Source organism: Dromiciops gliroides, chromosome 4 (assembly GCF_019393635.1).
Source record: "Dromiciops gliroides isolate mDroGli1 chromosome 4, mDroGli1.pri, whole genome shotgun sequence".
NCBI lineage: Eukaryota > Metazoa > Chordata > Mammalia > Microbiotheria > Microbiotheriidae > Dromiciops > Dromiciops gliroides.
Window position 1 is genome coordinate 73,733,486 of NC_057864.1, and position 67,665 is coordinate 73,801,150.

At 46.5% G+C, this 67,665-nt stretch overlaps 1 protein-coding gene across 1 annotated transcript; it reads left to right on the forward strand.

The window, feature by feature from the left end:
* Positions 1-6,681: 6,681 nt before the first annotated feature.
* KIAA1614 (KIAA1614 ortholog) lies at positions 6,682-60,246 on the forward strand. Its single transcript, XM_044004437.1, has 10 exons — positions 6,682-7,321; positions 10,591-11,534; positions 12,472-12,535; positions 22,787-22,936; positions 26,020-27,668; positions 34,304-34,460; positions 35,384-35,654; positions 41,491-41,615; positions 42,124-42,308; positions 58,981-60,246. The coding sequence occupies exons 2-10, from the start codon at positions 10,616-10,618 to the stop codon at positions 59,172-59,174; spliced, it is 3,714 nt and encodes a 1,237-aa protein (XP_043860372.1). The 5' UTR covers positions 6,682-7,321; positions 10,591-10,615; the 3' UTR covers positions 59,175-60,246.
* Positions 60,247-67,665: the final 7,419 nt, after the last annotated feature.

Consider the following 67,665-nt stretch of genomic DNA (forward strand, 5'->3'; position numbering starts at 1 on the left):
AGAGAACCTTCGAACCTTTGACACCAGGCGAGCAGATCTCCCACAGCAAAGGTGTGAGACAAGAGCGAGGGGGTGATCCTGGATCCACTTAACACTTGGGCTCCTCCCTCCCCACCTTCTGGGCTTTTGCCTGATAGACAGATGGATGAGTTGAACTCTTGGTCTGGAAAAATCCCTGCTTAAGAAAATAATCACTCTTTTTAAAGTTGGCAGGGAAAGAATAAGATGTCACTATTAGCCCCCACAGGGAATGTTATCCTAAAGAGAAAGTCTTAATCCCTTTGATATTTTGAAAGATCCTGGATTTCTGCAGATCAAAACCTCTCCCTCCAGCTTCTTCATTGCTGGTGGTTATTGTTCGTATTTTCCCCCTTAAGTCCTCCAGAGAGGATTGGGCAAATCAATCCCTACAATGGAAGATGCTTGGGAGGAAATAATGGTGGGAGTAGGTAAGGAGATCTGAATTTAGGAACCCTGCTGTTTAATGGAATGCACCCTGTAGGCCAAAAATATATGTGGGATTCAGAGTCTGGAGGTGGTATACGGGAGTGGGAGTGTATGGCTCCAGGTGTGGGGAGGGAATGCTTTGTAATGCCTGGTTTTGCTGACTTCTTTTTTTTTCCCCCCAAAATATTCCTTTATAAAAGCTCTCTTTATGAGCATGTGTGAGTGTGTGTGAATGTGTGTGTGTAAGAGAGAAAGAGAGAGAGACAAAGAGAGAGAGACAAAGACAGAGACAGAGAGAGATTGAGATTGGGGTGAAGATAACAAAAGAGATCCGGCAGGAAATGTATTGAGAAAGGTACTTTTTTCCAAATAGACCTGACTTGTTGCTTCTTCTAGTCCCTCTCTCACACAGCCTCCCTTCACTAGTGTGCTAATATCTCACCATTAGTTGGAATCTCTTGGAGAAGTATCCAGTTCCTTCCTTCCTTCTTTCTCTTCCCTCCCTCATTTCCTCCCCTCTCTCCCTTTTTTCTTTCCTTCCTTTCTTTTTTCCTTCCTTTTTTCCTTCCTTCCTTCCTTCCTTCCTTCCTTCCTTCCTTCCTTCCTTCCTTCCTTCCTTCCTTCCTTCCTTCCTTCCTTCCTTCCTTCCTTCCTTCCTTCCTTCCTTCCTTCCTCCCTCCCTCCCTCCCTCCCTCCCTCTCTATCTCTTTCAGATCCTTCACAGGTCATGTCACTCCCTTGCTCAGGAAACTTCAGCAGCTCACTCTTACCACTGGATAAAATGCAAACACTATTTAATTTTTAAAGCCCTCTGTCTAGAGATGGGGTCTAGCCTAGTTTCCAGGTGTACTGCACACTCTCCCTTCACATACTCTATGTTCCAGCCAAATTGGCCTGCTTGCCATACCTTGCCTTCTCCCTCCCATACACACAGCATTCTCTCTCCTGTTGCTATACATTTGTACAGGCCCCATTCCTGGCATTTACTCCCTCCTCACCTCCACCTCATAAAAAATCCCTAGCTTCCTTCAAAACTCAGCTCAAATGCTACCTCCTACAGGAAGCCTATCCTGATTCCCCTTCCCCTAACCACCTCCCCTCCCTTGCCCATTGTTAGAACCCTATCCCTGGAAATTACTTTGTATTCCACCCCTTCCCCGGAGGGTGGGGGGCTGTTACCCACCAGAGGGTGGCCTGACAGGAGGTAAGAACAGCTATCTCTGGAGTATCTTCTCCTCACCCTCCTCCAATGGTTCCTACCAGAAGAGGAAGCAGGAGTTTGGTGTCCAAGGCTGGCCCCTCTGCTCCCCTCAGAGAAAGGAGGTCCCTGCTAGAATGACAACTATCTACTAATTTAAATATTGTTTGTCTGGGGGAAATAATTTTTAGGTTCAATCTGGGCTTCAGATTGCTCTTTCTTAATGGGGAGGGAGGGCTGCAAGCTATATACCCAAGGCTTGACTCCCTTCCCACCAGATGCACAACAAACACAGCCAGCAAATAGCAGATAAATCCATTTATCCAAACAGATTTCAAATAGAAACGAGAGAAGGTATACATAGGAGTGTATGTACCAGACAATGCAGGGTAAAAGAATTCTCTCTTTGGGAGTGAGATAACTCAGCTCAACCAAGCTAGAATGTCCTGGGTCTCACCCAAGGGAAAATTCCCTGATTTCTCTAGTGTATTAAGCTGGGGATAGGGACAAGAGAGAGACACAGAAAGACAGACAGACAGACACAGACAGACAGAGAGAGAGACATATATGGACACAGAGAGAGAGACAGAGAGGTGGTTCTGCTCATGTTGGTTTCTACCCAGTCTTTCTCCCATCAGGGACCTGAAGAGTCTGAAATGACACATCTTCTCCCTCAAAGCTGGAAGTCAGAAGATGAGGATGTCTCTTCTCTCCAGCTCTCCCCAGCTCCACCTCTCACACAGGTACAGAGCATTGAATGATGAACCTCCACCAATGAAAAGAGCCTGATTTGATTGGTCCTTTGAGCTAAAGCTTACATGTATACTTGATATCTAACTTTCTATGTCCATCACACTCCCTCCCAACAGAATGTAAGCTCAAAGAAAGGGACTATTTTGTTGTCTTTGTACTCAGCACCTGACAAAATAAACAAGTGTTTTTGAACTAAATGGGATTGAACTGAATTCTTTCCTTCCTTCTACAAAAGCTATGTTGATAAGTACTCTGAGGGAAATAAATAAATAAAACAATAAAATAACAACACGATAATAATTTACAAAATAAAATCAGCTGGCATGCATGTCACATTTTAAAGTTATAAACTGTTTTGCATCTTTCAGTTGTACTGATTTGGTAGTTATAACAAGCTCGTGAAGTAGATAGACCAAATATCATAATAATCTCTCATGTTATGGTTGAGAAAACTGAGCCACAGAAAAGTGATGTGATTGGTCCATGGTCCTACAACTTATTACTATATTACTTATTACAACTTATAATAAGCAAGGACAAAAACCTACCACTCTTACTTTCTTAAGTCCCTGCCCTCAGCTGGCTTGTAACTGAGTTAGGAAAAACATCACAACATAAGAGACTGAATGATTAAGTTCTGCATTCGTGTCCCAGGGAGGCTCTCTGGAGGTGTCCTAAGGAAAAAAGAGTCTAGGATGGGCAATGGAAAAAAAAATATGACTAAGTATAAGGGGGGGCAGAAGAGTCCACAGCTTCTCTTAATGGCCCTTCCAGTAGCTGATGGGACAAGTACAACCACCGAGTCACTGGGAGTGTTCCAGGAGTGTTCCAGGAACAAAGCTGGAGAAGAATGAGTCTTTCTGAGAAAGCTCAGGCTCAAGTCTGGGGGAATTCATTGCAACTCATGGAATGCTGCATATAATGCGAGACAGGGTGCATATAATGCGAGACAGATTGATTAGTTTTGCTGAATTGTGTGGTCCCCCCCCCCCCTTTCTGTCTGTTTCTTTGTTTTAAGGGATGATTCACTTCACCCTGTTTGCCTCAGTTTCCTCATCTGTAAAATAGGCTAGAGAAGGAAATGGCTAATCACTCCATTATCTTCGCCAAGAAAACCCCAAACGAGATCATGAAGATTCAGACACAACTGAAACAACTAAACAACAAAATCTCTGTGTAAGGCAGAGGGGAAAGGATTTATTTGGAAATTAAGGTGAGTGAGAGAAACATCACTTACTAAGTACCTATTCTATGCCAGAAACTGTTCTAGGGATATAAAAACATGTGGTCCCTGTTCTAAAGGAGCTTCCTCTAATAGGGGAGGCCAGGAAAAGCATCACTGAGTCACCTACATCATGAGCGGAATGAAGTCACAGAATTGTAAAAGCTTCTAGTCCAACCCCCTTCTTTTATAGGAAAGCAGGGCCCAGAGAAGCAAACCCAACACAAGAGCTAGTTTACAACCACAACGAGACTCCATTTCAATGCTATTTTTTCACTCCGTGTCTGCACGAAGGTGGGCCAGAGAAGTGAGTGATGGAACACTGGGTTCAGCAAATTTGGGGCTTATGGCTATCTGACTACTTTCCTTCCCCTAAATCAATCAATAAACAAGCATTTATTAATCACCTACTACGGGCTGGGCACTGGGTATTCAAAGACAGAGAAAAACAGTCCCTGCCCTCCAAAAGCTTACACTCTATCCAAGAAAAATCAGGAGAGATTTCCAGAACAATACAAATGAAAGATACGAGGATGACAGAGCTAGAAGACACCTAGTCCAAATCTCATTTTACAAATGTGGAAACTGAGGCCCATGAAGACCAAGTGCCTTGCCCAAGATCACATGGGTAATAAGCCTCAGAAGCAGAATTTGAACTCAGGCCTTTTGGTTCTACAGACAGAACTACTTATTTTGGCACTATTTCTATTCTTCTTTCATGACTTCAAGACTCAGCTCCAGGGTCACAACCTCCAGAAGGTCTTTCCTTTCCCCTCTTAGTCGTTAGTGCTCTTCTCACTGAAAACTATTTCTTATTGGAGTTGCATGTATTTTTGTCATTTCCTTAACTGTGTTATGATGTCACCCTAGCCCTTCCCTCATGCTCTTGGAAAGCAGGGATGGCAGTACTCTAACTGCATGATAGAAATGTGAGGGGGCAGCTAGGTGGCGCAGTGGATAAAGCACCGGCCCTGGATTCAGGAGTACCTGAGTTCAAATCTGGCCTCAGACACTTGACACTTACTAGCTGTGTGACCCTGGACAAGTCACTTAACCCCCATTGCCCCGCAAAAAAACAACAACAACAACAAAAAAAAAACAACAAAGAAATGTGAGCTGTTATTACTGTTATATACCATGGTTTTCCAAGGGTACACATTTCTGAAATGATCATGGAAATAATTTTATGATAATCAATCATCACATATGGCCTGTGACATCATATCTGATATAATCCATTGATAATAATGATCACATATGACCTGTGCTATATCAGATATGATATAATCAATTATTATCACATGCAATGCGATAAGATAGGATATAATCAATTGATAATAATGACCACATATGCCATGTGGTATATCATTTATGATAATTTGTCACCCGTTATCACATATGACGTGATATATGATATAATCAATTGAGAATAATCAATCATTATCACCCCCTGTAAAATAGGTAATGCCAGTATTGTTCTCCCAGTTTTATAGATAAGAAAACCAAGACTCTTTGGAATTGCAAAGTTATCGTGTCAGAGGTGGACTTTGAATTCCGGCCTCCCAGCTCCAAGTCCCACAAGTTCTTCACAGAGCTGTATGAGGAAAGTACTCTGAAGCCTGACAAAAACGTGCCTAGTGGTTAGAAGACCGGCCAGCTTGCTTTTCCCTTGGTACAAGGTCTGTGGCTAGGAGTGAATGAGCATTTCCACCAAAAAGGCTGGGCACATTCCTCAGGCCAGCGAGCTTCTCCCGGTACTCTCACTGACAGAAGTACATAAAGTTTATTTTTAGCTCTGGGTCTGTTGTTCCATAGAGGAGTACTGGGGAGCCTAAGAGTTTACCCCTTGACCACTCAGGAGAGCAAAGCCCCCACGCTGACTTTACGGGGCTTCAGTCCTCACTGCCACTTACAAAGCTTTGACCACAGGCGCGTCCTTTCACTTGGAGGAGCCTGAGGAAGGGATTAAACCAAATGACCAAAAGAAGTTTCTTCCAGCTCTTAGTTTTGCACGTGGACAGACAAGTAGTCCATGGAAGTGGGGAATGACGGAGGATCCTCTGAGGGAGAGAAAAAAGAAAAAGGAAAGGCGCTTAAACAAAGGGCATTCCTTAGCCACTGCCAAAGAAGGACACGTTTTCCTCTCTCCCTCCCTTGAAACTGCCCTCCCAGGCCCTCTCTGAGGCCCCGGGTGTATGGTTACAAGGCAGCCCCAGGAAGCTTCCTCTGCCCGCCCCTCGGCAGATGTGGCGTTTGCTTAGCATTTGCTCCAATTGAGCTCAGGATTGCTCTGCCCAGCTGTTCTGTGCCCTGGACATCCCGCTGTCTCGGCAGGCACTCACTCTACCTTAGAGAAAAGAAGGGAGGAGGAAGAGAAGGAGGAGGCGGTGGAGGAAAAAGAGGAGGAGGAAGAAGGGATGGGGGTTGGGGAATGATGATGGTTATGATTTGGTAACCATAGTGAACCCCCGGTCCCTCCAAACACGTGCCTTCCCTTTTATAGTCAGCTGTTCCTTCCAGGAGGGGTCTGGTTTTGGTTGGATGCTCTGGTATGTGTGTGTGTTCAGCTTCCAACCCCGCCATCGGCAGCTGGGACTCTCGCTTACTTTTGGGAAGCCCATGAACCCAGCTGTGCAAAGCGTGAAAACAGACGATGGTCCCCGGAGCAGTGGGTGGGGGTGGGGGACCTGGGGGGAGGGTGGAAGGGGAGGAGAGGGAGGAGAAGGAGGGGGTAGAAAAGGGAAAAGGAGAGACGTCGGGAGGAAGGGAGGGAGTGGGGGAGGGAGAAAAAGAGGAGGGAGGAGGGAGGAGGGAGGGAGGCCAGGGCAAGTCAGAGTGCGGAAGCCAGCAGCAGCTCCAGCCCTCCCAAACTTTGGGCCCTTTCATAGTTTTTCTCTCCCCCGCCCCTCCCTGTGTCCCAACCCCCTTTGACGTTTCTCTGCCCAACTTTCTGGGACCGCCGCTGCTGGGGCAAAACCTCTTGGCTTGGGGAGGCCGCAGCCGGCAGAGCTGGCTGGGGAGGCTCAGCTGAGCCCCAGCTGGGGAGGGGGGGCGGGGGAAACTTCCTGAAGGCCACCCTGGGGAGTCTAAGATTTCCTAGGTTCCTGCCCCTTCATCTCCCCCTCCTCTTCCCCTCCCTTTATCCTCCCTCCTCCCATGCTTTTTCTTCCCCCTCCCCTTTCCTCCCCTCTCCCCTCTTCTAAGCTGCTTTTCAACTCCGCCCTCCTTCTTGACATCCCCCTCCCCAGGGGCTGGACATGCAGCATGAAAAGATTGGGGTCTTGGCCTCTTCCACCATGAATTGAGGGGATGGCATTTCCTTCTCCAGCAGCACCCTCCCCACAACCCTGACCGCCCCACCCCTCTTCCCAGCTGGGCCGGGAGCACCCCCCTCATGCTGTTGCTACTGCTGCTGCAAACCCAGACTAAAGCCAACAAATGGGACCTTGTCCAGAGAGGGGCCCAGCCGTGCCCTCCACCATGCCCCCATCCCCCTCCCTTCTCCAGGCTCCCTGAGTGAAAGTGGGGGCAGGCCTGGAGGCCCCAGCCCTGTGATGACTGCACTCGGGGCTAGGTCTGCTCCCAAGGACACGTGAGGCCTGGAATTCCAGGTCCTTAACTCGCTTAGGTTTAGGAGGGAGACAAGGAGTCTCCTCCTCCACCCCCTCGAAGAGGTGAGCACTCTTCAGCCGCAGCTCTCAGTGAGTATTGAAGTAGGTGCGTGGTCAGGGTGGGCGCAAGAGTTCCGCCTTTTGTCCTGGGGCTTGGATGGAGGGCGCCAGTCGGGAGCTGAGCCTTGGATGAGAGAGCTAGGCCGAGTGTGAGCGATGAGCTCGATGAGCTCACATCTACGCTGGGCCTCTCTGGGAGCTGGGGTGAACTATGGCCTTTGAGGATTAACGGGTCCTGAATTTGCCCCTAGTACTGCTACTTTCTTAAGGCCCAATACCGTAAAGCATATATATGCGTGTATTATATATTTATATATATATATATACATATATACATACATACACACACATGTACATGAACAAATACAATACTTTGTTTATAGAAACAGGCAAATCCACGAGGGGGTTTGCCTAAATTGTACAAACAGAGGAGTGTCTTTCTCTAATCCTTAGAGATCTCTAGAAGGGGTAGCTAGATGGTGCAGTGGATAAAGCACTGGCCCTGGATTCAGGAGCACCTGAATTCATTTTTTTTCTTTTTCTTTTTCTTTTTTTTTTTTTAAGTGAGGCAATTGGGGTTAAGTGACTTGCCCAGGGTCACACAGCTAGTAAGTGTTAAGCATCTGAGGCCGGATTTGAACTCAGGTACTCCTGACTCCAGGGCCGGTGCTAGGAGCACCTGAATTCAAATCCAGCCTCAGATGCTTGACACTTACTAGCTGTGTGACCCTGGGCAAGTCACTTAACCCTCATTGCCCTGCAAAAAAAATCTCTAGAGATGTAGAACCTACCACATTTCCTGTTGTCCTGAGTTCAAATGCAGCCTCAGACACTTACTAGCTGTGTGACTTCGGGCAAGTCACTTAACCACTGTCTACCTCTGTTTCCTCAACTGTAAAATGGGGATAATAATAGCACTTACTTCTCAGGGTTGCTGTGAAGATCAAATGAGATAATAGTTATAAAGTTCTCAGCATAGTGTTTGGCACATAGTAGGAGCTTTTGTTTCTTTCCTTCCATTCCTTCCCTTTCTTTCCTCCCTCCCTCTTTTCTTCTTTTTTCCCTCCTTCCCTCCCTCTCTCTCTCCCTTCCTTCCTTCCTCTTAGTACCTTGATTCCAATAATTCCACTCTCAGCAAGTTCTTCTTTTTTAAAATCTAAGCTATGTTTCAACAGTGGAGAAAGTAGAGGGTGTGGAGTTGGCAGACCCCAGTTCATATCTTGACCCTGTGACTTGTCCAAAGCACCATCACTCTCTGAAGCTCAGGAATGGGTATGATGGTACCTTTAGTCCTGACTTCACAGAGTTGTTGTGAGGGTCTGTGATGAGATGCTGTGTATAAAGCTCTTGGTGAAACTTAGAGCATGATGGAGCATCAGCTGTTATTATTAGGGGACAAGAAGGAGACTTGTAAGCTAAAGCGGGGATTCTTATCCAAGATCCACAGATTTCAGGGGGTCTGTGAAGTTGAATGAGGAAAAACTGACATCCTTATTTCAATGTAATCAGTTTCCTTCGAAATCCTATTTTATTTTATGCATTTATTTAGTGCATTTAAAAACATGATTCTGAGAAGGGGCTGATCAGTTTCAGTGAATTGCCAAAGAGGTCTAAGACACAAACAAGGTTAAGGACTCCTGGACCCAAAGAGTAGGTGGGTTGGGAACTGGTTGAATGGTTGGAGGGAGGTATCTGGTCAACAAGCACCTACTATGTGTCAGGCACTGCACTAAGTGCTGGGAAAACAAAGGTAAAATAAAAGTCCCCGCCCTCAAGGCCCCTTGCTTGTGTCTGAAGCACAGTGCTGAAAGAAATGATGAAGGGGGTTGGCTTTAGAGAAATCTGGGAAGACTTCTATGAACTGATGCAGAATTAAAGGAAACAGAAGCAGGACCATAATTTATACTCTAACAAATATCATTCTAAAAACAAACAGCTCTGAGACTTAAGAACTCTGATCCATACAATGAGTAGCCGTGAATCCAGAGGACTGATGATGATGAATGATGTGAACCCACCTCCTGACAGATGCAGAATAGGACATACATTTTTGGAGATGTCAATGTGGGAATTTATTTTGCTTAACTATAGATAGTTGTTACAAGAGTTTTGTTCTTTTTTCCTGAATGGGAGGAGAGTAGGTGGGTGGGAGGGAGAGGGAAAAAAAGATTGTTATTTGAAAAGAGAAAAGTAGTATAGGATAGTGGATAGTATCCCAGACATAGAATCAGGAAACTTGTGTCTGAATTCCGATTTAGATATTTACCAGTGAGTCACTTAACCTCTCAGAGGTTTTTCCATCTGCAAAATGGGAATCAAAATAATTGTGTTTCTTGCCTCAAAGGATTTTCATGAGAAAATTAATTTGCAAAATTTAAAGCAATATATAAATATGAGTTTTATGGTTTCTTCTATACCATGATCCCTCCTCATTGATGGTCCATTTGAAAAAGGTCTCGGGGGCAGCTAGGTGGTGCAGTGGATAAAGTACTGGCCCTGGATTCAGGAGAATCTGAGTTCAACTCCGGCCTCAGATACTTGACACTTACTAGCTGTGTGACCCTGGGCAAGTCACTTAACCCTCATTGCCCTGCCAAAGAAGAAGGAGGAGGAGGAGGAGAAGGAGAAGAAGAAGAAGAAGAAAAAGGTCCCAGGGTTTCAGGGAATTAGGGCTCAATAGGCAGCATCATTAGATAAATAATTGTATTTCTGTAACACTGTAAGGGTTACAAACTGACTCACAACTCTCCTATGAAGCAGATAGTAGAAAATATTATTGTCCTAATTTTATGGAGTAATACACCACCCTGAGTTGGGAATGAATAAGAGCAATAATTTGTTTATCCTTTTAAAAACATGCTTTTCTCATACATTGTCTGGAAGATTCCCTTGTGTGTGATATTTTCTTTGAGATCATCCACTGCTATGCAGGGACACAGCCAAGCAGGGCTCATACAAAGGAAGGAAGGAAAAGAAAAAAGGAAGGGAAAGAAGGGAGAAGAGAAAGGAAGGGAGGGAAGGAAGGAAGGAAATATTTATTAAGTGCGTACTATGTGCCAGGCATTGTGCCAAGGGCTTTAGAAATATTATCTCATTTGATCCTCACAACAATCCTGGGAGCTAGGGGCAATTATAATCCCCATTTTACAGTTGAGGAAACTGAGGCAAGCAGAGGTTAAGTGATTTGCCCATGGAAAGGGAAGGTCTGTGAGCCGGTGGCTGGCTATCAGTAAAGTATGAACTTCAGGAAGTTAATGCTGCTTGGGTAATTCTTGCTCTCTCTATGGCCTCTCTTCCAGGCTTGGGGACAGAACCATCAGCTCCATGGAAGCAGTCTCACCTGTAGAGAGGAGGAGGTCTGCAAAGGACATGAAGGGACCTCTTAGGTCCCCACTTTGCCCCCAGGAAGCTGGAGGGCCTAGTGCAATGGCTGCTGAACCTGTTGGTGTGTGGACAGGCCAGCCCCAGGGCCCCTCTGTGCTGGAGTGTAAAGTGAGGGCCCTGAAAGAGAAGAGGCTCTTGGCGGGGAAACAGGCTATAAGTGCTGGCACAGTCCCCCAAGATCGACCTACCCCGAGGAAGGCCAGGAGTCGGCGGAGTAAGTCAGGTGCAGCCACTCTGGTGACTACAAGCACTTCTCAGGACTCTGTGGTGGCCCCCCAGGCTCAGATGCGAACTTACCTGACAGATAGGCTGTTGGACAGCAGTGATGAACTGGAGCAGGGGCCAGGGCACACCCCCACTTCAAGTCACAACAGCGCTGAGTTTCCAAATCAGCTCAGTTTAGGCGGGGAAAGCCAGAGGCTCCCAGAAGGGGCGTGGAAGCCTCCTGCCCCCGGTCTATTGCAAGAGGCCGGTTATTTCCAGGAAAGCCCCATTCAGACCAATTCTCACAACAGGCCAGAGATTCCAGGACCTTGCAGGGACCTGGCCCAGATGCTGTCTGTGGAGAATGAGAAATCAGGAGCCCTGGCAAAGAATCAGATCCAAGTGGGAGACCCTGATGAGGTGTCCCTGGCCTTAGAACAAGAAAATCCCATTCGAGAGACCACCCTACAGGGACAGCTGTGGAGAGCGGGCAGCTGGGATGCTTTGAGGAGCGGCAGCCACTCCTTGTCTTTGGCTGACCGGGTGGAAAGGAACCGCCTTCTTCTGCAGGAGAGGAGAGGCCTCTCAGAGCACAGCTGTTCTCAGCACCACCAAGCAGGACAGCCAGCCAGAACCCAGGATGGAACCCCAGCAGGTGAGCTGAGCAGATAAGAGGTGCATGGCCTGCTCTCCAATTGCTCCTCCATGTAAAAGAGAGGCACAGAAAGCCTATTCCAAGAGGGCGTAGGTCCAGTCAGCCATTTATCTTCCTGCTACCTTTTGGTGATAGGTATTCTCCCCCAACGTCGCTCCGTTAGGTCCCTGTTTGCTGAAATCCTACTGTCACCTGTCATTGACCACACAACTAAAGAGCCCGACTTAGTTCACTAAAGGACAGCAGCTGAGCTGCCACCAGTGTCCCCTCCTAAGCATTGCCGGTGCCCTCTCCCTGTCTGAAATATCCATGCACTTCAAGCTTTGGTGAAATTGGCACTTGGAAATCCGCAGCCCATGCCGAGACTTCTTCATTAATTTTGGTGTATTGAATAAATAGAAAGCCCCTCTACCCCCAAAAAACCTTGGGGAACCCCTGTTGTTTCCTGTTGCATACCTGCTGCTTCCTGATTACCTCAGGCACAGAGTCAGGAGGGCAAATCCTCCTTACCTCTCTTCTTCTTCCCCCTCCCATTCCCAAAGGTCCTATCTTCTCTGAAAAGTCAACTGTCTTTGGGATTCTTAAAAAACCATAGCCCAACTCTAAAAAATTGACTTTTGCCCCAGGGTCTTTAGTACTGAGTCTCTGCCCCTAAGCCATCTCTTTCTCAGGCTGAGCAACATGGGAGTGCAGCCCATTGATGTTTTCTGTAGGAGGGTAATTATTTCAGAGCATCGTTTTCCTTCCCTTCACCAAGTGACTACGGAGACTGCCCCCAGCTTGTCCCACTAGTAGCAATAAGGAGAGTTTAGCTAGAAAGATGTAGCCACACAGGAGGGAATGTGTCATGTGCTCTAAGCAGATTAGCAACCAGGGAATCGTAGGCCCCTGGATTTTGCAATGTTGCCCTGATCTCTTCCTCTGTTCTGGGTCCTAGAGCTGCCAGGGGGAGACCTGGATTGGGACTCAGGAGTATCCCTGCAGGACTCTGATGGATGCAGGTAAGAGTTCAGAACTCATTCTTTCTTTTGTTCCTAGCTCCCCATCCCCCTCCCCCTTTCCACCCAACTCTAGTCACAATTGGTGCTGGTTTGCTGGCCAAAGTCCTGTGATCTCTGGTCACAGAGCAGAGTTTCTACCTCTGCTGATCGCTACCTCCTGAAAGTACCAAAAAAGAGCAAGTTGTTCTTGGGTGCCTGGGGTAAGGCCTGATTATGCTTCTGAGTACTGCTAGTCAGGCAAGGGGAGTGCTTCATTGGGAACAAGCTGGAGGTGTGTGTGCTCGTAAATGTTTAACAACCAGCTCTCAAAAACCACTCAAAAACCAATGCCAGATACGCTTTTTTAAAAGATCTCCCCCAATTACATGTAAAAACAATTTTTAACATTTGGGTTTTTTTTTTTAAGTTTTAAGTTCCAAATTTTATCCCTTCTTCCCTCCCCTTCCTCCTTCTTGAGATAGTAAGCAATCTGATATAGGTTATAGATAGATATATATATAAATACGTATGTACATATTTTATATGTATATAAACATATGTACACACACATATATATATGATCATGTAAAACATTTCCATATTAAAATAGTCATTTTGTGGGAGAAAGAAAGGGAAGGAGGGAGGGAGGGAGGGAGGGAGGGTAGAAGGGTATGCTTCAGTGTCCATTCAGATACCAACAGTTCTTTCTCTTGAGATGGAAAGCATTTTTCATCATTAGTCCCTTGGAATTGTGTTGGATCATTGTTTTGTTAAAAGGAGCTAAGTCATTCACAGTTCATCATGCTTCTGTCATTGTGTACGATGTTCTCCTGGTTCTGAAGGACACACTTTAAGTTGAATCTTCACTATTAACATTTTCTCCATCACATTCTTAAGACTAGACAATCATCAAAATAATGAATCAAACCCTTTTTTGTAGCATGTAATGGGTAAATGTTCAAACTGAAAATTTAACAATCTGCTATCAGAAACGGCTTGGAGCTTGGCCCCAGCACACCCCTTGAGCCAGGATTCTCAGTCTGGATTCCCCACTAAATAACCTCTTTGATAAGCATGTTTAGCTTTGAGCTAATCATTTAACTTCTGCAGGTATCAATTTCCCCATCTACAAGACAATACCAATGTGAGGTAATGGAAAAATCACTGAACTTAGCGTCAGCCATCCTAGGTTCTAGTCTTGGCTTTTCCAATTATTAGCTATGTGACTTTAACAAGTCAATTATATCTCAGGACTTGGGTTTCATAGGATCATAGAGTCTCAGAATTGGAAGCACATCAGAAATTATCTAGTTAAATCCATTTCTGAGCAAGAATTTCCTCTTTAATATCCCCCAAGTAGTCACCCAGCCTCTACCTAAAGACCTGAGGTTCTCCATAGGCTATCCAGGTAAGGAAATATGGTACAGTAGAAAGAACGCTCACTTTAGGACCATTGGGTCTGAGTTCAAATCCTGCCTCTGACATTATCTGTTGGACCTTGGGCTAGTCTTTTTGGCCATCAGTTTTCTTCTCTGTAAAATGAAGAGGTTGGATTAAATTACCTCTAAGCCTCCTCCCAGAATCCCAGAGGGTTCGGACCCTGATTACCTGCAAGGGCATGTCCCTTCTCATCAACATCTCTTAGCCCAGTGCCTGGCAGACTCTAAATAAATGTTCATTAACTGAATGATTGATGGTTTGAACTGATTGTCCAGAAAAACAGAAAGGCATCTCAAGTCCTCCCTGCCCGCTCTGCAGAGGGGGTTTCAGCCCCAGCGTGCTCTAACCTGGGCGGTAGAGAGGGAGGCAGAGTCTAAACGCAGGTAGTTTCCAGCTCAAAAGTAGTTCTGTTGCAAAACTAGGTCATCCCCAGCCCAAGGGTGAGTCAATTCCAGGGCTGAAGCATTTCCCATGTTGAATTTAAGCATGGTTCCATGCTAGATACCTCAGAGTGACTCTGGCCTCGACACAGAATTCTCTCTGGGGTCTGAAGCTGCCAGATCTGTTTGCTGAGATGTGGAAGGAGGCAGCAGCTCCTTCTACATCTCAGCAAAGGAGTGGCAAGCGGCTGTGCTGAGGCCTGGGCTGGTAGCGGCCTGAGGGAGGGGTGGGCGGGGCGGGGGCGGGGGGGGGGGGGTGAGCACCTGGAGGAGTGACAGCCCAGCAGCAGCCATAGCCAACCCCTGCAGGAGGGCCGGTGCCCTGCCTGTCCCTGCAGTGAACACTCAGGTTGGAGGTCGGAAAAGACAACTGGGAGCTGCTTCCAGTTTTCCAACTGTGCGGTGATCTCACCCCTCATCAGCCTCTTGTGGTTTCTGCTGAGGGCTGAGGTTGACATTGCTGCTTTCCATTGTCCAGGACACTCCCTCCCCTTCCTTTGACATGAAACCTGATCTTTCCTCAGATCCTTTTTGGAAACATGAAGCGGGTTCTCCACCCCAGCATCCTGGCTTAGTGAAGGTTTATGAGCAGAAGAATGACAGGACAAGACCTAAGGAATATCTAAGGAAAATCTTTCTGGCGGGGATAGGGAGTACGGATTGGGGTTGGGGAGACAAGGAGTTGGGGCAGAGGTGGGAGAATATCTTAGTGGGGGTGGTACAATAGTCCAGACTCATATTGGTGAGGGGCTGTATTAGGGGTAATAAAGTGGGAATGGGGAGGAGAGGAGAGGAGACAAGACGAGAATAGAGAGAGGGGAGAGGGCAGGGGAGAGGAAGAAAGGAGAGAAGAGGACAGGAGATGTGAGAGAGAGAGAATTGATAGGACTTGGTACCTGACCAGATATTCCAATGAAGGGAGAAGAAAGAGTCAAAGATAACCCAATGGTTTGAACCCAGAAGTCTGGGTGAGGAAATAATGATGGGCAAGAGGAAGACCCAAGTTTAGTGGGTAAGAGAAGCAGCTTGGTAGATGGCATGTACAGTTGGGAAAATCTGTGAAAATGAGAGGGTTGGACTAGAATCACCATCTTTCACCATTGAAAGCAACCTTATACACCTTTTAGTACAAGTCGAGTGAAGTCAAGAAGCTCTTATGAAGTGCCTACCATGTGCTAGGCATGATGCCAAGTTCTGAAGATATGAAGAGAGGCAAAAAATAGCCTCTGCTCTCAAGTAGCTCACAGTCTACTGGGAAGATGACATATAAGTGATCATATACAAGATTAATTCAAGATAAATTGGAGATAATCAACAGAGTGGAGGTGTGAGAATTAAGAGGGGTTGGGAATGAATTCCTGTAGAAGGTAGGATTTTAGTTGGGACTTGAAGGAAGTCAGAGAAACCAGGAGATGGAGATGAGGGGAAAGAGCATTCCAGGCATAGATAGACAGGCAGCCAGAGAAAATGCCTGGAGTCCAGCCCATCCCTGAACAAGAATCTCTTCAGCATCATACTCAGCAGGTGGTGGTGGTGGTTGTTGAGCCCCTTCAGGCTTGTCCGATTCTCCATGATCCCATTTGGGGTTTTCTTGGCAAAGATGCTGGAGAGTAGTTTGCCATTTCCTTCTCCAACTAATTTTACAGATGAGGAAACTGAGGTAAACAAAAGGAAATTATTTGCCCAGGGTCACACAGTTAGTAAGTGTCTGAGGCTTCTGCAGGAGAATGTGTTGTCTCTGAAGGCAATGGAATGATGGGTGTCATAGGTTGTTTTGGCTCCATGTGACCCCATGGTTTTCTCTCCCTCCCTTCCTTCCTTCCTTCCATCTTCTCTTCCTTTCCTCTTTCCTTCCTTCTCTTCCTCCCTTCCTTCCTTTCTCCCTCCCTCTCTCCTACTCTTCTTTCCTCCCTCCCTTCTTTTGTTCCCTCCCTTCTTCCTTCCTTTCTTCCCTTTTCTCCTTTCTTCCCTCCTTCTTTTCCTTCTTTCTTTCCTTCTCTCCCTTAAACTTCTATGTGATACTTGTCTACACCTCCCTCTTGAACCACTCCAGACCTGCTTTGGTTCAGAATCAAACCATTGCTTCCACTTTTAAGACCCTTAAAATAAAGAAACGGAGCAAACAGCATCATGAAGAGTATAGGACTTAATGTAATTAGGGACTGGAGTAGTCAAAGAAAGTTTCATGGAGGAGGAGGACCCTGAGCTGAGCCTTATGAAATACGATGGGATAGTCAAGAAAGGATGAACAGGGGCAGCTAGGTGGCGCAGTGGATAGAACACCAGCCTGGAGTCAGGAGGACCTGAGTTCAAATCTGGCCTCAGACACTTAACACTTACTAGCTGTGTGACCCTGGGCAAGTCACTTAACCCCATTGCCTCAAAAATAAAATAAAATAAAAATAATAAAAAAGAAAGGATGAACAGCACCAACCAAAGGCCCTGAAGCAGGAATGAGTGTTAGGTTTATGGGATGGCATGGAGAAAGGTCTGACTAAAGCAGAGGATCTGTCCTGGGGAGTAGTGAGAGACAAGGCTGGAAAGGAAGAGTAAAGGCACATCACAGATGTTAAACTCAGACAGAGAAACTCAGATTCGCCTTCATGGTCAACAGCAAGCCATTGACATTTCTTGAATGACCAAATGAAACAGCATTTATTAAGCACCTACTATGTACCAAGCCCTGGGGATGTAAATAGAAAAATGGAGACAGCCCCTACTCTCAAAGAGCTCAGGCTTTAATTGAAGGGACACAGGACGTCAGAGTAAGTTCAGCTACAAGGCAGATGCAAGACCTGGAAGTCCTCAGAGTAGAGTAGTATGGCTGATGATAAGGACCAGGTATCCTTAGATTATGTCGGTAGATCAGACAGCAGTGCCAGGAGACTGAAAAACAGATGGTCACACCTGAAAGGTCTTAGGAGGTGGCGGGAGGGCAGATAGCCTCCCCTCCCAACCAAGCTGCGTGAACAATGAAACAGCAAGGAAGGATGGCAGGTCTTCCTTCCACCTGACTCACCTGGATGGGTGGTGGGATGGCCTGTGGCTGGGGAAGGAGGTGAAGGGGGCGGGGAACAAAGAGAAATGTGGTGGTGGCGGAGTGTTGGACCGGCTGAAGTAAATAGCGTTTTTTTGTTGTTGTTGGGTTGTTTTGGTCATGTCCGACTCTTCATGACTTCATTTGGGGTTTTCTCAGCAGAGAGACTTTGCCATTTTCTTCATCTCATTTTGGTTTGGTTTTTTGTTTTGTTTGTTTTTGTTGCAGGGCATTGGGGGTTAAGTGACTTGCCCAGGGTCACACAGCTAGTAAGTGTCAAGTGTCTGAGGTCGGATTTGAACTCAGGTCTTTCTGAATCCAGGGCCGGTGCTCTATCCACTGTGCCACCTAGCTGCCCCTCCATCTCATTTTACAGATAAGGAAACTGAGGCAAACAGAGTGAAGTGACTTGCCCACGGTCACACAGCTAGTAAGTTTTTGAGGCCAGATTTGAACTCAGGAAGATGAGCCTTCCTTCTACCAGGCCAGGCATTCTATCTACTGCGCCACCTAGCTGCCCTCATAAATAGCATGGAATAGTAAATAGCTGCTCCCCTCTCTCCAATACATAAAATCCATTCCTTATACAGCAGCTGTTTCCTCCATAGGTGGCTGCACACAGGACTATAGCATGACCACCCATCCCTGGTACCCTTAAAGAAGCATCCATTATACCAAAAGCAGCTAGAGGCACCGCTAAGCAAGAAACCTTAAGTATTTACTGAAATATGGTATTTCCCTTCAGGATGCTGTAGTGGTTGAAAATCTGGAAGGTATTAAATCTTCTCCCCTTTAATCTTCTTCCCTCAGAAGTGAGAGAGTTAAAGTCTAGATTCATTAAAGTAGGCATTTAAGCTGATTATTTTCGTTGGAAGGAGGAGCCCAGCCGCCCAAGCAGACCAGGATGTAACCCACCTCCTTCCGGGATGGCAGTGAGGCCTGAGGTTTGGGTCAGGTTTTTTCCTATGTGAGATCTGACCTGCCTCACTTTGGAAAGATGCTAAGGCTAAAGAATGAAACTGTTCAGTCCTGGCTCCCGGAGGCTGGGGAAGAAACCTGCCCCCTCCGCCCCTGCTAAAAACTTGACCTAGTAAAACAGCTTAAGGTGGTTGGGGGAGGGGGAGGGGGACAGGGCCAGTGAGCGAGAGTGGGCCCAGAGTTATTCTCAGAGGATTTGAGACTTAAGGGATTTGGAGCTCAGAGACCCCAAAAGCCAGGAATGTTGTGATCCCGTCGGCCAGGACTACACACTCTCCCACCCACTTTTCAGATAAACTCATTCTCCTTGAAAGGGGGAAGACCATACCTAATTTCATCGTGTGTCTCTTTCCCTACCTCACCTTGCTCATGTGTATTGATTTGAAAGAACTTAGGGATAGGTTTAGATGAGAAAAGATTCCTGCAGAGGGTCCAGCAGTGTACCCCAAAGTATGAATGGAAATGTGTCTATGGGGAGTCAGACACTAAACATTGGCTATATTCTTTATTGGGGAGAGGTGGGCAGTGAGGGTTAAGTGACTTGCCCAGGGTCACACAGCTAGTAAGTGTTAAGTGTCTGAGGCCAGATTTGAACTCAGGTCCTCCTGAATCCAGGGCCAGTGCTTTATCCACTGCCTCACCTAGCTGCCCCAGACACTAAACATTTATTAAGCACCAACTATGTGCCAGGCCCTGCGGTTATGGAAAGAATCAGAAGACGGCCCCTGCCCTCACAGAGAGAGAGAGAGACAATACAAGTACAGACAAGCTTTTTGCACGATAGATAGGAAGTAATCAATAAAGGAAAGGCACTGGGATTAAAGAGGGCTTGGAAAAGGCTTCCTGGAGAAGGTGGGACCTGAAGGAATCCAGGGAAGCCACAAGGTGGAGCTGAGATGGGAGAGCATTCCAGGCATGGGGGATGGCCTCAGAGTCAGAAGACCTGGGTTCAAATCCTGGGCTCTGATGCTTACTTCCTGTGTGACCTTGGGCATAGGACTTCACCTCTCTGGGCCTCATCTGTAAAATGAGGGGGTTGTACCAGACAGTCTCTGGAGCCCCTGCCGTGTCTAGAGGTTTGTCCTGTGTAGGAAGGGTCATAGCAAGAATGCCAGGGAGCGTGAGAGCTGCTCATTGTTGTCATTCCATCACCCCGAACATACACACACCCCACACACACATATACACATAGCACAATACACAGAGCACATAGATACACACACACACACACACACACACACACACACACACTCCCTCCCTTTGAGAATCCCCGCCCTTCCCCTCTAGAAATCAGGCCCACAGACAGCACCAACCACTGAACACACCTAAGGACCAGCCCAGCAGCTCGGGGCCCTGCGTTTTCAAGGTGCTCGGCCCCTGGGTCCCCTTAAATAGGATTCTTGACTCCCCTTTCCTTTAGCTGCTTTTCTCGAGGATGATTTTTTTTCAGGCTTGTCATTCTAACGTGCCTCCAGGCTCCGTAGGCAAAAGGGGGATAACATGCTTTCCTAATCAATTGAGAGACTGGCTTTGTCCACAGATGATGGAAGGAATAGCAATCGTGTGGCGAGTGGAAGGGGCCGAATGCTGATTGCAGAGCAGGGCAGAGCCAGCTGCCAAGGCCCCGAAGGAGCAGGGTGCACCAAGGGCCCGGGTCTTCACCAGTGGTCTTTGTGATGAATCCCCCCCAGACGGTGTGGGGGCTTGTCGGGGCTCTGGAGCGCCTTGGCTGGCTGCCAGAGGCCTGGAGCTTGACGGGGGGCATCTCCCTGGGCCGGCGGGCTGATTATCTCCGCCGTCAGAGCCAGTCCCCTGGGGAACACAGCTGTCCTTGGCAGAGCCATTGGGGAAGCTGATTGGCGTGGAGGAGAAAGAGCTGAGGATGGGGGAGGGCTGGGGTAGGCTCCTGCGGAAGGCATCAGTGCTGGCGGCAGACCTGGGGCTTTCATTTTCACACCCACACAATCTCTACCCCCGCAGCCAGGCTCCCAATTAAAAGCCTGCCTGCCTAGAAGGCACCCCCAGAAAGCAGCATGTATTGACAGGAGCAGGGCCATGGGCCCAAAAGCTGTCGCTTGACTGAAGCCAGCCTATTTTCCCCTTCTATGAGCTCACAGAATGAGGATGGGAATATGGTACATTTACAGAGCACCGTCCTCTGCATTATCATATCTGATCCTCAAAACAACCCTGGGGAGGGCCGGGAGGGCAGTAGATGTCTCCATTTTAAGAGGAAGAAAATTGAGAATTGGCTTTTGCAAGGTCACAAGGCCAGGAAATAACAGTGCTGGCAATAATAGAGCCTTGCTCTCCTGGTCCAGCCTGTGAATGGATAGTGTGAATAAAAAAGACTTTATTAGGCAGTAACTACATGCAGGAGTAGAGATGCAAAGAGAACAGCAGGCCCTGCCCTCAAAAAGCTCCCATTCTAATGAGGGAAGACCACCCACAAAGGGGAGTTGGGGTCCAGGGAAGAGTGTTTTAGACAGAGAAGTCAAAGGGAATGGAGTTAGGAGGCCGAGGGCAGCTGATGGGCACCTCCTTTCCAGGAATGGTAGTCTTTGTTTGATGACTGCTCTCAGAGCTAGAGTTGAAAGTCGAGTGTGAGGGACTCACTCACACTCAGGGTATGCAGGATGACTGGGAAGTGGTAGGGCTGGGCCCCAGACCAGGTAATCACCAATCAGAGCCCAAGGTTGGGAGCTTGAATTTTGGGTCTGAGATGGAGGCTGGCAAGCAGGCGCTAAGGCCTAGAGATGGCCAGAAAGCTTAGAGATATTCCTGTAGGGTCTTTGCAGAGGAAATGCCCTGGCCTGGGCAGAGCTTGGCAGGCATGGCTGACTGTTCATCCTATACCAACAACCCTGTCAGATGTCACTGTGCTTCCGGGGGCACCATCTTGGTACTGCCTCCTCCAAACCAATATCAATAACCGATGCTTGTGATGTGAGTGGAATCAGATTGGTGCAGCCAAAAGGGCTGAGGGACAGGAGAGCCTGTGCGTGTTCCATCCTGATTCCCCTGGAGCTTCTGCAGTTTCCTCCCCTGCCAAATGAGAACACCTGCTGTGGGGCCACCTGAAAACGTTGGGGAAGTGAAAGGTGGCGGATCTCTGACTACATTTGTAACTAAGTCCCTGCTAAAATCCTACCTTCCACAGGAAGCCTTCCCCAACTGCTCTTAATTCTAACGTCTTTCCACTCTTAGTTCTTTCATATCCATTCCATGGATACCGTCTTCTTATATGGTTCTTTGCTGTGGTCTCCCCCATTAGATTGTAGGCTCCCTGAGGGCAGGGACTGTCTTTTGCTTTTGTTTGCATCATCTTTTTTTTTAATCCACTGGGGCAGAGCACAGGGCTTAACACATAGTAGGTGCTTAATAAATGTTTATTGATTGGTTGATGGATTATTATCTGTTATTACTGTTACTGCTGCTAGTCCAGGCTGTCACAGCCAAAATCATTTCCAGCATCTCTTTCCTTCAGTAGGGAGACAGTCTCCCTAAAGGAGAGTGAGCACCTGCATAGTAGGTGCTTAATAAATGTTGAATGATTGATTGAAAATTATAAGGGGGGGGGGCAGCTAGGTGGTGCAGTGGATAGAGCACTGGCCCTGGAGTCAGGAGTACCTGAGTTCAAATCCAGCCTCAGACACTTAACACTTACTAGCTGTGTGTCACCCTGGGTAAGTCACTTAACCCCAATTGCCTCACTTAAAAAAAAAGAAAGAAAAAGAAAAGAAAATTGTAAGGGGACAATCCCAAGGAACTAATGAGGAAGCTTACTATGCACCCCTATAGAAAGAACTGATAAAAAGAGCACTTGTGGATTGTACATATATAACCTGGTTGCAATCTTGTGGAGGGGGGAGGAGAGGGAGGGAGGGAGAAAAATTTGGAACTCTAAATCTTATGAAAATGAATGTTGAAAACTACCCTTACATGTAACTGGAAAATAAATGTTTGTTGCTGAGAAAAAAAAAAGAATATGCTATAGAGCACATACTAAAAAAAAAGAAAAAAAGAAAGAAAATTGTAAGGGGTTCTGGGTCTGGCCCTAATGAGATCCTTATATACCATCCCAATACACAGAGTTGGAATAAATCTCACAAGTTAGCTAGTCAAACCCATGTCTCAATAGGAGTCTTCTCTTAGATTCCATCCCAAAGTGACCCTGCTTCTAGTACCTTAGACACGGTATGCCCTCTAGTGTGGGCTTCAAGGAACACAGCAGCTTGGGAAACGTGAGGGACACGCTGCCCAGCCGGGACCTTGTCATTGTTAAACCACTTCTAATCCTTGTTATTTTTCCTCTAATCCCTCTCCTGGCCCCCCTCCTGGCGGCCCGCCTGCCTGCCTTGCCCGCCTCGGCTCCAGGGCCTTTGTTCCCAGCCAGGAGCTGCTGCTGAGCCCCAGGCATGAGCAAGCCAAGCAGCTCCTACAGCAGGCTCGAATGAAGGCCAGGACCAGCCCTCTCCGGGCCAACCATGACATCGTTCCTGCCGTGGTCCCCCGGCTCCCGGGCAGGTGAGTGCAGAGAGAGGGGCGGGAGCTGGATGCTGGGTGTAGGGCTGGGAGGGCAAATGGGGAGCTGTTGCTGAGACAGCCTCAGGTCGGCTGTCCTCTCTGGGTGTCTCTCTTTTTTGCCTCACACACACACAGAAACCAACCTGTAGCCCGTGTGACTTGTCCCTCCCGCGTACATCATTCTTGTCATCACGTCCCATACTCCACTAACCATTATCTTTTCCCAGCACGGGCCCCCCACGACCAGGATGCTGATAGGGATGTGTGTATTTGGCTCACGGTTTGAACAAGATCACCTGATCAGTTTTTGTTCCTGACCAACAAAGCCATCAGAGGGTCATAGATGTAGAGATGGAAGGTACCTTCCACGTTAATCCCTTCCTTATACAGTTGAGCAGCCAAGGCTAAATGATTTGCACAAGGTCACCCAAGAGGCCTGTCCAGGAGTAGAGCCTGGGTCCCCTGACTTCAGGGCCTCAGTCAGGTCTTTCCATTCTGTCAGGTTGATTTCTCCCTCTTCCTTTCAGCTCTTCTCCAAGAGGGAACCGACCAACCGTCTAGAGAATTCCCCTAAAGTCTTTCAGACTCTGCCCTAGAAAGACACCAAAGGCCTGCACCCGTTCAGTTCTTCCCCGAAACTTTTGGTAAAATCATTAGGGATCGGGGCAGCTAGGTGGCACAGTGGATAGAGCACGGGCCCTGGAGTCAGGAGGACCTGAGTTCAAATCCGGCCTCAGACACTTAACACTTAACTAGCTGTGTGACCCTGGGCAAGTCACTTAACCCCAATTGCCTCACCAAAAAAAAAAAAATCATTAGGGATGCTGAGCCACACTTGGAAAGGATTCACTGAGAACCTACAGCACTGTCCCTTTTTCTATCAGATTCATGACAAGAGAAGGTGGAAAATACGATGGCCATTTACTGAAATCTTCTAGGACCTGTGGGCATCCCAGAACCTAAGCTGATTCCTTTTTCCTGGGCAGCCTTAGGGGATCCCAGGAGATAGGCTCATGGCTTACTTAGTTCAGGGTCTGATACATGGGAGATAATTTTTTAAAACATTTATTAATTTGTTGACTTGGCTGGGCAGAGAGATCTGCTGAAAAGAAGCCTCGGGTTCCTATCTTTGGATGAATTGACCAAGGTTCTGGGAATGGTTCAAGAGGGCCTTTAGGTGTAGCCTTGAAGAGAGAAGACTGTTTCCATCACCATCCTGGGATGGAGACAGAAAAGGAGAGGTCCTCTTTTTGTTTGAGGACCTCAAATAGAGCCCCCCTTCTTAGCCCTACTCCTTGAATGTCAAAGACCCCCTTGCAATGAAGGCTTCCTTGTTACTCTCAGCCAAATCCAAAGTCACCTCCTTAACCTTTCTTTTATACCTCTGGTGATGCTAGTGGGGACAGCTGTTGGTGCAGTGAATTGAGCACTGGGCTTAGAATCAGGAAGACATCTTCCCGGGTTCAAATCTGGCCTTAGACACTTACTAGCTGTGTGATCCTGGGCAAGTCACTTAACCATGTTTGCTTCAGATTCCTCATACTTGAAATAATAATAATAATAATAATAATAAGACATATAGCTCTCTAAGCTTTACAAAGCATTTTATATATATATGTATATATATATATATATAAAATCTCCCTTGATTCTACCCCCCAAAACCTATAAGATAGGTACTGTTAATAGAATTAACCCCATTCAATTCAGTTCTGCAAACATTAGGTGCCTATCCTGTGCATTGGAATGAATACTAGTTGTTCATATTTCTAGAATACTTTCTAGTTCACGAAATACTTTTCTACCTATGAGGTAGGTAAATCAAGTATTTTTATTTCCATTTTACCAATGGGGAAACGGGTTTAGAGAGATTGTGAAGCCCATGGTTATCAATAAGGGTCTGTGTGAATTTGTATGGCTGCCTTTGACCATGCTGGTTATATCCTAGCTATCATCATAGTAGGGCTCTTCCAATGAATGTCTGGCCCCTTACTTTAGATTATACTGACATATGTAGCTGTTGTATCCTCCCCAGAAGAATTCAAGCTCCCTGAAGGCAGGGACTGTGCTACTTTTCATCTTTGTATCTCCTGGTGCCTAGCACAACATCTTCAATCAATCAATCAATGATTACATATTTTTAAATCACCTACTAAGTGCCAGACCCAGTACTAAGGCAAGGTATACAAAGAGGCAAAAGACAGTACCTTCCCTCAGGGAGCTTACCATCTAAATCACATAATTGCTTAATAAACATTCATTGAATTGACTTTGGTTTGGGGACAGCTAGGTGGTACAGTGGATAAAGCACTGGCCCTGGATTCAGGAGGACCTGAGTTCAAATCCAGCCTCAGACACTTGACACTTACTAGCTGTGTGACCCCGGACAAGTCACTTAGGCATTTCCTCCGGAGGACAGAGGGGATGATGTAAGCCTAAGAGAGGAGATAGAGAGGCACATGACATATGTCATGTGGTCAGTGTATACTTCATTCTTAATGGAGTGGATTCTGTACGTTGGGGCTAATGCTGGAGAAGTAAATTGGAGGCAGATTATAGAGGTTCTTGAATGCTGGACTGAGGAGTTTGTACTTGATCCTATTGATGATGGTGAGAAGCTCCGAAGCCTTCTTCAAGTGCTGGGTTCAAATCCTGACTCTATCACTTACTTAACATGTCATCTTGGGCAAGCCACTTTCCCTCTCCAGGCCAGTTTCTTCAACTCTATTAGGAGAAAGGGGTTGACTGGATGACCTGTAAAGTCCCTTCTGGTTTTACATCTTTGATCCTATGTGCTGTGTTATGACATTTCAGATTAAGTCAGCGTGAGCCAGAATGACTTTCATTTTGTCCAGTTTCGGGTAGAGGGTTTGGCAAAGTCACTTAATTTCCTGTGACCCTCCCAACAATGCACAGATGGTGTCACTTCGTGGACCAAACACATGCTCTCACAAGCATGCTGACCGCTGTGCTGTGCCAGGCAGAGGCGGGGCTAGCTTGTGATCCTAGCGGGCTCCCCTCTTATTTCCTCCGTCACCTTCCTTGCGACTCTCATCTCCATTCTGCTTTTGTCTCTTTTCCAGGGATGCAAATGGTGGCGCAGGCCAGAGCCCCAGGGTGACGCTTGCCTCCAGAGATGGCGATGCCCCCTATGGTGGGAGCCTGAGCGACTCTTCTAGTGGGGAGTCCAGCTGTGGCCAGAGGAGGAAACGAGGCCCCTCCCCATCCAGAGTCCGCTTCGAAGATGAGTCTGCCCAGGATGCCGAGGTCCGGTATCAGGAGAGGCAGCAACAGCCTCAGAGGAGGGCTTTGGACTCTGTGCTCCGGTGCCTGGGTCAAGGAGCCCTGGTCTCCAAGCCTGACCTCTCCAACTACATCAATGGTGACTTCCACTCCCGAGACGCTCAGGGGGATGAGGACTGCTGGGGACCACCAGGCAGAGGAAGCGTGGGGGGGCCAGGCAGGAGGACCTTGCCTGGGAAGGTGCCAGAACTTAGCATTGAGGGGACGTGTCACACCTGTGGCTCCTACCTTCAGGGGGTGGCTCGAGATCCAGGCCTCCACCCAATGGAGAGGAAGCTGCCCCCAGACAGGAGCCATAGTCAGGAGAGGGAGGATGCTCGGGGTAGGAACAGAGGCCGGGGTGTTCCTCAGACCGAGGCTTCTGCCTCCCGAGCTCTGGCCTCCCCCATCTGGATCCTCCCATCGCGACAGCGTCTCCACACAGAGCACATTCGAGAGACATACATCGGAGCCGTCACCTACCCCAATGAGGTGGACTCTGCCTTGGACAGCACAGATACCTCAGACAGCTGCAGGACAGATAGTGATGAGGCTGGAACCCCTCACCGCAGGAACAGGGGCAGAGCCCGAGGGAATGGCTACCCGGCCCACCCGAGGGGCCAGAGGGCTGGAGGAACACAGAGACGAGGCAGGGGACCCGAAATGGAGAAGGCTGAGGCCACCCAGGCCTGGCACAACCAGGCAGAGGCGGGGGACACATTCGAAGAGGCTAAAACTACCCCTGAGGGGTCCTTGCTTCCCAAAGAAGAGCATGGTTCTAAGCTCCCGGTCCTTGAGGCCGAAAGTATTTCTAAAGAGGACCAGAGGACACCTCCACTAGCTATGGCCGGACAGAGCTCTAAAGGGACTCACCCGGAAGATACCCAAGCTCCATGTGGGGCACTGGATGCCACGGCCTCTTCCCAGCAGCTGACACTGCCTATGCCAAGGGGAGGAGCCCAGATTTCAGGGAGCCAAGAGCTCCTCAAAAGTGTTACAGCATCCTCCCCCCAGCCTCCCAATCACGGAAGCCCAACAAGGAGATCCAGACATGGCTCCCCCCAGCAAGCCAAGAAGCCAGCTCAACCCTTCACACTAGGGACTTGGGTTCCTACTCCCCCAGCTGTGAAGAAAGCACCCTCACCTGTGCCTTATAGGAAGGCTGTGTTAGCCCGGACCCTTGGACCCGACAACCAAAGGGACCCAACAGGTGCTCACCAGCTTGTCCTAAGAGGGAATGATATGGGGGTGGAAGAGATGACTCAAGTAGAAAACCAGCTCAGCCCTCCCAGGATTAAGCACCATTTGCTGGTTCCATCCACCAGGGACTTCAACAACATTGGGCCTCAGGAACAACGCGGCATCCAGAGAAGAGGCTCAAGGGAAAGTCAGAGGGAGAAGGGCCCGGTCAGCTGGGAGCCAGAACCATCTACTGGGGAAAGCAGAGATGGTAAGAAAGTTTTCTGTTTGTAAACATCTGCTCAGCTCCAGCCCTGGAAACATAACCTGAGTTGAAGCAATGAGTCCCAACCTGGGTTCTTTATACCCTACACATGTCACTCCAGGGTGGTCAGAAGTTTCACACAAAATTTCTCAGAAAAATCTTGACCCCAAAATAATTGTAATTCATTTCCATTTTTTAAAGACCTAGTATGAGGTGGCGCAGTGGATAAAGCACCAGCCCTGGATTCAGGAGGACCTGAATTCAAATCTGGCCACAAACACTTGACACTTACTAGCTTGTGACCCTGGGCAAGTCATTTAACTCTCATTGGCCCCGTAAAAAAAATAAAAGATAGATAGATAGATGAATAAATAAATAAAAAGATAAATAAATTAATGAATGAATAGAAAAATAGATAAACAAATAAATCAATAAATCAACAAATTAATGAATGGATAGATAGATGAATGAATGAATAAATAAAAAGATAAATAAATATATAGATAAATAAATGAATAGACAAATAAATTAGCTAATGAATGAATAAATAAACATAAATGAATAAATCAACAAATGAATGAATGAATGGATAGATAGATAGACAGACAGACAGACAGAGAAAGACCCAGTACGTAGAACCTAAAGCACCAAAGCTTGGGGTGGTGGGGTCTGAGTTCTAATCCCAGTTCTCCCACTTGCTGCCTGTGTGACTTGAGCAATTCACTTCATAGCTAGGAGCCTCAGTTTACTCATCTGTAAATATAAGGAAGTTGTACAAGATGGTCCCAGCCCTAGGCCCAGATCAATTTGCTATGGCTGGATGAGTTTTGAGGTCTCTTCCATGTATAGATCTTTGATCTTAGTTTCCTCAACTGTCAAATGAGGAGAAGGGTGTTGAACTGGATGTGCTTGAAGGGCCCTTTCCCTGTAGGGAAAGAGATGGTGACTCCAGGTTCCTGCTGGGGACACTGAGGCATCTATAAAGGCAACGAATTCTGTTGTTGTTGGAGTCACTCACTGTTAAGTCAGTTAAATTTTCAGGATCAGCATTTACAACTCAGAAATCAACAAGTACTACAAGTCAAGGTTTGATTTATTGTTTTGTCAATTGTTTGGATTTAAGAAAGTGACAGGAGAATGTTAATAATGCAGATTAAACTTAAAAGTAAATCAAGCATACTTCTACCCCCAGAGAAAGCCAGTTGTTAAATATTTACCATCACACCCCTGATCACATGCAAGTCATTCATTTAGGACAAGGAAAAAAAGCACAGCTGTGCTATGTTATGTCCCCCTTTCTGAATCCAATTCAACAAGTTTCCTCAACTGTCAAATGAGGAGGGAGGGATTGAACTGGATGCCCTTGAAGGGTCCTTCTGGCTCTAGAACAGAGTTAATATCTTTAATATCTTAGAATTTCATAAATAAACATTTATTAAGTGTCTACTATGTACAAGGCACTGTGGTAGGTGCTGGAAATATGAAGTCAGAAATAAAAAATATTATTCTCTAAGAGCTGGTATTTTGCTGGATCATTGGCTGGTAATGTTCTGAAGTACTTTATCAACCATAGGTCTCTGGACCCTCCTCAGAACAGGTAAAATCAGAGGAAAGTAAAATCAGTTATTGAAAGCACCATAAACCAGGAAGTGACAAATAGGAACCCATAGTGAGAGCTATGCTAATACTTCACTCAATCCCGGGCCTTGCTCCAGGGTGGATTGATGATGAGTGTCAATGGGCAAGGTTGCTAATGTGATTTACCATTTGGAGCATTTGTAACCTTGGGTCCTTGGTACTATAGCTTGGGTCCTTGGTACTATAGCTAAATCTGAACCAGGTCTCCATATCATAGACGTTGATGTTGGGAAGCCAAGATTCAAGGTGATCCCATTGCTGACACCTTACGCAAAAACCATCAAGTACCTTAGGGTTCAAAATTCATGTCCAGGTGTATCCACTGCTTGCTGAAATAACTGGGAGAATAAACCAAGCCTCTGCAGTGTAATAATGGTGGCAGGAGGAGGCAGAGAGAGATAACCAGACCTCTATAGCTTTGGTTAGGGCACTGATGCCTTGCCATGTCTTTATCCAGCATAAAACATGAAGGCAACAAGCACACATATGCCCTCAAGAGCCCCTCATCTCTACTCTGCCAGGATGTAGTTTCACAGGGATGTGGCTAGCTTTCTTTTTCCTACTTCCCAAAGCGCTTCCTGGCTTCCTGGGCTTTCTTCAGACTTCAGCTCACATCCCACCTTCTACAGGAAGCTTTTCCTTAAGTCTAGTGCCTTCCCCCTGAGATTACCACACATTTACACCATATATATCTTGTATATACATAACTGTTTACATATTGTTTGCAGTTGTCTTCTCCATTAACAGATGAGCTCCTTGAGGTCAGGGACCATGTTTTTCCTTTCTTTGCATGTCCAATGCTTAGCACAGTGCTTGGCACATAGTAATCACTTAATAAATACTGATTGAGTCCCCGAGAGTAGGGTATAGGCATCTGTTCGGAGGTTTCACTGTGATATGTAGACCCTGGTTGGTGCCACTTAGATGTCTGGATCTGACAGCCCCTTGTACGCATTGGGTGCTCTCCTCCATGGAACTCTATGCAAGCATGAATTGACTAAAGGATATTATAGTGTTTTTTCTTGGTCAGAAAAGGTACAGCTCAAGAAGAAACTATAATTTCCAGTTAAACCATCAACTAGTAAATTAGTTAGATCCAGAAATCTTAGCAGCACCAACAATGGTCTACATCTCACGGTGGTTTCACTCTGACCAGATGTCTATACTATAAGGCAGTACTTGCACGTAAGTCTTCCTGGCTTCAAGGCTGGATCTCTCTCCACTGTGTCATACCACCTCTCAACAACCCTATCACGATCCATTTCCTCATCAATTACAGAGGAGCCACTACCTATAGATCCAAGGACCTCCGTCTTCCCCAGAATACTAGTGAAGTAGAAAGTCATTTAGGAAGACAAAGTATTGGGAAAAGACAGGATCAGATCAAGAACATACTGAAGAAATGACCCACCTTCCCTGAAAGCTGTGAGCTATTACTTCACAGGTTATGTCAAGGAAGGGAGAATCCCAAAGGAATGGAGAATATCACAGGTAACATGAACTTCCCCCAAAAGGTCGTTGAAAGAACATCAAAGCTACTGACCTCTATGCCTCCTTTTCTCATTTTTATAAGATCTTTATGAGCATGTTCTCCATGCATACTGAGGGTATCCCTGATGAAAATATGAGAAAACGGGGCAGCTAGGTGGCACAATGGATAAAGCACCGGCCCTGAATTCAGAAGGACCTGAGTTCAAATCTGGCCTCAGACATTTGACACTTACTAACTGTGTGACCCCAGGCAAGTCACTTAACCCTCATTGCCCTGCAAAAAAAAAACAAAAAAAACCCAAAAAAACATTTTTTTTAAAGAAAAAGAAAATATGAGAAGAGATCAGGCAGGCCATGGCAAATCATTCTGTCCTATCTTTAAAGTCACTTAGTTGACTGGAGGGCCTCAAGGATACAAGACTGCCATGTTTGTTATTTGTGGGGTGCAAAATGCAGCTTTCCAAGCTGTCTTGAGTGTGTTTAAGATTATTCAAGATTCTATGATAAATATGACCAAGAGGAACTCAAAAAAGCCTCTGATTATTTGTGTCAGGAAAGGCATAAAGCACTGAGCTGGTAGCTTGCCTTTTTATTTTTAAAAGAGATTTTTATTTAAATTTTTTTTTCATTTTTTAATTATCAAGCATTTGGTTATTTCTCCCTCCTACCTCTCCCTCACCACTCATAGGGATGGAAAGGAGAGGCGGAGTATGAAAGAAAGGAAGAAGGGAGGGAGGAAGGAAGGAAAAAATAAAGAAAAGAAAGGAGGAGGGAGGGGAGGGGAAGGAAGAAGGGAGGAAAATGAAAGGAGGGAGGGAGGGAAAAGAAAGAGGGAGGAAGAGAAGTGGGGAAGGAGGGAAGGGAAAGGAGGGAAAGAGGGGAGGAAGAAAAGGGAGTAAAGAGGGAAGAAGAGAAGTGGGGAAGGAAGGAATGGAGGGGAGGGGAAGAGAGGAGAAGAAGGGAGAGGGGAGAGGAAAGGAAGGAAGGGAGGGAGGGAAGGAGAGAGAGGGAAGGAGGGAGGGAGGAGGAAAAGAAGAGAAAGAAGATGGGAGAGAAAGGAGGAAAAAAAGAGGGAAACAATCCTTGTATTACATACAGACAAGCAAAGCATATTCCTGCATTGGTCATGCATTCGCCAATGAATTTCTTATTATGAATAATAGCCCATCATCTCTTTGTCATGAGGTGGGTAGTGCTCCTCTTTGTCAGTCTCCTGGAATTATGGCTGACCGTTTAGTTGATCAAAGTTCTTAAGACTTTACAAATTTTTTTTTATAATATTGATGTGACAGTATAAGTTATTCTTCTAGTTCTGCTCACTTCACCCTGAAGCAGTTCATTCAATTTTCTATGTCACTTTGAAAGGCTCAAATGCGACAGTATTTGTGAAAGTTCTCAGCACAGTTCTGGGCACATAATATGCTCTATATAAACACTTATTCCCTCCCTTTTGAAACCATCTATTTCTTCATCTCCTCCTGCACAATAGTGTTCCATTGGAGTCATGGATCATAATTTTTTTAGCAGTCCCCCGCTTGACGGGCACTTCCTTAGTTTCCAATTTCAATTCACCAAAAAGAGTGGCTATCAATATTTTTTGCACATGTAGGACATTTCCCTCTCCTTTGACCTTTTTTAGGAATGGAGGATATCTTCAGCAAGGAGCACAGGGAAGAAGGATTTCCCATGGGTTGGGAGACCATCCACATGTTCTTGTTTGGGGATGATGTATTTAATTGAACTAACTCCCAGAATAGTATAGGGCCCCTTCAGTGACATTCATGACCACACAAAAGAAATCACAGAGAATATCAATGCCCCTAAAAAGGCAATTGAAAGAACATCAGTAACAACTAACTCATCTGTGTCCTTCCTCATTTGTATAAAATGTTTACAAGAATGATCCACATGCATACTGAGAGTGTCCCTGGTGAAAATATGAAGAGAGAACAGGCAAGTTTTGGCAGATGATTTTCTACAATCTGCCTATCTATGTAGAAAAAGGGAAACAAATCCAAAATGAGCAATTTGTTAAATTAATGGTAATAAGAAGAATAGTTACGTAGTGCTTTAAGGTTTACAAAGTGAGCCTCACAACAACAGGTAGTGTTGCCCTCCTTTTACAGATGAGAAAACAGAAGCTCAAAGGGGTTACCTTAAGTGCTGGTGATGGAATCCAAGCCCAGGTTCTTCTGAGGCATTGTTGTGAAAGTCAGGATGAAACTCTGGACCCAGCCATTTCTACCTGTGTGACACTGGGCACAGTCACCTAACCTCCATAGGCCTCTGTGCCTTCATCTGCAAAAGGAGGGAGTTGCATTGAATTGAATGACCTTTTTCAGCTAGATCTGTGATCTTACAACTTTCCACCACACCACGGTGGGGACATCATGTATATACGGTCGATGAAGCGGATCCAAAATGGAGCAGGAGGAGGAGAGCAGGTTGGATTGCATTTGGGAAATGGTGTGGTATTTTTAATGATCTCAAGCTGCTGCTTGGCACAGAGGCCTATGGTTGGAGCACAAATGTTCCCCCAATGATACTTCATGGTTGTAAGTCTTGGAACAATACAGTCATGGGGGCATCGGAGTTATGGGTGAAACAAAGGGCAGCCGGGAGAGGTCATGGTGGACCCAAGTGGATGAACCCACCTTTCCACGGGTAACTGGCCTACTGCTTCTGATCATACATTTCTCAGATGAGCTCCCTTATGCTACTTCTTACATAGAGAGAGGCCAACTGGTAAGACTGAGGGATAACAGATGGACGGCCCTCGTGCACCACTGGTATCCACAGAACATAGAAAACCCTAGAGGAAGGCCTCCAACATGCAGGATGGCCCCTCTGGGAAGGATCCATGGGAGAGCATGGACACGAATGGCAGGATGAAAAGCCATGGGTGGGTTTCCATTTGTACCAATAGAAGGCAAACCCACACGATCTAGATCCTCTGAGGTATATTTAAGCATCGTTTGTACAGGGCGTCATTTTCCCAAAGAGCTAAAATTCCTACTCACCTCTTCTTTTTTTTTTTTTTTTGATGGGGCAATGAGGGTTAAGTGACTTGCCCAGGGTCACACAGCTAGTAAGTGTCAAGTGTCTGAGGCTGGATTTGAACTCAAGTCCTCCTGAATCCAGGGCTGGTACTTTATCCACTGCATCACCCAGCTGCCCCCCCCCTTCTTCTTCTTCATGTCCCTGTGACCTAGGCATGATCATGGCTGGCTTTTTGGTTAGATAAATGAAAGGGAGGGGATACCTTTTTTCATGTAATTAAGCCAACTTTATCCAGCCAGGGCTCTTCACCTTGCCAACTGGATGGCTTCACCTGCTACAACCACCACTACTCTGCTTGGAGTCTATTAAATGATGTCTCTATACACCCTATGTCCTCTCTCTGCCTCTTTCACTACTTGTTGGTAAAAACTCTCTTCTCGGATTACTTGGAAGATACAAGCTAGGAATTCTGGAGCCTGCCTGACATGAATGGGGCTGTGTGATCATTGCAGGTGGATTCCTGGGTCTTCCAGAGTCAGCTGTGACCCGCAGCCTCAGCTCCACAGGCATCATGGTCTCACTGACAACAGAGCAACCCCCATCCAGCATGGAGACGGAGGACAAGCCCCAGAGGATAAAACCAAGCTCAGGAAAAGACATCTCAAAACGGTGAGTGACCACAAGGCAAGTTTTTCTGTCTAGCTTCGCAGACGGTCCCAGGGCAGGGATGTTGTGGGGCTTCCTGTGTGGCCTCGAGAAAGAATGAGCTCCTTGTGTCATGTGGCACAGAGGATAATGGGGTTGAACCAGGACCCAGCGCTCTGAGCCATTGCTTCCTTTTTCTCCATCCTCTGTATGAGTCAGAGACCCTGGCTAGGACTGCCTGCCTCATCATGGCGGCCGGCGACTATGCGCCCTTCCAGGGATCCATAATCACAGCCAACATTGATATAGCACCTACTGTGTGCCAGGCACTATGATGAGCCTATAAAGATGTTCCTCGACACAAATCCTTCTAGTTGTCCTTGCTTAAGTATACTTGACCCTCTGCTTTTGTTTATCGCTCTCAGCTAGGGCTGAGTTTTTGGCTTATCACAGGAACTAAGTCCCCACCCCCCCTTCTATTCCTGGGTTCACAGAATTACAGATCTAGAGTTGAAAGGAACTTCAAAGACCCAGTACTTTCACTTTTCACTGAGGCGTAGAGAAGTTAAATGACTTGCCCAAGGTCCCACAGCTAGTAGGCAGCAGAGGTGAGGTTTGAACCCAAGGTTTTCTGAGTTCAGAGCCAGCGTTCCTCTCTCCTCTTCTCTGGTTATCTGGATTCTTGGCTATTTATGAAGGTTAATGAGTCTCACTTCCCCAAGGATCAGAGGACTCAGTGAACCTCCAACACCACCAAGCCTGATTCTAGGGAGTTAATATGAAGAATCCCCTGGCCGAGGGAGCCCAGCCAGAATTGTCTTCCAGAATCCTGGGGACATGCAGGAGTGTGTCACAGAACCAGGGCCTAAGTGTCCCCTTTAGCCCAGGTGTAAGTTGCCGCCCACCCTTTGGTGGTTCTGCCTCACCAGCTGCCCATTGTGTTTCAGGGCACCACCAGGGGCCCCCTCAGGACCCAGCAGCCCCTTGGCCCTTCCAGCCGGGGGGAACAAGAAAGGGAGCAGCATCTCTCCTGCACTCGGGCTGAAGAAATTCTTCTCTATCTTGGGCCAAACCACCCGGCAGAAACTGGGCAAGTTTCGGTGCTATAGCATGGAGCAGATCCCTTCCGCGACCTCTGACCAGGCCCAGCAGAGTGAAATCCACCCAGCCCATAACTCCAAGATGAAGAAAACACCTTCTCTGCAGTCCCTGCAACTGGTGAGTCTCAAGGGGCCACCTCTAGAATGGACGGTCCCTTCCTTTTGTGACCCCTGGCACCCTAGACTCAAGCCCAGCTGCTGTTCGAAAGTCAGCATTGTGGCAAAAGGGCCTGAGAGGCAGGAGGACTGATCATGGCGACACTGTGGGCAAGGGGGAGGTGGAGAAGAAAAGTGGATCTAGCTACAGCAGTACAGCCAAGATTGAGGCAGGGAGACCCGAGTTCAAATCCTCCCTCATATATTTTTATTAGCTGTAAATGGCAATTGTGTTTCAGTTTCCTTATCTATAATGTGAGGGTTAGGTTGGACTCGACATCCTCTATGTTCTTATCTTCCATCACAACTGGCAGGGCCATCTGTCTTTACTCCCTTGAGAGGTTTGTGGGTCACCTTAAACCCAACGTAAAGCCAACCATGACTCAGTTTTCCTCTTCAAAAAAAAAAATATCATGGAGGTAGCTTCTCCTTAGCCCCAGTTCATGACACAATGCTGAAGGCCCTGAAGAAGAGATCCAAGTCCGACTTCTAGCTTTACCACTGACCAACTGTCTGGCCACAGGCAGGTCATTCTAACCTAGCCTCAGTTTTCTCATCTGTAAAATGAGAACAATATCATTTGTTCTCCCTCTTCATTGAGAGGAAATTGCTTTATAAAATACAATTTGCTACCATCTGGCATTTATAGAATGCTTTAAAATTTACAGAACACTATACAAATGTTACCTCATCTGACTCCCCCCAACAACCCTTTGAGTCAGGTGCTGTTATTATCCCCATTTTATAGATGAGGAAACTGAGGCTGAGAAAAGTTAAATGGCGCCATAACACAGCCCCTTACTACCTTTCCAGTCATACACCCTGTGCCTTCCTCCTTGATCCAGTGACATCGGCCACCTCGCATGTAGTTTATACATATGTGTTTGCTTATCATCTCCCCTATTAGATTGGGAGCTCATCGAGGGCAAGGACTGTCTTTTCACCTCTCTTCATATCCCCAGTGCTTAGCACAGATCCCAGCAAAGAAGAGGCACTTAAATGCTCATTGGCTGACTGACCCATAGACTTACCCAGGGTCCCACAGCTATGAAGCAAGATGGGATTTGAACTCGGTCTTCCTGACTCCATGTGCAATGCTCTAGCTACTGTACCACCTGCTGCCGCTGTATGTTGTTGCTGTTCAGTCCTGTCTGACTCTGTGGTTCATATTGTCCATGAGATTTTTCTTGGCAAAGATACTGGAGTGGTTTGCCATTTCCTTCCTAAAACGGAGGTTAAGTGACTTGCCCAGGGTCTCATAGCTAGTGAGTGCCCAAGGCCAGATTTGAACTCAGGTCTTCCTGACTCCACACCTGGGGCTCTATCCACTCTACCACCTCGCTGCCTATATGGTTGCTACTCTGTAGACACGAGCTATTTTTATTATCTCTTAGATATAGGGTAGAGTCATAGGATTTAATACTGCAAGGTCCCAGCCCTGCTAGAGAAACTTATGTGACTCTGCGGATCCTGTTTGCTGCAAATATAGCTTCTCTGGTCTCACCTGAGCCCTCAGTGCTGCAGAGAAACCCTTCTGTTCTTCCCGAATGTGTCTTCATCACCCTCCCCACAGCAGGCCTTCCCTTCCCTTCTCAAACACCCTACAACCTGTACAGCCTGGGGCAGCTAGGTGGCGCAGTGGATAGAGCACTGGCCCTAGATTCAGGAGGACCTGAGTTCAAATCCGACCTCAGACACTTGACACTTACTAGCTGTGTGATCCTGGGCAAGTCACTTAATCCCAATTGCCACAACAACAACAACAAAACAAAAAAAAACAACCCCCCCCCCCCACACACACAAAAACCCCACCAAACCTGTACAGCCCTTCTCTCAGTGAAGGAAATAATGTCTCATGTACTGAGGAAGTGGAGGCTGTCTGCCCTCTCTCTTATTCCACATCTCAGAACCCCTCTATGTCATCCTCCATCCTCTCATCTGTCTTCCACCCTCATTAAGGCCATCCCGGGGCATCCAGGGGCCTCCAGCCCATTTAATCCCCTTCTCTCCTCTTTCATTTTTTTATTATCTACCTATTCTCCTCCCTTAATTTCTTTGGTTCTCTTCCTACCTATCTGACTGTTCCTTCTCAGCTTCCTCTCCTGGATAATCACCCACCATCCGCTTAGTACCGGTGTGATTTTGGATGAGTCACTTCCCCTCCTTGGGCCTCAGTTTCCTCATCTGTAAAATGAAGAGGCAGGGGCAGCTAGATGGCGCAGTGGTTAAAGCACCGGCCCTGGATTCAGGAGTACCTGAGTTCAAATCCGGCCTCAGACACTTGACACTTACTAGCTGTGTGACCATGGGCAAGTCACTTAACCCCCATTGCCCCGCAAAAAAAATAAATAAATAAAATAAAATAAAATAAAATGAAGAGGCTGGGCTCCATCAGGCTCTAAGTTTAGGATCATAGAGCTAGAGCTTATAAGGGACCCCCGAGACCCTCTGATCCTACCCCCCTCATTTTACAGATGAGAAAACTGAGGCACGTGCAACTCACATCAGGCTAAGTTTTGAACCTCTGCTTTCTGACTCCAGAGCCAGTGTTCCTCCCTCTGTACCAGATATTGGGCAAAGGACCAGAGCTAGGAAGGTGTAAGCAGTAGAACAAAAGGAAAATTCACCTGGGGAGGAGATGGGGATGAAGACAATGGGCTGGCAGTAGCAAGGGAGGAAGAAAGAAATGCTCCTGGTGTAAGCTTGTTCATGCCTCTCTGCTGGCACCTGTGTTTGCCAGCGTGTGTCAACACTGCCACTGACACCGTTTCCCCTGGGGGGTCTGACCTTCATTTTGGAGTCAAATTTATACAGCACATCTCTCAATCCTGGTACTGGGAGATAAGCTGAATTTGTACCATGTATTCACCTCAAGGGAACGGCGCTCCAGTAGCAGGGTGGGGGACAGGAATTGGGGAGGAGGATTTGTTTGGAACCTAAGTCAAACCGGACCAGAGTAGGCCAGGAACTTGGCCAACAGGAGGCAGGTCAGGAGCAGGGCCTAGAAGAGCATTTGGAGGGGCTGGAGGGGGCTGGCCACCCAGCTTGGAGGGTGAAGTGCTGGCTGTTTCAAAGATTCTTGGCTTTTTATCTTGTCTTTTTCTTTTTTGGTTTTTTTTTTTGGTTTTTTTGCAGGGCAGTGGGGGTTAAGTGACTTGCCCAAGGTCACACAGCTAGTAAGTGTCAAGTGTCTGAGGCCAGATTTGAACTCAGGAACTCCTGAATCCAGGGCCGGTGCTTTATCCACTGTGCCACCTAGCCGCCCCCTATCTTGTCTTTTTCTAAAGTGGAGTTAGAACCAAACAAAAATGTGCTAACCGGTGGTCAGCCCAAGCTGTTTTGTTCACTGTTCCTCTTGGGCGACGTGACCTTGGGCAAGAAATTTAACCTCTGTGAAATAAGGAGGGCTGGATTGGATGGCCTCCGAGATCTTTTCCAGCTGGGATCCTCATCCTGTGGCCTCCGAGGTCTCTTCCAGTTCCAGATCTATGATCCTGTGATTGGGTCGGGGGTAGGATATAGCAAGAGGAGAGATAAAGCATCAAAGATGATCGCATGGCTATCAGTCAGTGACCAGGGAACAGCGGGGAGGCACCCAGTGCAAAGGCAAGAAACGAGATGGAATGAAGAGTATGGGCAAATGCTAACAATAACAACTCCCATTTACATAGTACCTGTGATGTGCCAGGAACCGTGCAATTATGATCTCATTTGATCCTCACAACAACCCTGTGACGTTGGTGCCGTTATTATCTCCATTTTACAGATGAGCAAACCAAGGCACACAAAGGTTAAATGATTTGCCTAGGGAAACACAAAACTAGTAAGTGTTTGAGGCCTTCCTGCGGCTAAGTGCTTTCTCCACCACCATCCCCAGAAGCCAGTATGTAGTAGGCTGGTTTGGCCCTATTATAATATGTGGTGGTTGGGGGTAGCTAGGTGGCACAGCAGTGGATAAAGCACCGACCCTGGATTCAGGAGTACCTGGGTTCAAATCTGGCCTCAGACACTTGACACTTACTAGCTGTGTGACCCTGGGCAAGTCACTTAACCCCCATTGCCCCACCAAAAAAAAAAATTATAATATGTGGTGGTCGAAGAGGGCAGTATACCCTGTGTGATCGATCGGCCTAGAAAGAGAGTCTGGAGCCAGATTGTGAAGGATTTTAAACGTCAAAAGAAGAGTTTATTTTAGGCTAAAGGCAACTGGGAATAGCCAAATTTCTTGAGTGATTTAGTGACATGTTTATCCCTGTGCTTTAAGAATATCAATCTGTCAGCTTCGTGAAGGATGAATTGGAGAGAGGAGAGACCTGATTGAAGGGAGATCAATGAGGAGCCTATTGCAATAGTCCAGGCTGGAGGTTGTTGGAAGCTTGTGGCACAAACAGAAATGTCAGAAGCAGGAGCAAATTTAGGTGGAAAGCTATGGAGCCAAGCTTTCAATGTGATGAGTTTGGAGGCTAATTATAAGAAATCCGGATGAAGATGTCCTATAGGAAACTATTCCTAAAACACAAAAAACTCTGTTCTCTGTTTGTTCCATAGGAATTAACGATCTGGATGGATTTCAGAAGGGAAGTCAGGGTCGGAGTTATAGATTTGGGAGACATATACAGAGAGGGGGTAATTGAAGATGCGAGTATGAACAATACTGCCAAGGGAGGGAGTGTGGGGAGAGAAGAGTCTGAAAGACAGACCTCTAGAAAACACCCACATTAAAAAGCTGAAAAGGCTGGGGAAATGATGAGGAGTTAGTGAAGGAAAGAAAGGCAGTTGGTGTTTGATTCTTCTGGGGAGATCCTATGATACTCTCATGGTGTCTCACGGAAAGACACCTGAGGATTTAAAAGAAAAGATCATTCAAATCCTTCAATAAAGGAATAGGAGGTGATTTGTGATTAGCACCTGTGTTTTGTGACATGTAAGTGGAATGAATAGAGTTATATTGCAGAAAAAGAAATTTGTTCAATTTCAGCAAAGATCATTAGAACTGGAAGGGATTGGTCTAATTCTGTCATTTTAAAGATGATGAAGAGCACCGGCCCTGGAGTCAGGAGGACCTGAGTTCAAATGTGACCTTAGACAACTACTAGCTTTATGACCCCAGGAAAGTCGCTTCACTCCGATTGCCTCCCCCCAAAATTATGAAACATGCAGAGAGAAGAATGACTTGTCCAGGGTAACTGGGCTAATTAGTGCCAGATGTTCTAACTTCCCCCTTTTGCACTATACCGAAATATCAAAGGAAACTTTAGAACAGGGGTTCTTAACCTGGGGTCTGTGACCTTGGGTTTTTTGTTTGTTTGTTTGTTTTATGAGGCAATTGGGGTTAAGTGACTTGCCCAGAGTCACACAGCTAGTAAGTGTGTAAAGTGTCTGAGGTCAGATTTGAACTCAGGTCCTCCTGAATCCAGGGCCGGTGCTCTATCCACTGCGCCACCTAGCTGCCTCGACCTTGGTTGTTTTTTTTTTAAGAAAAAAACTAAATTACTGTATTTCAGCACAATTAGTTTGCTTTGTAATCTTATGTGCTTTAATTTATGCATTTAAAAACATCCAGAGAAAGGGGTCCCAGAGGATTCACCAGTCTGCCAAAGGGGAACATGACATAAAAACGGTTAAGAACCTTTTTTGTTTGGAGGTTTTTCTAAGGGGTTCTAAAAGTCTTGAGAATGATTCAAGGGCCCTTGTGCTAAGAGATAGAGGAACGGATTAGAAAACTTGAAGTCCTTCCATACTCTCATCAGTTCCTTCCCAGGTTTTTCTCAGCTGCAATACTGGATCTTTCCCACCAGGTGTCACCCTCTCACCAACATCGGAAGGCTGGCTCAGTTCAAAATCTCCATTCTCTACTAAGCAAAGTGGATCGCTCCAGCCAGTACCTGGTGGGGGATGGAGGGGAGTCCAGAGCATCTGAGAGGTAAGATTGGGCCATAGCGCTCTCTGACAAGATGACTTGAGCAGCCGACTTACGGACTGTCTCCTTCCTGCTCAGAGCTGGGGGAATGGAGGAGTGGGCATACTTGACCACATTTAAGAAGTCAGCTGCTGATTGAGCAGACCAGTAGGAAGGTGGGGGCAGGAAGTGGAGGCGGAACAACCAGAAGAAAATTTGAAGGGAAGAACTTGTTGGGGGGGGGGAAGCTGTTTAGAAAACTCGCTGGACTTTAAAATTTTTGGTGAGTTTTGAAGAAAAAGCTATCTGAGAAAGACTCCCAGGAATGCTTCTTGGACCCTTGGATCATCATTTAGTCCTCCCCTAGATTGATGAAAGGGTCCCCAGAGACCTCCTGGGTGGGGTCCCAGTACTAGCCACAACCGAGCTCACTCTTCCAGGAAAGTCGCTAATCCTTAGAGAGATGCTATGCCCTGCACCGAAGGTGAATAATTATACCTTTCTCATGTTTCTTCCCTTGCTTTATCTATAGGCAACAAAGCATCACTCCCAGGCGCTCCCTCAGTGTAGATGATATCGGTGTCCCCAACCTGGTCCGGACAGTGGGTAGGATAATAGAGGTATTTCCAGATGGGACCAGCCAGTTGGAGCTACAGCGTCCTCCGAATGGGACCTTTGGCTTCTGTGTGTCCTCAGGGAATGGCCGGCCTGATTCAGGTAATTATTCCCCAGAGAAGTATCTGGAAGCTAGCAACCCATAGGGGTTACAGGTGCAATAGCTGTGATCTCAGCTTCTAGGGAGGCTGAAGTTAGTGGATCTCTTGAGCTCAGGAGGCCTGCTTCAGTGAGCTAAGAGGATCAGATGTCTGTATGAAGGTCTGCATTGATATGGTGAGCTCCTGGAGGAAAGGGCCACCAGATTGCCCACGGCGGGGCAAAACAATCCTGCCCAGGTCAGAAACAGCAGGGCAAAGCTCTCAGGTGAATTAGAGTGAGACAGGGCGTTTTGAGTAGTTATTGCACTTCCACCAAAATGAGATGATGATGGGGGGGGGGGGGCGGAGATTGAGACTGATTTGAGAAAGCTCATTTTAGGGCAGTACCACTTCAGGACCCTTTATTCAAAATGTTGATTTTTACCTTTGCTGGCTCTCCCTACATGGTTAATATGGCATTTGTAGCCTTCACCTACCCTTACCAATCTCACTTCTTTTTTTTTCAGTCTTAATAGTATTTTTTTTCCAGTTACATGGAAAGGTAGTTTTCAACATTTGTTTTTATATGATTTTGAGTTCCAAATTTTTCCCCTCCCTTCCTTCCATCCCCCCTCCCTAAGACAGAAAGCAATCTGATATAGGTTATATGTGTACAATCACATTAAACATATTTCTACAGCAGTCATGTGAAAGAAGAATCAGAACAAAAGGGGAAAACCTCAAAAAACAAAAAAGGTAGAAACAATATGGTTCAATCTGCATTCAGATTCCATAGGTTTTTTTTTTCCCCTTTTTCTGGATGTGGAGAACATTTTCCATCCTGAGTCCTTTAGAATTGTCTTGGATCGTTGCACTGCTGAGAAGAGCTAAGTCTATCATAGTTACCAGTTTCACTTCCAAGGAGCATTTAAGGTTTGTTAGAAAACTTGGGCTGTTTCTGTTTGAAAGGCATAGCTAGTTGAATTCCATTTGAGGACAAGTTGAAACAGTAAGAGACTGAGGGAGGCCACTGTCAAGGCTGGAGGCAGGATCCAATCCCAAGGTACCAGAGAGACTTCAAGCTAATGATTCACAATTCACTTGCCTTCTGGTGTTGATAGTATCTTGAAATCAGGTTCTTAAAATCCTTCCTTCGGGAATGTAGCCAGAGTTACAGATGTTTGTGCTCCAAGGCTATCACTAATGTGAAGTTCTAAGATGCCTGCTGGGAAGGGGTCTGAATGTTTTCTTTCTCTCTTCTGTTGCCTGTGCCTACCAGGTATATAACTTCCTCTCTGTGTTTCCTGAGTCCTCCCACACTTGTTTATGATATTTTAGTGCTTCATTCACAGGCTTCCTGTGCCCTAGAAGGTTGCCCCCAGTTTTGTCTTGTCTGAGGCTTATCTGAATTGGTCGAGGGAGTGGTCAGCCCTTTGGTGTGGGTGACTCGTAGCCTCCTGCTCAGTCCTCAACTGTGCTTCAAACATGCTTGGGGAGGTGGAGGAGAATCAGGCCATGGTCCTTTGCAGATGGAATGTTTTATGAAGACCTCTATTTCAGAATCGATCTTGTTGTAAGTGAACAAGCAAGCTGGCTCCAACCGGTGTCAGGGAGGGTACAACCTATTACTGCTGGGTCTGCTCCAATTGACAGATATACCTCCATTTCACTGAAAAAAAAAATCTCTATTTCTTCCTCAATCTGCATCTTATTCACAAATCACCTCAGGCTAAGTTTGTATTTCAAAAATACTTCCATTTGACTAGAAAAGCCTAACAAAATCAAGAAGTGTTAAGAAATAGTATCATAGGATGGTATGTCTTACTTCCCAGCTCCAACCTGGTTTTCAGAGTGGAATCCATTTCAGTCAACCAACAAGCAATTAATTATTAAGTGCTTACTGTGTACAAGGCAGTATCAAGCAGAGAGAGAGAGAGAGAGAGAGAGAGAGAGAGAAAGAGAGAGAGACACAACCTAAAAGTTCCTATTTTATAATAAACCTCCATTTTATAGGAAAGCAGGAATGAGACAAGCATTTAATTCCTACTGGGAAGGAGAAACACTGTAGAAACTTTTAGAGCTTCTCTCAGTCATAGCAGCAAGTGCATATTCAACAACAGGTCCCCTAACTCCACATCCCCACGGTGCCTGGACCCCAGAATCTCTGGGTCTTACTCGAGTGTCTATCTGAAGCTGCATCCCCAGCACTGAAAAGAGGCAGTGCTTAAAGGCTCCAAAGGGTAATAGTAACATCCGTGGTTCACCACCTGTTACAAATCTAATGCTGTGGTGGGGCCTGGCCAGCATTTCTTTCACCTCCAAAATTCCTGTGGCTTGCATCACATCCTTAGGTCAGCCAATCCAGGAATCGCTGGCACTGGGACCAACAAGACAAGGTCCTAGTACTGGCAGTCCTTGCAGAAATACTATATCCCGGGGCAGCTAGGTGGCACAGTGGATAAAGCACCAATCCTGGATTCAGGAGGACCTGAGTTCAAATCTGGCCTCAGCCACTTAACACTAGCTGTGTGACCCTGGGCAAGTCACTTAACCCCCATTGCCCCGCAAAAAAAAAAAAAAAAATACTATATCCCAACAGACATGTCTCCTACAGGTGTTACCACCAAATGGCTGGGGGAAGAGAGATGAAGTTTTCCCTCTGCTAGCGTCCAGGTCTGTTATGAGAGAGGACAAGAACATCTGACATGGAAGGGATGGGTACCAGGGGAGTGAAGAGAAGGGAATCAATCCATCAACAAGCAATTATGACAAGTCTATTACATGCCAGGCACTGTGGATAAAAAGACAGTCTCTGTCCTCAAGGAGCCGGTAGTTAATTGGGAAGAGATGAGTTGTAGACATAGAGCAAAATTTTTTAGTTTTAATTTTATTTTCAGTTCCAAATGTTCTTCTTCCACCCCCTTGCTCCTCCACTGAGAAAGCGATAAGTACAAAAACCATTAAAAATATATAGACATGCAATCCAAATTATTGCATTAGTCATACTGCAGAAAAGAAAAAAGCAAGATAAAGAGAAATAGAAGAAAATTGCTTCATTCTGCTCTGAATCCGTCATTTCTCTTATCTGGAGGTGGATGGCATGTTTATCATGAGTCCTTTGGTCCTTGCGTATTTGAGTTACTGTCTTTCAGTCAATTATAGCTACAGCATTGCTATTACTGCATAAATTGTTCTCCTGGTTCTGCTCAATTTGCTTTATATCAGTTCATATAAGTCTTCCTAGATTTTTCTGAAACAGTCCTCTTCATCATTTCTTTTCTTCTTTTTTGGGGGGGTGGGGGTGGGAAGGGGTGGAACAATAAGGGTTAAGTGACTTGCCCACGGTCACACAGCTAGTGAGTATCAAGTGTCTGAGGTCGGATTTGAACACAGGTCCTCCTGAATCCAGGGCTGGTGCTTTATCCACTGTGCCACCTAGCTGCCCCTTCATCATTTCTTATAGCACAATAGTATTCCTTCACATTCATATACCATAACCTGTTCAGCCATTTCTCAAATGATAGCCACTTCTTCAGTTTCCAATTCTTTACCACTACAAAAAGAACTGATACAAATATTCTTGTATATGTGGGTCCTTTTCCTCTTTCTTTGATCTCTTTGGGATATAGACCTAGTAGCATTATCTCTGAGTCAAAAGGTATACTCATTTTAATAGCTTTTGGGATATAGTTTCAAATTACAGCAATGGTTCTTTTTTTTTTTTTTTTAGGGCAATGAGGGTCAAGTGAATTGCCCAGGGTCACACAGCTAGTGTCACATACCTGAGGCTGGATTTGAACTCAGGTCCTCCTGAATCCAGGGCCAGTGCTTTTTTTATCTATTGTATCACCCAGCTGCCCCTAGCAATGGTTCCTAACATTTTTTGTAACATGAACCCCTTTGGCATCTGATGAAGCCTATGGCAGGTAGGTGGTTCAGTGGATAGAGCCCTGAGCCTGAAGTTAGGAAGGACTGAGTTCAAATTTGGCCTCAGATACTTACTAGCTGTGTAACCTTGGTAAGTTACGCAAACTCTAACTCAGTTTTCTCAACTGTAAAGTAAGCTATTAATAGTATCTATCTCACAGGCTTGTTGTAAGGATTAAATCAGATCATATTTGTAAAGTGCTTAAGCACAGTGCCTGACACTGAGTAAGTGCTTAATAAATCCTTGTTTCCTTCCCTTTCTCCCCCAGGGGCCCTCTTCTCAGAATATTGTTTTTAAATTCACACAATAAAGTGTACATGATTATAAAGTAAATCTATCATATTGAAATATTATAAAAAGATGAACAAAACAATCTCACAGACCTCAGGTAAAGAAGCCCTGATTTAAAAGTGTGTATGTGAGAGTGTGTGTGTGTGTGTGTGTGTGTGTGTGTGTGTGTGTGTTACAAGGTGGTTTGGAAGGGAGAAGGGCATTTACAGCTGGGGGGATTAGGAAAGGTTTTATGTACACAGTGCTATTGGGCTGACAAGAAGTAAACTCAAGATTCTGTGGTCATTCTCCTTTTCCTTCTCCTTCCTCCTTTCTCAAAGGGCACCAATGACATCACAAGGGGGACGTCTTGACTTGTCCATGACTCGAATTTAAGTGAGGCAGAGCTGCACAAAGTCTCGGCCTCACTCTCTCCTCCTAGGATGCAGAGGAATGAAAGACAGACAACACAAAGTGGAGGAGAATGGAAATAGAACACTGTGTCTGAGGCCCAATAAGACTAGTTTGAGTGGCTCGTTGCCCCAAACTCTGGAAATCATACCCCCAAAGTTATGTGTGATAAGGCTAGCAAGGTAGGTAGGGCCAAGTTGTGAAGGGTTTTAAATGCCAAGAGAAGAGTATATATTTCATATTAATGATAATAAGGAGCCACTGGCTTTTACTGAGCAGTGGAGGGACAAGACCAGACCTATAGTTTAGGAAAATCAGTTTGGTAGCCGGTTGGGAGGATGGTTGGAGAAGAGAGAGCCTTGAGGAAGGGAAGCCAATGAGAAGGCTATTTAGCAGTCTAGGAGACTGGTGATAGAGGTCTGAACTGGGGTGTCGTCCGTGTCTGCAGTGGAGAAATGACCATCTATCCCTTGTGGTGTGAGGGAATTCTTAACCAAGTCTTTTTTTTGAATTTCAAAACCTCCATCCAGGGGGCAGCAAGGTGGTGCAGTGGATGGAGCACCGGCCCTGGATTCAGAAGGACCTAAGTTCAAATCCAACCTCAGACACTTGACCCTCATTGCCCCATAATCAATCAATCGATCATTCAATATAAATAAATGAGTAAATGAGTGAGTGAGTGAGTGAGTGAGTAAATAAATAAATAAGCAAATAAATAAATAAGAGAAATGCAAAAGTATGATGACATCATCATCTTCCCCACCTTCAGCTGGATGATGAAGTTGACTAGGGAGCCCTGAGGTTCCTTCCAAATCTGAGATTTTAACCATTTTTGTGTTAAACATGAAGGTCCTGCATCCTTATCAAAGGTCATTTCCATTGAACAAAAAGTACCTAGCATGGTAATCTTTTTTTGTGATTTTTTTTTAAACAAATGACTTCTTTTGAATCCTGCCCCCAGCTTCCCTTCCCCAAAAAGGTCTGGAATATATTTGGTCTTTTTCTTTCCAGGTCTTATCGGCACTTACCACCCACACATTCCAAAACTCATCAGGCATTTCTCTTGTTTAGACAAAGCCTGCCCCAGGCCCCTCATTAAGCTTACTATAGCTTACCTCAGCAGAGTTCTAAAGGGATAAAGGAAACCTAGAGTGGGGGTTTAAACAACATGAATGAGAATGAAAGGGAAGGGTGTAGCAAAGTACCCACAAAGGAGAGGAACCAGGAAAGGGAGTAGGCTGGCTCTAAATCGGTGGGTCTTGAGTGCCCAGGCCTAGGATCAAAGATTTAGAACCTTAGAGGTCATCTAAGCCAACCTCATCACTTTACAGATGAGGAAAATGAGGCTCAGAAGTTAACTAGCTTGCTCAAATTCACAGAGCTAGTGAAATAGCTTTACTAGTATAGTCTGAGATGGGCAGAGTTCATAAGGAAAAGCAGGAGGTAGATGAAAAGGAAAGGCAGGATCCCCCCCATAAATCAGATCGTGAGAAGCTGCTATAAAAACTGGGAATTCCCATTGGACACACTGACTGTGGCCAAGGAGATGGCAGCAATGTCAAAACAATTTCAATCAAAAGTCAAGAGAAGGGGCAGCTAGGTGGCGAAGTGGATAAAGCACCGGCCCTGGATTCAGGAGTACCTGAGTTCAAATCCGACCTCAGACACTTGACACTTACTAGCTGTGTGACCGTGGGCAAGTCACTTAACCCCAATTGCCTAAAAAAAAAAAAAAGTCAAGAGAAGGGGGCAGCTAGGTGGCCCAGTGGATAAAGCCCTGGATTCAGGAGGACCCGAGTCCAAATGTGACCTTGGACAAGTCACTTAATCCTCATTGCCACTTAAAAACACACACACACACACACACACACACACACACACACACACACACACACACACACAGAGTCAAGAGAAGTTGGCCTGGAGTCCAAGAAGAAAATAACTATATTTTCCCAGAAATTAGAAAGGGAGCCCATGAGAAAGCAAAGAGAGGGTGGGCCCAAACTAAGTAAAAAGAAACTTTAGGTATCAAACTGGCAGTACTTTAACTATCACTCTCCTCTACCTACCAAATCTGGTTCATAATAAACCTGAACATTACCTATAATTGGTGGCATTTTTTCTCCCAGAATCACAGAAATTTTTAGAGTTGAAAGGCATCTATTTCCATGGCCAGCTAGTCCAACTCATACCTGGGGGAAAAAAAAAAAAGAATCTCTAGTTCAAGTTACTGAAAAGGTCAACTGACTTTTCCAAGGAGATATTTCATCTTGCCCTCTATTTTTTCATTCAATTGGATTTGCTTTACTAAGTCTTGGTTTCTCATAAAGTCACTAGCTTCCATTTGTTCAATCCTAATTCTTAGGCAATTATTTTCTTCAGTGAGTTTTTCTATCTCCTTTCCCATTTGACTTTTCAAGCTGTTGACTTTTTTCTCATGACTCTCCTGCATTGCTCTCCTTTCTCTTTCCATTCTTTCCTCCCTTCTCTAAATCTTCCTTCTATCTCTCCTACTTTCTCTGTAAAGTCCCTTTGGAGCGCTTCCAAGGCCTGAGACCAATTCCTATTTTTCTTGGAAGCTTTGGATGTTGGAGCTTTGACTTTGTTATTATCTTCTTCAGAGGGTGTATTCTGGTCTACCCCTCCCCCAAAGAATCTGTCTATTGTTCGATGTTTTCTATGCCAACTCATCTCAAGCTGGAAGTAGATGTCTGATTGAAAACTGATTTTCTACGGTGAGAAGCTTTGCGTGCCTGTGCCCCTCCCCCACTGGGCTGCCACCACTGGATTCGGCCCACTGGTTCAGAACCAGGGCTTCTCACCCCACCTCCAGCAGAGACTACAGCCACTTCACCCTGGCCAACCACCAAACCCCCTCACCGATCCGCTAGCCAAGCTTCAGAAGAGGCCACTGGCGCTGAAGACTTGGAGGTGTCTGTCCGTGGGTGGGTCCCTCCTCTTTCAGTCCAATCAACAGGTGATTTCAATTGCTGTTTCTGACTGGAAAATAGTCTCACTCTGTTCTTATGTGAGTTAGGCTGCTTTAGGTTTGTTGGTGTTTTTTTTTTTTTTAATGGTATTATTTGGGAGTGAGTGGAAGGATTTGTTGGGAGCTAGGGGGAGTCACAGCCTCTCCTCTGCCATCTTGGCTCCGCCCCCGTCAACTGACTTTTGCTTATCTCTAAGAGGTCTCCGACTCCCCTCTAAGGCATACTACCCCACTTGGGGAGAGTTCTCAGTTTGAGGAAATTAACTTTTTTCACCTGTTGTTGCTAGTTCCAAACAGAACCAGCTGAATCTCATTTCCATTTGACAGCTTTCCCAACACTTCTTAAAGCCATCCATCACATCTTCCCTAACTCTTCTTTTCTCTGGGGTAAACATATCAAGTTCATTCAACTGATTCTCATATGACATGAATTCGAAGGGCCTTCATTATGCTTGTTTGTCCTTTTCGGACACTCTTCAGCTTAATGAAAGGCCTCCCTGAAATGTGGGGCACAGGAAAGGACCCCATTGTCCATATGGAGTCTGACCAGGGCAGAGCACAGCAGGACCTCCTCATTCCTGGACACAATATTCTCTTAATTCAGCCTAAGATGGCATTAGCTATTTTTAGGTACTGTCGCACTATTGATTTATATTGAGACTGAAGGCCACTAAAATCCCCAAATCTTTTACTCTATTACTTCTGTCCCTTATTTGAGTCTAGATAATCAACAAAAAAATAAATTTGTAGCATTGTAGCATTTTTTACCGGGCTTTGGAGTCAGTATAATCTGGCTGCAACCAATGTAAACCCAGCCCTTTGGGTAACCTGAAATGTTGATTTCTTGGAGATCGTTGCATCCCCAAATTAATTCATTCAACAAGCATTTATTACGTGCCCAATATATGTCTGGTACTGCTCTAGGAACTGGAGATACAAAGACAAAAACTAGGAAACTATGGGATTGTGCTTAGGGAGATATTCTGGTCATGGTGGACAGTGGGAGAGATGGGAAATGGAATGTTGTATTCCAGGAACCACAGCAAGTTGGCCAATTTAGCTGGCTCCTAGAGCGTGTGAAGAGTAATGTGTAACCAGCCTAGAAAGGAAGGCTGGAGCCAGGTTATGAAGAGTATTTCATGCCAGAGGAGTTTGTGCTTAATCCTGGATGCAAAAGAAGAGCTACTGAAGCTTCTAAAATGAGGTAGTGATGGGGTCCGATTTAGGCTTCAGGAAGAGCAGGTTAGCAGCTGGATGAAGCAGGGAAGGACCAGTGAACAGACTATTACAATACTCAAAGGAGAGGAAATGATAACTTGATCGAGGGTGATGGTTGGGTCAGTGGAGAGAAGGGGAAGGATGAGAAAAATGTTATGGATATAAAAAAAATCAATCAACCCACTAGCATTTATTGACTGCTACTATGTGCTAAGAACTATAGATACACCTTTGGACACTTTGTTTCCGTCAAATGGAATTTAAACCTCAAAGGGTTTGCATTCCACTGGGGCAGGCAACATACATATACATAAAACTCTGATAGTTCAAGACCTCACCAAGACTTTTGGGACACGCTATAAAAACATAGACAAAATGCATGCCCCCCCCCCACTATCAAGATAATCTCAGGGAAAGGTGCTAAGCAGCTGGAGGGGAGGCAGGAGTCTGGAAAGGCCGAATGTTGCCGCAACATTTGACCTGAGCTTTGAAGGAAATGAGAGGGTCAGCTAGATGGCATAGTGGATAGAGCACTGGCCCTGGATTCAGGAGGACCTGAGTTCAAATCTGGCCTCAGACACTTAACACTTACTAGCTGTGTAACCCTGGGCAAGTCACTTAACCCCAACTCACCAAAAAAAAAAAAAAAAGAAGGAAATGAGAGCTTTTCAGAGGTAGAGGTAAAGAGAGAATGCATGGGGGACAGCCAGTGCAAAGGTTTAAAGACTAGAAATAGAATGTCATGTGTAAGGAAGAATATGATCAGTTTGGCTGAACTTCCAATAAAGGTGAATACTGTTTATTGTTGTTCCTCTTTGGTTCTCAAAGAGAACCAGTGATATCGGGAAAGGGATGTCGACTTGCAACTATGTAATAAGCCTGGAAAGGTTATCCATTATAAAGGATGTTAAATGCCAAACAGAGGAGTTTGTATTTGGAATTTATTGAGCAATGGAGTGGCATGGTTAGACCTGTGTTCATATAGAGCACTTTGGCAGTCGGATGGAAAAAGAAATGGAGAATGGACAGTCCTTCTCCATTTAGAAAGCTATTGTTGGGGCACCTAGGTGGCACAGTGGATAGAGCACTGGCCCTGGATTCAGGAGGACCTGAGTTCTAATCTGGCCTCAGATACTTGACACTTACTAGCTGTGTGACCCTGGGCAAGTCACTTAACCCCAATTGCCTTTAAAAAAAAAAAAAAGAAAGAAAGCTATTGTAATAGTCCAGGCCAGAGGTGGTGAAGGGAATAGTGACTGTGAGCTGGGGGATGGAGGCACTTAGAGAAGTAGATTGATTAAGACTTTGTCATTGGTTTGGATTGTGAGGTGAGGAACAGTGAGACAGTAAGGATAGTACTGAAGTTTGGGAACCCTAGTAACATGAAGGATGATGGTACCCTCAGTAGACATCAGGCAATTCAGAAGAGGACTAGGTTTGGAGGAAAAGATAGTAAATTCTCTCTTGAACATGTTGCTCTTGAAATGCCTATCAGGCAATCCAGTTCGAAATGTCCATTAGGTAGGTGTTGATATGAGCAAAATTCATCAACTTAAGAGTATAATGGAGAAAGCAGATCATGAGTAATCTAGTGTTGGGTTTTGGAAAAGGAAGGAAAAAAGATGAGCAGCAAGCAACAGGACAAAAAGTCAAGGGATTTGAGGGTGGATTCCTAGAGAGCTGAATTGATTGCCTGTATAGTCAAGATTTTGAAGGGAAGAGAGGGAGGCCAGAGCAGAAGAGAAAGACTGAGAAAACAAGGAGAGCTGGAATGATTTCAATAACAATTTGGGGATGGGGATGGGGATGGGGTAGAAGGTTATGGTCGAATAAAGGAATTTCATAGTTCTGGATTGTGGAGGTGGAACACTTGTGATGATGAGATCAAAGGATGCCCATCTTTGTGTGGAGCTGAATTAGAGTCAAAGTGATGGTCCTAGAAGTTGGGGTTCATTAATCTGGGAAACCAGAGTTTTGGAGGAAACAGCAACACAGTTAATGAAGTCTCCAAGTGTAAGGGCAGGGGTTGGAGTGAAAAGGAAAGAAAGAAGTCTTTGAAGTCCTTGAAAAAGGAAGGAAAAGGACTAAGATCTTAATAGGGCAATATATCACTGACCGAAGGTACTGAGGTATTGGAGTTCATGTGTATCGGATCTAGTGTAAGCTATGATAGGAAAAAAAAAAAAAAGAAGTTTGTTTTAGAAGTGCTGATAGATTTGTACCATTTTTCATCTGTTTGTTGGCCTCCCTCTAGAAAGGTCTCACACCACACTTTTTCCAGACTTGTTTTCCCCTCTGCCATTCCTCACTGTTTTGGGAGGGAATACTGCTAATAATCTCCCACCATTCTCTTTTGTAACAAGTAGAAAATGAATTTATATTGTAAGCTAGCATTTCTCTTGTCTGCTGCATCTCTCTATTTGCCAAGGAGGTGATGAGTTTCTCTTGTACTGTGGCCTCCATTTTGTGGAAATCACTTAGGGCAGCTAGGTGGTACGGTGGATGAAGCACTGGCCCTGGATTCAGGAGTACCTGAGTTCAAATCTGGCCTCAGTCACTTGACACTTACTAGCTATGTGACTTTGGGCAAGTCACGTAACCCTCACTGCGCTGCCTTGAAAAAAGAAATCACTTTACATCAGTTAAACTGATTTTACAAACCAGAAATGTTAATGACTGGAGTCAATGGTTATTGTCTTTAACTTTGTCCTGTTCCCATTTTTCAGAGTCACTGTGTCAGAATGGAGCTGATATAATTGCACACAGGATCCTCTTTTCATCTTTGTCCTAAATTGGTGTTGATTTTGACTTAACTGCCCAAGACAGCTCAGTCAGGAATTACACCCAGACCACTAACAAGTTGTTTCCTATGTATGGCCATCTTATATTTATTTTTTGTGTGTGTGATGATGTTCTGTACTTACCATTTGTTAGGGGCAGGCCTGACTCCATCACTCTGTTAGTTTGGGTTTGATGTTGGGACAAATGGAGATTCTTAGAAGCAGTGAAATAGTTCACAAAAAGAGACTTAGCCCCAGTATAGAGGGATTATCAACAAAGATACTGTGGCTCTTAACTTCTATAGACATGACCCTACATTTCTGAATGGAAATGAATATGGTCCTGAGGACAGGGTGTTGGTTTTCAGACCCAAATTGGAGTGGCCACAGCCTCAGGGCCTGATCCCACATGAGTGAGACCTTTAATGCCTCTAGGTGACCAGGAAGTAGCATCAACACCACTGGAAAATACCAGAAAGCTTTGTCAAGGGATGCCCAGCTTAAGCTTTCGCCCAACCCCTGAGACCAATCAAGACCTGACTTTGTCCCCTTTTCCTAACTCATAATGGGGTAGGGAGAGCCGTGGTAGATATTGGTCCCATCACACAACATATCTCCTGCATTCTGACAAGCAGCTAGGTGGTCCAGTGGGTAAAGCATTGATCTTGAAGTCAGGAAGACCTGAATTCAAATCCAGACTCAGATGCTTCCTAGCTGTGTGATCCTGGGCAAGTCACCTAATCTCTATATGACTCAATTTCCTCAGCTGGAAAAGGGGTATAATAATAGCACCTACCCCATATGGTTGTTGTTAGAATCAAATGAGACATTTGTAAAGCCCTTAAACCAGTGCTTGGCACATAAGAGGTATTTAAGAAATATTCCTTCCCTCCTTCCTTTTGACTCTCTCAGTGAGGAAAAATAGATTTTATTATTTTTTTTTGCGGGGCAATGAGGGTTAAGTGCCCAGGGTCACACAGTTAATAAGTGTCAAGTGTCTGAGGCTGGATTTGAACTCAGGTCCTCCTGAATCCAGGGCTGGTGCTTTATCCACTGTGCCACCTAGCTGCCCCTGAAAAAATATATTTTCATAACTGTTTCCTATGGAAAACAGAGTGAGAAATTCACACGACAGATCAGAAAGCAGTTAGGAAAACACGGTAAGAGTTTATTGTCCCATTAGCAAGGGGGCATGTACTCCTTCCAGAGAAGAACCTCCAAACTCTTTTATGAGTGAAACCGTCTCTATTCACTGGTTACAGACCTTAGTCACCCAAGTTTTAGGTCTTTATTGGTAAATCAATCAGATCCAGATTGATTAACTTTCAGTTTTCCTGGCAGTTTTCCTTAGTCAGTTCCATTAGTATGACACAAATCAGTTTGACAGTTCAAATTTGAAAACAAACAATATGACAAGAGTATATGATTCAAAACCGGTTGTAAGGATACTTAGATGTTTTTAGAAGTATTGAGGAGGAAAACAGGATGGATCCAACAAAGGAAGGTGTTTCTTAGAGAGTCATACAATCTACCAGTCATCCTGGGGAAGTCACAGTAGATGGGAGCTTATCTGCTAGTTCTAAACTCCCAGACATATAGAGAGGCAAATAGTATGCAACACCCCAAATAACTCTGTGGTGCTTGCCCCTCACTTGTATATTGTCTGGGTTCCTTTGGAGGGCATTCTGATCTTGTTAATCCAAGGTTTCATAAGATTCTTTTGGATAATAAGGCAGCTCCATCAAATCCAGGTGGTTTATATATTCATTAACAATCTCATTTGTATCTAGATTATTAAATTTTGCATTACAAAGAACATATTTATGATTTATTTGGCTTCCAGGTAGTCTGTCAGATTTTTGCTCTATACCTTCTTCCAAATTTTAATCTTGAATCACATATTTTTGTGTTCTCTCCTCTGTGTCTTCTTTATATTGAAGTCACCAAGAATCAATATATATGTTGCTGTTAATAACAATAATAAAAATAACTTACATTTATATGGCAACTTAAGGTTTCCAAAGTACTACCTCTTACCCATCCAGTCTGTCTAGTCATCTTTTTTTGAACCCTCATGTAAGACTTTACATTTATCCCTATTATAGCTCATTGTTTTCCATTTGGCACATTCTCTAGCCTGTTGAGATCTTTTGGTATGTTGTATCATTCAACATGTTAACTTCCCTCCTAGCTACAAATTTGTAAATTTGATAAGCAATCCATCTATGCCTTTATCCAAGTGACTAATGAAAACTGTTAAACTATGCAAGGGCCAAACATAGAATACCTAGGGGCAATCTGCTCTAGAGCTCTCCTTTTAATGAGCATCAAACCATTAAAGAGCACTCTTTGGTTCCAGCCAATCAACCAGGTTTAATTCCAGCTAAATGTCCTGTGATATAGCCCATATCCCTCCCAAAACAATAACTGTATCAGGCTTTGTCAAACGCTTTGCTAAATTCTAGGTTAAACTATCAGAATTCTTCTGATTCACCGGTCTAGTGACCTTTTTTTTTTTTTTAAAGGAAATTATGTTAGTTTGCCAAAAGCTTTTCACTAGCCATGCCTTTAATAACACCCTCCAGAATTTTGCCAGAAATTAAATTCAGGTTGCTAGTCTAGAGTTAGCAGACTACACTCTCTTCCTCTTTTGGGGGGAGGGGTGGATAAAGTGAGATACACTTGGCCCTTTCTAGTCCGATGTTACTTCTTCCCTTCTCCACAGTCTTTCAAAGATCACCAACAGTGTCTCAGCAAATCACACCTGCCAGTTCTTTCTGTACCCTGGGGGCATACATAGTTTATCGGGGCCATCAGTCATCAAGGGCAGCTGGGCACCCTCTTGCCAGTTCCCTATTTATCTTGGGTATCCATTCCCCATTAGTCATTTTTATTCTCCCACTTCCAGTTCAAAGATCGTTCCTCCTTGGTAGAAAAAGCAGAGGAAAAATGACATTTGAAGAGCCCTGCCATCTCTTCATCATTCTAACTCTGAGCACCAGCACTAGCTCTTCTTTTCCACAATATAGCTATAGGGTTTTTGTTGTCCTAAGCTTCTCTTATGAGATACGGCTATGAGTCTGAGCCTTAGCAATCCTGATCCCATTCTTAGAGGCCTGTACCACACCTTCCCATTCTCTCTTCCCTACCCTTCCTTCCTATATCTGTCTCTGTAAATCTAAATTTCCCATGATGCCCATATTGTTCTTTTTTCCTCCTCATCAACAGTGTTTCTTTTCCTGATTTCTCAAGAATTTTATTCTGGAAAACTTCCCATCCCTCCTGGGCTAATAGTTTTTTAGTTGATGGGATTCTATTTAGACTTCCTTTGAACCCTTTGAAATCCACTCTCCCAAATCTGATTTTCCTCTTCCATATCTCGAATTCTGAGATGAAGAGGACACCTCCCTCCCTGCCCTACCCACCATAGTTCTCATCATTTCCAGCCTAGTCACCAGTTCCTCTGGACTGATAACAGCCAAGTGCAGAAGATCAGTTCCTCTTGGTTTTCCTAGAACTAGCCAAGAACTTTTGAGCTTCCCTCCATGGGCAGAAAATGAGTTTCAGCAGGTGTTTGGATAATTGAAGTTCCCTATTGCTGCTCTCTCAAGTGTCTAGACCAGGGCCCTTATCTGTTTTCCAAACTCCTCATCTATTTCCTTTCTTTCCCAGTTGGCTGCAGCATAAACTCCAATGCTGATATTTCTGTTTCTACTGCTGTTGCTGCTCTTCACTGAAAAAGCCTTTTCTGGTTCCTTTTGAATAAGGTATTCCCTTCTAGAATCATATGGGGACTGCTAGGTAGGTGGCAGATTAGACAGAGGTTGCCCCTTGCAGTTAGGTCCTGAGTTTGAAACCTGCCTCAGATACTTCCTAAGGGTGTGATCTTGGGCAAGTCACTTAACCCATCTCAGCCTCAGTTCCCTCATCTGTAAAATGGGGATATTAGCCCCTACTTTGAAGGGTTGTTGTGAGGATCAAATGAGATAATATTTGTAAAGCCCTTTTGCAAACCTTAAAATGCTATTGCAAACCTATAAATGCTAGCTATTATTAACATTAATTTCATTTTGGGGAAGTGTAGGTTCAGGGTCAGGACAAGGATATGCTCCCTCTGGTTAGGACTTCAGGATAATTATAGGGGGTGTTGGCTGGGGGTGGGGAGATGACAGAGGGCCCTTAAAATGTATGTGAGGGTAGTGAGATTGGAAGCTTTCTTTGTACTGAGCCTTTAGTGAACATGCTTGGTCCCAAAGTGGGCAGCCCTTAGAAGTACCTAGAAAGTTTCCGAACATTGGGTTTTTGTTTTGTTTTGTTTGCATTGTTTGATAACCCCAGCACTTAGCTTAGTGCCCAGCATGGAGCAGATGCTTTATAAATGCTTGTTGACTTCATTTTGCTAACTCTAGGCAAGGTCGTGAAGCAGGCAGAACACTGAATTTAGCATTAGTGGACCTGACTAAATTCTGACTCACTATTTTCATTCCTTGTGTAACTTTGGAAAAATTCATTCACCTCTCTGGGCCTCGGTTTCCTTATCTGTAAAATGAGGGAATTAGACTAGATGACCTGTAAGGGCACTTCTATTTTGAGATACTACTTCCCTCATCTATGCTCTGTTCCTGTCTCAATCCACTATCTCAGTGTGCACCCCCATTATTACCTCCCAACTACTCTTTACTCCTACATTCTATGCTATAAGGATTTGGGGTGGAAGTTGCTGAGACCTTAGTAACCCTCTAAAATCATACTTGTATGGATGATCACCTGTTCCACCTATAAAAGTCCAGTTCTCTTACTAGCTGTGTGACCCTGGGCAAGTCACTTAACCCCAATTGCCTCACTTAAAAAAAAAAAGTCCAGTTCTGTATAGTGAGTGGAGAGAAGACAGTGAAGAAGGACTCAAGAAGATATGAACCTCTCTGATGCAAGGACGGAAGGAAGGAATGGAGGGAGGGAGGGAGGAAAGAAGGGAGGGAGGGAAAGAAAGATAGAAACAAAGAAAGAAAGAAAGGCACTTTGCCTTCAGTGGGTGCTCTATAAATGTGTGTTAATTTTCTTTCCAGGAGTATGATAAGTTCCCTCTTTTTCTTCCCAGGGTTCTACATTCAGGAAATTGCAGATGCCAACACAGCCAAGTTGTACTCGGGGCTGCTGGGAGTAGGGGATGAGATCCTGGAGGTGAATGGGGCCAAGGTCACAGGATTGGGCCTGGCCCGTGTCAATGAGCTTCTGTCTCATTCAGAAAGCCTGTCCATTCGTGTGCTGAAGCAGAGAGGCCCCCAGCGGTGACCCAGAGCTGCTGCTGACCTACAGGTCTCCCCCTCAGTTGTCCTGAAGCTCCCTGGGGCTCACTGAGAAAGAAGGTGGGGGGAAGCCCCTCTCTCGGCCAGGCTCCATAAAACATGGAAACTAACTCCAGACTGTTGGAGGTGTTCTGGGCCAGATGCTGCCATCCAGGGAGTGGGGGGTAGGGGGTGCTTCTTTTGTAAAGAATTAACTTATGGAAATCTGAGGAAAGTCCCCAAGAGTCTCCTTCCCCTGGCTGAGGTTCTCAGGGGATGCCTGTAGCTGTGGGCTTTGTCCTAGCTGGAAGGAGTGAGTGGTAAGCTTTGGACCCCTTCAATGGGTGATCAGGGAAGTCGGCATCAGGAAGTGATTAGCCTGATGGAGGCTGGCTTCCTCCACTCTGAGCCTCAGCCTCCTGGGAGGGTTGGGTCTGATGACCAATAAGATCCCCTTTGTTCTAAATCTTTGAGGTCCTGAGCCTTGAGTGGACAGTGGCCAAAGAGGCACTGCAATACTAAAGAAGCCCCTTTGCCTTTTCTTTACCTGCCGTGCCCCCCAGTGAGAATATTTTTCATCATTTGGGGAGTCTTTGTCCAGAAATAAAGGTTCCCTTTGACCAAAAGTCTCTAGAGCTACTAGGAACAGCTGGATAATTGAGGAACCACAACTCTGGGCCCTGCCTGCCTGTCAGCCCTTTTTCTAAGAGGGGAGGGAGGAAAACTAATGGGAAAAATTGGCAACCCCCGGCCTGCTTCTGCATGTTCTCCTCCTGCCCCCCTGGTTAATGACAGAATTGGATGCTGGCACCAGCCCAGACAACCTGCTTTGTCCCCAGTGGCCCAAGACTGGCTGCCGGGTGTCCAAGACATTCAGGCTCTGTTGCCCAGACCTCTTTCTGTGAGCCCGAGATAGTTGGTCAAGCTAGAGGTGGAAATGTGCCAAGCCCCTATCTGTGCTCTGGGGCCTGAAGGTATTGGAGGACCTGGTGCTACTCATCTCCTCCAGGCTCGGCTGCGCTATAGGACCAGGAAGCCATGTGGTTTCTTAAGTTATTAAAACTCAGAGATAAACCTGACTGCTTTCTGTATTGAGTTCCATAGGGAGGGGAGGAACCCTGTCCTCCTAAAATAGCATGCTGCTGTGAGAATAACACTACCTGTAGGGTAAGACCACTAACCACACGACTATGGGCAAATCACTTACTCTCCGAGCCTGTTTCCTTATCTGTGAAACAGGGAAGATAATAATAGCAAATAGTTATGTTACACTTACCAATGCATCAGGCGCTTTACAATTATCTAATTTGATCCACACAATAACCCTGTAAGGTAGATGCTATGATCATCCCCATTACAGATAGGGAAACTGAGGCAAACAGGGGTTAAGTGATTTGCCCAGAGTCACACAGTAAGCATCTGAGCTCAGATTTAAACTCAGGTGTTCTTGTCTCCAGGTCTGGTGTTTGATCCATTGGGCCATCTAGCTGGGTAATGTCAGAAACTTCAAATGGGACTAGATATGCTCCCTTCCCACTATGAATTTCCAAGACGGTACAATACTTGCATTGTCTATTTCATCGGGTGAGGAAGAGGTTTTAGAAGCTATAAAGTATTATTTATAAATGCAAGCTTCAGAGAGATTTTCTGGTGTCCAGGGATGCTGCAGTTCCTGAGGACCAGGGCTTTGGAAGGATGGGAGAAGAATGGATGGGCATATTGCCAACTGCCATTTTAGGAGGTGGGCAAGAAATTCTGGTGCAATGGAGGTCTATGAAGAAGTGAGATCATCAGGGTGAAGATCATAGCCATCTACCAAGGGCAAAGGTGCCTTCACCTTTAGGTCTGAGCCTTTCACTGGGCTGGGGCCCAGGGTGTCATAGGCACTAACCTGCTGTGGCATAGTTTGGTTGGATTCTTTTTGCAAACAGAACATCCTTGGCAGGGCAATGGGCAGTGCAATCTGGCCTGGGGTGGCCATGCCCCAGGAAGATGGGAATAAAGAATATTGCCTTTTCGGGGCAGCTAGGTGGTGTAGTGGATAGAGCACTGGCCCTGGAGTCAGGAGTACCTGGGTTCAAATCCGGCCTCAGACACTTAACTTACTAGCTGTGTGACCCTGGGCAAGTCACTTAACCCCAATTGCCTCACTTAAAAAAAAAAAAAGAATATTGCCTTTTGCTCTACAGAGCGTTGCCTCTTGGTAGTCCCCTTGCCCTCTGGGTAACCCTGAGAGAGCCCCCATGGTGTAACTCTGGGAACACTGGGCTTAGACATGGGGTAACAGCTCTAGTTCCAGATGCAGGCAGTGTCACCTTGGGTATGTTACTTCTCTGGACTGCAAAACGGAAGGGTTGGATCCCCTGGCTTTTAAGGTCCTTTCCAAGTCTACCCTTGTGTTTCCGTGGTCTGGGAATGCCAGTGCAGATGGGGTATGTGGGAGGGACGCGTAAGTGGTATTGGGTTAGCACAGAAGAACCCGAGATCCCCACTCCGATCAGATCAGGAGTCTCAGCCAACTCCTTTGTTTCTCCTCCCTTCTCAGTCTCTTCCAATTTTTTGTTCTTAAAGTCCTGAATCGCTGGGTAGGGAAATTCCCTGCTGGGAACAACCGCTGGGGGCTAACAGGTGCTCCCTATTTGCTCCACACTGCCAAGGCTGCAGGCTAGTAGGGGGTCTGAGAAGTCCCTACGCACACACATCCTGCTGTAATAAAAGGACTATAGGAAAATGTCCGAGAGCTTTAAGGGACATCTGGTCCAATTCCTTTAGTTTACAAAAGCAGGGATAGAGACCCAGAGGTCATGTGACTCACAAGGTCACACTGTCTTTGGGTTCCAAATCCAGGGCTCTCTATGCAGAACCTAAATGGAAAGCTCTTGTGCTGATTGTGCCGGGAGAGAGAAAGGTAATCTACCCGGCCACAGGACCTTCAGAATCTCCAGGGCTTTTAGGAAATCAAGTCCAGTGGTGTCAGACGCCAGTAGGAAAGGGCCACTAAACTGCCCATTCCTGTGGGTAGCATATTGACTTAGAAAACAACGGATTAACATTATCTATATTCTATTGTATTTTTTAAATCTATCTTGTTGATATTTTGTTTCCAATTACATTTTTTTTAGGCATTTGGGGTTAAGAGACTTGCCCAGGGTCACACAGCTAGTAAGTGTCAATTATCTGAGGCCAGATTTGAACTCAGGTACTCCTGAATCTAGGGCCGGTGCTCTACCCACTGCGCCACCTAGCTGCCCCTCCAATTACATTTTAATTTGGTTTCGGTTGTTGCACCTCTGACCCAAAGGCTGTCTTCTTTGTGCAACTCGGCCTTACTTTAATCCAATTCACTCAGGAGTCAAGACATCACCCCCTGACTTCATTGGTCCTTTCCGAAGCAAAAAGGACGATTGCAACTTATGCATGTGGCTGTTAGACTGAGGGTTTCATTGTTTTCTTCTCACAGTCTTTGAATTGAACTGGTATCACTCAATTGAAGGGAAGGCGACTAGGGACCACCAGGATTAATTCAAGTCTTATCTTCTGCTTCAGACCACGTCTACACATCTTACCTAAAACTATCCCAGACAGGTAATTTTCTCACCCCAAAGGCAACCTACACTCCCCACACGGAAAGTCTTTCTTGACCAGAAACCTAACTTAAATACCGAGGGCTACAGTTTAACTCCATCCCCGACCTGACTTGAGGTCTCTTGCTTTTTCGCGGAGTCCGGGAGAAAAGAGGAGGCCCCTTTTCCTCAACACAGACCTTGTTTAGAAAAATGTCAAGGTCCTGAGGGAGGGGGGAAGAAGGCAATTAAAACAGCCACACAGCAAATTGATGATTGTCTCACTTCCCCCACTGCTGTCAAACTGGTCCTTAGGGGCTATTTTATCTCCTGTGCTTCTCTTTCCCCACACCCTTCCCCCTTTTGCTGGGGGTAAGGGGAGGGGACCAAGGGGAGTGGGGGCTGGCCTGCCTGGCCGAGCCTTCACGATTTGCTCAGCCAAGTGAACAGAAGGAAGGTGAGGGTCAGAGGTTGCTGCTGGAAGCCACGAGTGGCAGATGGATAGCCTTGGGCCCCAGGTGCTAGTTTGGAGCCGGGTTCAGCAATCCCCTCAAGGAAGGGCAGATCACCTCCCCGTCCCCCCTCCTTCCCCCCAGTCCCCGATGCCGTGCTGCTCACCCCTCGGGTCCAGTTTGGAGTGATGGACGGAGGCAGATTCCCTCCGCTCCCAAGGGGTTGGGGTGGGGGGGAACCCGCAGGATCAGAGCATGAGGAGGGGGGGGGCTCTGAAAGCCTCCTCCCCCCACTCCAGACTGCGCACAGCCCCCTGGGAAAGGAAGCTCTGCAGATCCCCCCCCCCCCCCCACCACCACACAGGAGGGTTAGGGGCCCGGGTCTGAGTCAGGGGTGGGGATGGGGGGGGGGGCGCTGATTTTCTTGGATGCAGATTAGCCGCCTGGAGGCGAAGGCTTTTCTGTTCGGCTTCCCTGCAACCAGCCAAGCTCTATAAAAGGAAAACGCGAAGCCATCACAGCTGGGGCCGCTCCAGGCCTTTCTGCAAAAGCCTGGCCTGGCCCGCATCCAAGCTGCAAGCCTCAGCGGGCAGCCGGGGGAAGGGGGCCCGGCCTCCCAGCCCCCTCACACACACCCCCCCGCCCCAGCCTGCCGGGAGGCGGCGGCAGGAGCTCTTCCTCTGTGCGCTCCCCCCTCAACCCCCGCCCCCCCGCCCGGGGTCTTGGAGCCAGCTGGGGCCATGGGTCCCTGCGCTCCCCCTCCACAGGGCCGACCCCGAGGGATCGCTGGGCGCCAGGCTCCCGCCCTCCCGCAGACTAGACCCGGAGTCTGGAGGAGCCGGGTCAGGACCGGGGCTGCAGCCCGGCTGGGGGCGCTGTAAAAGGACAGACCGCCCAGCCAAGTTCCTGGGGGGAGGGGAACGACTGGGAGAGGTCAAGGTCCTCCCACACCCCAAGCTGCCGCCTCCCAGCCCCCCACCCCCAAGCAAATGGCCCCTTTGTTCGCGCTAGATTCTAGACCCAGGTGACCCCGGCCCAGCAGCCCCAGCTCTGCCTCCCCCGGGGCTCGGAGGTCGCCTCGGCATCTAGCCTTTGCCTGGGGGAGGAGTCGGGCAGCCGAGGACGTGGGGGTGGGGGCTGGGGGGAGGGGACGAGAAGGGTCCGGGCCAGCGGGCCCGGTCCGAGATGGGGCGAGGAGTAGCAGCCGGCGGGGGCAGGCCGCAGTGGCCCCAGACTGAATAGAGGCTCCAGAGGGCAGCCCCCCTCGCCAGGGTAGGGGCTGGGGACCCGCCCCCCACTCCGTGGGTTCAGCGGCAGCACCTTCGTTTTGTCCTCGGTACTCCCCTCCCCTCCCCTCCCCTCCCCTCCAGCAGGGCGCAGGAGGCTTAGGTTTGCAGACAAACGCCCCGGAAAGGTAGCCCGCCTCCCCCGACTACTGTCGGCACGGCGGGGAGGGCCTGGGTCTCCCCGGGCTGCCGCAGTCGGGAGGCGGAGGGACCCGCTCCCCGCCACCGCAAACAAACAGCGCAGTCACTCAATCACTGCAGTCCCCAGACAGCCCCGGGATCGCAGCCAAGAAACCCGAGACACCTGCCCAGCTCAGTGTGTGTGCTTGCGTACGTACGTGCGTGCGTGCGTGCGTGCGTGTGTGCGTGTGTGTGTGTGTGTGTGTACGCGCGTGTAAGCTCTGGGTGTGTCTGAGGGGTCTGGGTGTATCTGTGTGTGGGGAGGGACGGAGGGAGTGAGTGTGTGAGTGTGTGTGTGTGTGTGAGAGAGAGAGAGAGAGAGAGAGAGAGAGAGAGAGAGAGAGAGAGAGAGAGAGAGAGAGAGAGAGAGAGAGAGAGAGAGAGAGAGAGACGGCGCGCTCTGGGTGCGATCTCTCGGTGTGTGGGTGTGTGCGTCCCTATCCCTTCTTCCTCGCCCCCTCCCTTTTCTCCCCTCAGTCTTTTGCCTTTTGTTCTCCAGCCTCCCCCGGGAGTTTGTATTCCGAAGCTAATGATTCCAGGGTGTCTGGACAGATTGCCCGGGGCTCTCCAGGGAGGGCTGGGGAGACTGGGGGGAGGGGCGCTTTTCCGGGAGGGTCTGGCACTGTAACCATCACCTCCCCGGCCCTGCTCTGGTCCAGGCCCTGCTGCCGCCCTCCCGAGACTACAGGGAGATGGGGGAGGGGGGCAGGCCCTGCCGCTGTCTGATTAGTAACCAGGAAAAGGGAGGAGGGGACCGACTTCACAGGGAGATTGTCAGGCAAATTGGGCTACCTGGTGATTTCTGAAAAAAGGCAAGAAAGACTGACTCTATATTAGGGCACGATCGGGGCCTGTCATCCCCCTCCCCACCCCACCCCCCCAGCTCTCGCCCGTAGAGGGAGGTTCGGGAGGGGGTTAACGAATCCCCACTCCTACAGCAGGAGGCCGGGCTCGGGGCCGCGCAGTTCGAGCTTACAGCAATCGTTAGCCATTGTCTCCTTTCCCAGCCCCCTCCAAGCCTTCCTCACTTCAGAACCAGCAAAGCTTGGTCTTGGGAGACTTTGACAGAGGACCGAGGTCACTTCTCCGAGGCATCCGGTAGCTTAGGTTTCTGTCAGTCTGGCAGGTGCTCAGCAAACATTTGAGCGCCTGTCCATGCAAAGCACCTTGCTAGGCCTAGGGGAGATGTGCATTCACAGCCTTTGAAGTCCCATTGGGTGATAAAACACAAATAATTTTAAAGGGAGGGGGCCAGTGGATCTAGGTCTTCCTGCGTGAAGCTTCTACTATGGGTGCATATCAGCAACTTCTCTGTAATTTATAGTCTTAGAGAGGGAGAAAGTAAAACTCTGAGGGCACTCGACTTGACCGGGGTCCTAAGAGTAGGTTTTCTGGACTCTACACCCAGTCTTCCATCCACTACCACAGGCTTCTTCTCAATTGTATGTATAACGCATTTGATGTAAACCAAAGTACTTTCGGAGATCTGTGGAGCAAAATTATTACCGACAAAGCAATCACCAAAACTTTTAAAAGATGCGAAGGATTTAAAGGACATGGGAAAGGGGAAAAGATATTCTACACACCTAGGTGATGCAGGGAATACAGCTCAGGGTTGGGAATTAGGAAGACCCGAGTTTGAATCCTCAGTTTTCTCATCTGAAAACAGTGATGCCTCCCTCCCAGGGAAGTTATGAAGGTCCAATAAGATAATAGTAAACCGAGCTGCTAGGTGGTGCAGTGGATAAAGCACCGGCCCTGGATTCAGGAGGACCTGAGTTCAAATCCGGCATCAGACACTTGACACTTACTTAGGTGTGTGACCCTGGGCAAGTCACTCACTTAACCCTCATTGCCCTGCAAAATAAAAAAATTTTTAATTAAAAAAAATTAAAATCAATAAATGAGGTTGGACTAGACACCTTATAGAATGAGAAAAGCATAAAGTCCTTTGCAGATGCACAACACTGTGCAAAGTGCTGGGATTAATTACATATGGAAAAGCAACGGTCTACCCCCTCAGGGAGCTTTCATTCTAATGAGGAAGAGGAACTTCATTTTACAGAGGGAACAGAGCAGGGATGTGACATTAATGTGGCAACTGTATGGATCACAGATTGGGGGGGGGCAGCTAGGTGGCACAGTGGATAAAGCACTGGCCCTGAATTCAGAAGGACCTGAGTTCATATTGTCATGGGGCGCAGAGCACCCCAGAATTTCTCTGGGGCACACCGAGGAATCTTCTCCTTGAGAAACTAAACCAGAGGACAGATAATGCCTAGAGAGATAAAATGAACCAAATCGGACTGAGCTAGCTTGGGATTCCTACCCTTCATTCTGGTCTCCCTTACCCTGGGGAGATAAGTTTGGGTGTGGCTGGGGCCTTTGTGTTCTGAAGAGGGATCTGTAGCCACCCCTCACCCAATTCCCCCAGCTACCACCAGTGGGGGATGGTCCTCCCTCACTAAAGGAACTTTCCACAGGAAGATGGTCCACCCCCATCAGGCCTCTATAAAAGTACTTCCCAGTCTCCTGTTCGAGGAGATTTGGTACCTCTGCGCCATATGCTTTATGCCAAATCTCCCCATGAAAACTCCAAGGATTTCTATCATGGTTTCCCTCCCTCCACCCTTCCCTTCCCTTGCTCCTAAATAAACTATCACCTTATTCTAACTACATTTTGTGTGCAAGAGGGTGTAATTCTTTAATGAGGAATTCCTAAGAACCCCAACTCCCACCAACCCGTACCCCATTTTCCCCCATATCAATATTCGGTCTCAGACACTTGACACTAGCTGTGTAACCCTGGGCAAGTCACTTAACCCTCATTGCCCCACAAAAAAACACAAACAAAAAAAACCCCAACCCACAACATATTGGAGAAGGGAGAGCTGGTAGGCTATGACACCAATTAGGAGACTATTGCAGGGGCCCAGGTGAGAAGTGATGGATGAGAAGCCTGAGAACCCACCTCAGCTACCCTCAACATTGATTTCAAAAACCCTTCAAGGGATCTG

Coding starts and splice junctions, on each gene's coding strand:
- KIAA1614 (XM_044004437.1), top strand. CDS start 10,616: ATGGAAGCAGTCTCACCTGTAGAGAGGAGGAGGTCTGCAAAGGACATG. Junction 12,536..22,786: donor CAGGACTCTGATGGATGCAG/GTAAGAGTTCAG, acceptor CCTCGGCTCCAG/GGCCTTTGTTCCCAGCCAGG. Junction 22,937..26,019: donor GTCCCCCGGCTCCCGGGCAG/GTGAGTGCAGAG, acceptor TCTCTTTTCCAG/GGATGCAAATGGTGGCGCAG.